This window comes from Protopterus annectens, chromosome 13.part0 (genome assembly GCF_019279795.1).
Source record: "Protopterus annectens isolate FY-2018-M chromosome 13.part0, PAN1.0, whole genome shotgun sequence".
Classification (NCBI taxonomy): Eukaryota; Metazoa; Chordata; order Ceratodontiformes; family Protopteridae; genus Protopterus; species Protopterus annectens.
Window position 1 is genome coordinate 528,242,793 of NC_056747.1, and position 72,089 is coordinate 528,314,881.

Below are 72,089 nucleotides of genomic sequence, written 5' to 3' on the forward strand. Positions count from 1 at the left end.
AAGGTAGCCAGTGCACTTTTTCTTAAAGCTAAAAGTTAATGTTTTCTAAAAGCATATACGCTGTTTTTATATTTGGAAGGTAATAAAGATAAGACAAGAACATATAGCAATTAGTGTAAGTAGGCGCACAGGCTATAGCATGTGCCTTAGCATAGATAAAGTTTATTTTAGGTTAGATAATGCTCGTGGGCGTAGCTATCAGTTTGGGACAATTCTGGAGAGTTAAACTTCATTCATTGATTATTTGATGATGTACATAGTTTTGTGTGTTGTTTAAAGTTAATAAGTTATGGGGTGAGTTTTTGAAGGTTTTCATTAAAACAAAAAATCTTGTAAAATGTGGTATAGGTTTAATTGGAGATGACATGAAAGAACTGTATAAAGAATCAACCTGGCAAATATTAGTGGTAGCATGCATACCTCTCAGCTGTACAGATTTTTGCAGAATGTCCAGATTTTTGCCCATATTTTTGGTCTGTTCCTCACAGAATTTGTGATTTTCTGGATATTTGTGGGAAATCACTGAGGACTGAATTCACTAAATAATAACAGTCGTTTGAGTTTCAGACTTCATATCTTTTCAGAAAATGCAGGGCAACACAAAACCTTTATTCTAGCAACTTTCTAAGTTTATAAGAGCAACATTCAAAATGTGTCCCTATTTTTGGGGGCTTTGTCCCCCCATTATTTTTGGCTTTGTCCAGATATTTTGTGCTAAGATGTTGAAAGCTTTGGTTGCATGTAACAAAAAAGAAAAAGAAAAAGACATGTAAAAAATCTAGCTGTCATATAAAATAGGTGAGGAATAATAACGTCTTATCATAATAGCTACACTACCCAAATTATTTCAGAAAGTGAATGGCCGCGGAGTTATTGACAAAAAGCTAAGAGTAATGAATTATATTAAGAAATGCAGAGTGCAAATAGCAATGCTATAGGAGATGCATTTGGAAAGAAGTGAGCATGTGAATTTGATAAAGAAAAAAATCCAGGATGGATATTCAGCAGAAACAATGGCAAAGGAAAAGGGGAGTGCTTATAATTGCTCCAATAGAAAAAAGATAATGGTACATTGCTTGCTTTCTTTTATTTTGTGACATTAAACCTTGGAGGAATTTGTGACCTAGTGTGCTTCCTTCCAGCCTTTTTAGTTCTGTTTTTGATGTATAAAGTTTGCAACTTGGAACATGTTAATATGGTTTGTTTTCTTTTACATAAATATATATTTGTCTATGTCTTGAATTATAAGTCAATAACGAATAGAAAATGAAAATGAAACATTTGAAAAAAGAACTGGAGGTAAGATCTTTAGAAAAGGAAGGAGTAGATTACATGAAAAATAAATGTAATTTGCGGGAGCAATACATGTTCAGCAAGAGGAGTGAGGTTTAAGGGAAGCATGATATGAGCAATCTGTGTAATGTTGGAGTGAATAATTGTTAGAAATTAAGCATATGTATATTGCATGAAAATAGCAAAAATGTTACAGTGGTTTGTTTTCCTATTAATGTATGCTACCTGTATCACATTTTAAATTGTGATTTAATACATTTTTTAACGAGAACTGTTTTGTTAAGTGACTTACTTAGAGTTACATAGTAAGCAATAGGAAACTAAGGGAATCAAGCCCTAAGAAGCAGCTCTTTAACAGGTTGGAGACTTAACTCTCTGCACTAACTGCCAAAATTCCAGGCAACAATTATTAACTATAAACAGCATCACCACGAGTGCAGCATCTGGTCATGCAGTGGTAATGCAAAGGAGCAGAACTTTGTAAATGATTAAACAAGCAGAATCTAAAACCATTCAAATGATAATGCCATAGTGCTTCAAGAGAAAAGCATCAATCATAAGGTGAATTCCTTAATTTGTTTAGGAGGAAACAGCTGTGTTAAATATAATGCATACCCCTCAGTTTGTGGTTCCACAAATTCAATTAAGATTGAGCCAGGAGAGTAGATATAGATCTTATCATGTTTGTACTAAATGGACAACTAAGGAAACATAAAGCTACTAGTATTATTTATACGTGTCTTTGTTTGTTATTTTATAAACAGTACAGTGAACTGATTTAAACTGGAGCCATTCAGCCACTGGCTTGGTTGAAGACAAAATACGTAATTTGAAGAGGTACTTATTAGATCAATTGACTTTCAGTGAATCACTGTCCTACAAGCTTGTTCCAGCAAATGGTCTTAAAACTGCTAAGTTTATAACTTTCCCCAAGTCTGTACAGCATCAAAGTTGGTTATATTAAGCAAGGTGGTCCAGAAGGTAAAGTCATCTGTATGGCAGGTGTGGAGACTTACCCCACATTAATTGCAATTTGAAGCCCATTCACTGCAATGGACTTGGAAAATCATCATTTGCTGAAAACAAACTGACTAAATGTAACATCTTCCTTTTAATGTCCCAAACAATATGTAAAAAATGCAGCATTTAAGACCATTTACATCAGTGCCAAAACAGCTTCACTGCTAGCTTTAATTTAAAGCACAATTTACATCACAAATTTACCATGCTGTATAATACAGTGTCCCCCCGGTAACCCAGGTAAGTAAAATGTAAATCAAAATTTACAGAAAACAAAATCACCACTGTAAATGATTATATAAATATACTCCCAGTAGCCCAGATAAGTAAGATGTAAACAATATTTGTGCACTAAGAGGTGAACAATGCACAGAAAATGAACTGGGGATTCACAAACATTGTACTCTGCGTCATATGTGAGGTTTTTTTTTGTACAGTAACCATTTGAAATACTGGAACCTGCCCTGCTAGAGTGAGTCCTGAAACAGGGAGACTTAATTGCAGAAAAAACAGACATATATACTAAGTCTGAGATGGCCATTTCCCAGAATATTCCCTTTTGTCTGCGGTATGGTGATCTTAAGGTTAGTATACATATATATGTATATATATATATATATATATATATATATATATATATATATATATATATATATATATATATATATATATATATATATATAAGATTAGAGTGTGGTGGTACAGGGGGGCTTCCCCCCTGCAAAAAAGAAGTTTTCAGGAAAAGAGCAATATTCAAGATTCGCTCTTCCTCAGTAGTTTCATTTTTTTTTTGGAGTGTTGACACTCGGTATTTAGAGAGCTGACATTTCAATAGGGAGCCAAGTTGTGCACACTGACTTTGTTTCCCATTTTTGGGACAGAGCATGATTCCAATGCAAAGCCTCCATACGGCTGTATCTGATGAAGAGGCTGACCAGACCACACAGTGAGACAACATGCACCAAGCACTATACACTACTGTGTTATGGCTGGCAGTCAGGTGGAACAAAACTGCTGAGAGACTTCAGAGAAACACTCTTCAGGTACCTTCTGCCATCCACTTATACTGACTTGTGAACAAAATTGCATGTCATTCTAAACTCAAACTTCACATCATAAACTAATGTTACTGGGACTGACTGACATACAGTTAAGCAAGTGTGGTGATATTCATTCTTTTGGATATGCATGGAAAAATAAATTGAATTCTAATTTTATATACCCTCATGTTTACCTGCTTAAGTATTTGAATGCTGCCAAAGATGTACTGAATACTGCAGGTTGACAGCAGATGGTCCTGCATATCTTTTTCTGTGCGCCATTCATACACAAAGAAAATAAATCTCTTTTATACTGTAGAGCACAGGTTGGTGGCAGCACTATGCCTTGCCACATCTGCTGCTGCTCCACAGCCGTGGTCAGGGGGACTCATGAACCTTTAAGCCTCCCCAGCCATGCCTGCGAGAGTAAAGGTATTTTGCATGATACAATAATGAACAATATAATGATCTTGTGCTAAGTGTACTCCCCTTCCTGTCAGAATGGTAATGCTGCTGTGTTGGGGCATGACTGGGATTTGGTCGCATTATAGTGTTTCTGCACACTGTATGTGACTATGGACTGTGGCTTGCACTTTGTTACTACAACCATAGTTTTTTTTTTTTTTTGGTTATTTATTTAGTATTTATTTATTTATTGTCATTTGTTAACCAGGTTGGTCTAAATGGGCCAGTAGCCCATTTTCAGTGGAGACCCGAGTAGAAAAGCTCCAGTTACAGACAATTTACAGTATGTTTTAGAGTAACATTCAGAGATACTAAACAATTAGTAATAGAAGCAAGTTAATCAAAAGTAAAAAGAATGAATCAAACACATAACAATATACAAGTGATATACAAGTAGCAAAACTGAACAGAGATTTATAACAATTGACATATAAATTTAAAACCTACATAGGAATTTAGAGGGTTCCCCTTTGGACATCATTTTGACTGGCCCAGCCCTCAGTGTCTCATATCCAAGGCAGATCTATCAGCTTATCTCCTACTCCCTGGACTTACATCAATATTGCTGGGGTTGGTCGTGGAACCTAAGGACATCCTGGGGGCTCATCTGTCTCTGCTTCTGGCCTGGGCAGGGTTCTATTATATGCCCTACCCACTCCCTGCCCCTTTTCCCATGCTCACTGATTACATTCAAGGGCAACTTCCCTCTTTGAACTACTACTCCCCTAATGCAGCGTCATCGACGGATGTCCTTCCACCCTGAATGGGCATGCACATCCCTGACACTTCGTCAGTCACCTGAGCCACTAATTGAACCCGGGTTGACTGGGCCATAGTCAAGAATTTATCCCTCTACATCACCAGAGCAGATTTATTACAACCATAGTTTTGAGCAAGTTCCTACTTGGCTATGTTATTATCTTTACCAGGCCACTGGGGACATATCTTTCTTTTTTTTTAACGCTATTGCTGTATGATTATGTTACCATAAATGTTGGACACACCTATTCACAGTACTCCATGGCACCATGGTACACATATCTGTGATCACAGAATTTGCTGTGGGGTTTAATTTGCATACATCCTGTGTACCTGCACTCTTACAGGTATGCAGGACAGTATGAAGCTCTTTCAGTGGTATATTAATGCTTTATGTATTGCATAGGGCTCTGGAATGTTGTTTTACTGCATACCCATCCTATGCAGTTAAGCAATAAATCAATGAAGTCCATTCTTAGTCTGCAGCAGATGTATTGTTAGAAAAAGAAGAGATTGTTAGTACACATGGCTTATGCAAATATTTAGAATAAGAACTTTATTTATGCTAATATTCCATTTAGTTTAAAACTCATTTATCCAGTAACAATAAATCAGAACATTCTGGTAAGAGGCAAAGCTATATAGAGTGTGTCTCTGAAATATATATATATCTGCTGCTTATATTTTGAAACAAAACATGCATTATGGTTAGTATGAAAGACTGTGGCAAGGTGACAGTTGATCTTTACTTGTATTAGTCTTACATCTCTGTTGAAGAAGCCAAGCTGTCAGACCTGTGATGTTCTAAGAGAGATGGTGGGGGTGGGGGTGGGGACTCTGTGATTATAGACACAGGGGGATATTCTTAAGTTCTAGAAATAAGTCATATGAAATTAGCAATAGATGTAACCTCTTGTAGTTTTTACAAAATGACAAGAAAACAATTAAGACACAAGAAACCACAATAACTGAGATGGAGTAAGGATCATTACATATTCTCAGTTGTGATTTGATAAGTTCCTCTTGTAGGATTTTCCATATATGAATGAACAGTAGCTGTTCTCCTTTGGCATTCTTTTCATGTTTTGAAGGCATGGCACACTGCCACAGCCAATAACATGCATCTGTGAGCCGTAACATATTGTACAAGTACCGCATTTGGTCATGCTGTTTTTCCCCTTTGTTTATAAGTATGTTAACGTATTAGATCTGCATTAAATATGTCATAAAGTATGGATCAAGAGATGTCAATAAAGCCATGGACTCTTTTGCAGTTACTAATGCAAATAAGGCAAGAGCCCATAAGGAAACCTGTGATGTCATCTTCCTTACTTATTAAGACTTAACTTCTTTGGAATCTATTCCGGCTGAGGCAACAACTTTTTAGTGGTGCAAATCATGAATATATTGAACAAATTTCATCAGATCTTTCAATAAATGTGACAGTTTCTCTAGATCCAGTTAAACCTCAAGGAACATTACAGTACAAACTGCACAGTTTATTATTTTACTGGCTAAATAAAAAGCTTTGAAGAATATTATGTAATAAAACCTGAAAATTTAAGAATAAAATCTGGCAATTCTGGATTTTATCCAGTATGAAGTCAATGAGCTTTTAAACAATCTAACTTGAGACATTAAATTCAAGATCACCAAGTTAGAAACAGAAACACAACAGCATGCTAAAAAGTGAAGTTTTTTAATTTGAGTAAAATGGTTAAAGGATGGCATAACAGATGAAAAAACAAAACAAAACAAAATTAACTATTTCTAAATAAATTGCTGGACTCTGAGTTGAGGGCTAGACTGAAGAGTATTGTGATAGTAAATGTTCCAGAAGAATGAGGCAGTGAATGGAAATACTGTACAACAAATTCTGGTTCACGTAAGGGAGACCATTTTATAACAAGAATATGTTATATGTTGATTAACAAATGAGTCAATAACTGTGTTATGTTAACGTGACCAGTTTACTATCTTCAATAGGACTTAATCCAGTTATTTATTATATAAATACAGGTACAACTGCTGCCATAACTCAGAATAAAAACTTAAATTCTATGAGAGCAAGTAACATACTTGGTGTTTTTCTATAAACTCAATCAAGGAACATACAAGTAAACCCCTTTCAGTCATGTTAAACAAAATATTTGCACATGCCCATATCTGTGGCATAGAGGGATAAACCCTGATGATCTGAGTTCAACTACAGCCCAGGTTCTGTGACAGCTGGTCAGGGGAATGTGGATGGAAACTTTCTTTGTCAGTTTGCCCATCTGGAGTGTTTGTGTGTATGTTTGTGTTGGTAGTTAAACTCAGCCAACCTGCTCCTGTGGAAGAGGAGACTTGCATACAACCAATGGTCGTAGGACCAGAGGATGTGGTCTTGGCAATTCCAAACCAAGGATGTTAGTTGTCATGGAGATTGTTAATAGGTATAAGCACATGATAAGAGAGCATAGAATGCATTCTTGTTGACAAGGCTGAACTTGTTAGCCACCAGGGGATGGAGTTAGGGTCAAACGGAAACACCTCTCATAGATACCATACTACAAACTGCTTTCATGGCTACTGACAGGCATGAGGGTCAGAAAAAGCACATAGAAAATCTAAGTAAATTATGTTAGGATTCATAATGCAGCATATCCAATTGATACAAGGGACCTAAGTCTGAGAAATATAGAAAAAATTGGGTTGTTATAGGGAAAACTTGTCTTCTGAATCTTCTGGCATTCCTTGAAATGGGAATAGCAGCACTTGATGAAAGGCTGATACTGCATAATGGTTATCTTGAACTTGGTAAAACATTTGACATTATTCATGTAAGGGGATAACTGACAAATTGAGAATACTTAATGTCAATCCATACACAATTCAATGGAAAAAACACAACTTAAACATCAAGTGACAATATATTGTGTTGGGGAGGTGTTACATATCTATCTCAAATTGGTTTACTATTGATGCATCACAGCTCTGCACTGAGATAGACTGTTCTTCTCAGGCACAAAAGTCGGAAAATGACTATAGATAACCAATACATGTTGATGACTGCAAACTGGGTAACAACATTACTTCAATAAAAGATGCCAAAGTTCTCTAACTTGGTCTACAAAAATACATAACTGGTGCAATACCTTTGACTCCAATAACTATAGCATCATAAAACTTAAATTATGTCTGTAAAATAAATAGTCAAATAATAAAAAACTCACCATTAAATATGTAAGAACAATGGCAGACATAATTTAAACTGTGACCAGCCCCTCTAATTTTAAAGGACATGTCTAACCACTCCAGGGAGATCATCGTACCACTTTATACCTCATTGATCTAACCCATTATTGAATAAAATGCTACATTTTACAGTCTTTAAGCAAGCCACCTGAAGCAAATTAAAAAGGTGCAACAGTTCCTTACTTGAAAAATCAGAGGGATGAAAAACTTGGACTATTCAGAAAGGCTTCAGGAATTATTATTATTATGTTATTTTTCTTAAGTGCTACTTAGATGTGACATCTGCCTACTCTGTAAGTTATTGTGTGAAATGCACTGCTGATAGTGCTAAAGTTAGATAAAGAACCTGCTACTAAATCCCTGGTATTTAAAAACATAGACGTGTATGTGCATCATGTTTATAATGGTTAATGCACTGCTGTGGACAATAGTGATTTGCAGACATAACTCACTCTAGAGTCTAGGGATACACACTCAGACTGCCATTTTCTTGAGTGGCATGCATCAGCTAATTGTACACATTAGCTTACCAGGCTCCTATGTGTTGTGGAATGAGAGGCAATGCCTGTGTAGCCTGACAGTTCTACAGAGTTTACCGAAGTTAGGCACTTTAGCTTTTTACAGTATGTTGTATCAAGCAACTTTTTGTAGTGACTTGGTAAGGGTTATTGTACATAGGTAGGTAGTTTTACTTTGTTCTTTCATGGCTGTCTATCATGTCAGACTATTAGTCATAATGAATTCAGTCAATTATCATGACAGAGGCCTACTGTTCATTGTCATATTGTGGTATAAGGAGATCTGGTGTCATGTGAGCTCCCAGTGGCAGAAGCTTGTTAGCATAACATTGTGGGGTCAGGACAAAGTACTGTTTAATAGCAGATTTGTCTGAACTGTAGATAACTTGCTGGTAGGGGGTTTTCTGCCTTGCAACAGTGTTTATTTCTTACAGTGTTATGTTCCTCAGGGGTCTATATTAAATAAACAAAATTACGAAAGAGCGAACATTCTTTCATCAACATGTAAAACCCGAAACCACAAAACAGTGAAGTTAAGGAACAGTGATTTTTTTCCCCAGGGAAAAAATCGCTATTGCAAAAAAAATAAATAAATAAAAAAAAAAAAATAATTATACAGACAAAATAAAGTGGGGGGCTTCACCCCACACACCCCCTACTACTCAAATATACCAACTCCAAGATCGCACCACAGTGGAGGAAACAGCAAAGTCCCGAGAACGGTCCAGAGATTTTTTTTCCTTGGGGAAAAAAATAGCTGTTCCGTAACTTCGCTGTTTTGTGATTTCATGTTTTACATGTCGATGAAATAGCACTCTTTCGTCGTTTCATTTATTTAATATAGACCCATTCCTCAGAGCTGAACAAAACACTGGCAGGGGTGACGCAATCACTGTTCTTAGAAGTATAGCACCATTGTATAGTCCTCTGTTGCTGTCCTGTTGGTTATGCCATTGAGAAAAACAGTATTGCAGTGATGCTGGCTTCTTGAATGGCATACATTTTGGGGTAGTGGATTAATTTTCATAGAGGATTGGTGGTCAAGGCACTTGCATTATGTAACGGAGCACGTTCATACGAGTCTTGCACAATCTTGTTTCAATGTGTAACTTCTTTTACTGTCATAAAGGGCTCCATATGCCATTTTATGATTCACAGTGTTGGTGAATAGTGCCCAAAATGACTATCAAAGTTAGAAAAATATGACATATACATTATGCAGTGTTTTCCAAGACTGTGGATAAGCTTACCCTTACAATAAAAATCAGTTCATTAACTTCTTTCAAAATAATGTTGATGTGCATATATGGGGAAGTGACAATACCAACATAGGTTACATCAATTAACTTTGTCCAACCTATAAACTTCTGAAGGGGTTGCAATGATGGAAGAGAATAACCAGCTTGATTTCAGGATTCTTACTTCTTTAAGTAAATAAATTAGCAAAACTAGGAATTTTAAAAACTGAGTCACCATCAGACTGTTACAAAGTTTATGAAATATATTTGTTTAATGTTTATTTATTGTCAAATGATAAACTTAGCCAATATACATGAAAAACACAGGTTTAAAGAGCAAACCTTAAGGAAAGAATTAGTGTTTCTGAAGGCATTTCTTAAATAAGGAATTGAATACAATATATATCTCAAAATATATGTACAAGTTAAAGAAACAAAATCTTATTTTAATGCAGATATAAATGTATCCTGCTTAATTCATGAGTTAAATAATAAATATATGAATAAGACCATTACATTAGAAAGCCAGGACGATCCAGTAATTATTAATGTGTATCAATGATAATACATATGAATGTTTAGATCTTTAAAAATAAATTCCATGTAATATACATAGTAGTTTCTTAACTACTTCCTCTTTGTTAAACTAGTATGTCTGGTTGCTTGCTATGTTTTTAACACAGACTGAGCCTGAAAAAGGTCCATAAACTTCAGTGTTCTACCTCATGATTAACAAAATAAAATAAAATAATTGTAAGGTTTTGTATAGGAATAGTGATTCCTATACAACAGAATCATGGAATTTGCAACAGGCTTATCATACTACAAACACCACTGCTCTGCTCTCACCCCCCCCTTAATTGGCTAGAATGTCTACAACACCTAAACTGCCTCCAACTAACTTTGGCCCGTAACATTATCTATAGTCCTGATGTCTGTCCTGCCTTAAATTCAATACTTAAAATCTACACTCCTAAGTGTGCTCTTCATTCTGAAGACAAATGGCTTCTAACACTAATTAGACCAAATAAAACTGCTGGACAATGTCTTTACTCCTACTCAGTGGCAAAACTATGGAACACACTTCCCTTAGATATCAGATCCACCTCAAACCTCAAGACATTCAACTTTAACCTAAAAGACTTCTTACTCAGGTCACATACCCATCCATATTTAAATCGAGGCTGACTCCCACCCCTTTACTTGTCCCTAGATCTAGACCTTTTTTCCTATCCTGCTTCCTGTACTTCCTGTCATCCACCTGTATCTGTACTGCAGCTCTCATTACTAGTAATTCTCTCCATAATTCTCCCAGCATTGATCTTCTTACTCTACTCCCTGTGCTGATGCAGCAACTTACCAACTTCCTACTGAATCCTTATCTTAATCTCTTATTTCCCTCAAGTACATCCTTTGATACCCTTCCATTTCACCCATTACTCCTCATCTTCTTCACCACCCTTCAGTTCCAGTTACATTTCTCTTCCACTTCTACCAATAACTGAAGATCTCTCCACTAACTCAAATAACCTGACCACTTATATAATTCTTTTCCATTGCTAACTTATCTATGTAGGCAATTATTTCCTGATGCAACCATGACCCATTTAAAAATAACCTATCTGCCATGTAGTTCTAAACTTCCTATGTAAAATATATGTCTGCTTTTATGAATATTGGTCTTCTTTGTAAAATTCAAATTTGTTACATAGGTTCAGAAATGCTTGTTTACCGTTATATGTAAAAATGTATGTATATGACTTTTTGACTTCATTTGTTAATTTGGCTTTTCTTCTTTGTTTTGCGTTTGTTTTCAATTTTGTAAATTCTATATTTCATTCCTTTTTCTGCTTAAAATGGCTTTCTTACCGAGTTGGACTTTCCCGGTAATGAAATGTTAAATAAATAAATAAAATAAATAAAATTTAGCTGGAGGACAAAATAACCAATTTGACTGATATATGATAGTTAAGCTGGAATAGTCTTGATTAGTCTGGCAGTAAAGGATAGTGGGATATTGTCAAAGAACTTTAAGGAAAACAAGTGACATAAATTAAAAGTCAGCCTAAATGAAACAAAAAAAAAAATTCTGAAAACTCCAATGATTTTCCCCCAAGGTCAGCAAACACTCAATTAAAAAAGACCTTCCTAAAAAGAGAACAGCCAAACCTCAGTATGTATAAAAATATTTGTATATTATTAGTTTGTTAACTAGGTAAAGTAATGTTGCTTAGGTTATATGATATATAGCAATATATGTGAAGTATAAAAAAAAAAAAACTTGACTGGAAACAACTGTCCTTTTTCTTGGGCAACCCAGATATATTAGTTTAGTGATTTACAGTCACACAACAGACAAATAGAGGTGGAAGAAATCAACCTCTTTATCCTGAACTACAGGAGGCACTTCAAAGCCTCAGTCCTCTATGCTAAGTACCAGACAAGTAAAATGTATGTTGAAAGACTTGAAAAAGTAACTAGAGTGAGTACCTACATCACGGCTAAAAACACTGACAGAAACACAAAGTACACATAAAAAAGAAAAAAAGAGCAGGAAAACTGGTGAAAAGATAGAAGAAGACTAAAAAATGGGAAAATCATATGTTATATATATAAAAAGTTAAAACACAATAGGACAATAACTGTCATTAGTAACTAAAGGGATGCCTAAAATCAAAAGAAAAATTGGATAAAGGAAATAGTACGAACGGAAAGGATGGAACGTAACAGCTGAATAACACACACACACACACACACACACACACACACACACACACACACACACACACACACACACACACAGACACACACCATTCTGACCTGGAAAGTAAATGGCTGAAACCAAGATCTAGTATCCAACAATAAAATGTCCCAGTGTTTTATCAAAGTGTATTTAATTTGACTACTTTCATATAACACAGTTCTATAAATTCAACTGATGAGGAAGCCATTTATTTTCTTATGAGTTATTTCATAGTTCTATTGGCTAATATCTCTCAATGGAGAGAGTAAAATTTATAACACATTTATTGTTACTCATGTAATCCACAAATCCTTGCAAACATCCTATATCCCTTTCCCTCAATTTTTTCTTAATCAAGTAGTCCACAAATTCACGTAAACAGCCAAAATCCCCTTTCCATAGAAACCAACAAACATTTAGCTATCTTCTCCATGTCCTGCTATCAAAGAATGTGTTCTTACTAGCATTACTGTTAGTGGGTCAGGAAGTTGCACATTCACCATTAATGACTGGAAGATAAAAAAAGATTGTCAGATCTAGACCCACACCAGCTGCTTGGATTTATATTTCCACCAGCAACGACACCACAATGCATCATCATGGTCATCTGCACTCCTGAGCTGTAGTTCTTCAGATAAAATGTTAAACTGTTCCCCAGTATCCTGGCCAACTTCCCCATGGCTCATGCTATAACTACCACCTTAAGTTTGTTTGTGTCTTTCGGCTTTTCCCGGTTAGGGGTCGCCACAGCGAAACTCCGGTCCGCTAATGATTGGCAGTAGAGTTTTATGTGCTGGCTTGCCAGGCCTAACGCACAACCTTCAACGAAGGAACGCCTGTTCACGCATGTCGCCACACAGAAGACGCTCTAACTGAAAATCTAACGGGCAACGTCTAACTGTGAGGCGACAACGCTACCGCAGCACCACCACCGCAGTGTCAACTACCACCTTAAGTATAACCCAAAAATAAGTCACAAGCCTTGATGGACTAATCCAGTCACCAAAAGGAAGTAAGTAGTTAAGAAAAAAAAACAGCAGATTAATTCAGAAAATATGAAACAAAACAAGCCTAAAAATCAGAATGAATGTTGCTTATCAGTAAAAGTTAGCATACACTATATCAGTGGTTTTGTCTTCAAAAAGAAGTTTAAGCTACTGAATCAGTCCATTTCCTTAAGTTTGAAAGCAAACATCACAAATATATATATATATTTTTAGGAATCAGGTAGGCAATTTATACCTGAGTTACAGTGAAAGATAAAACACACACACAAATTGCCATAATCTGTTACTTCAGAAGTTAGATATGGCAGCTAACAAAATGGACTAGGGGAAAGTGAGAGAAAGCCAGTATAAAATCAGAATGAGTTCTCCAATTATAGTCTAGGGCAACATAACAGAAGGTCTGATTTCAGAATGAAAGTTAAGCTACTGGGTTTGAGGATTACTTAATTTTAGAAAGAAGCCATGCTATTTACAGGTAATTAAGCATCATGTAAGCAATTTACATCTGACCTACTATAAAAATAATACAAAATGTAACTTGTTTATTCTACTTTAACCAGTAACCTCAAAACTTACATAAAAAAGTAAACTGAGAAAATGAACCTTGCACATCTGCAGTGAAGGCAATATAAAAAAGGAACAGATACAGTGTCTGTATTCATCAGTTATAGGATGGGAGAAAAGTACACCAACAAATCTTTCTTTAGAGTTTTCATCTTCCACAGCCGCTGTTGTATCAGTGGGGTCACCTGGGACAACAGCTATAACTCTAGACCTACATATTCAACTGACAGGTGTAATGAACTTAGTCAGAGCTTTTGGGGGCTAAGATGCTGGTCTTTAATAAACATATATGCTCTTGACTGCATTAGTCTATATATTATGTACACTACTGACCTGTTTGTATGTTTTGTTGGAACTTATGTGACTGGACAGCCCACTCCAGAACATGCACACCATTCCCATATTAGCAGCAGTGCCACATCAAGGGGTATGTAACTGATAAATGCATGTAGGTGTACTATTATGTTCTATCACATCTTCACATACATGCTCAGATGGTTCACTAACATTTTTAGATCACTCACTTTTTTCCCTGTGCATAGGAAGCAGACAGGCATCACTGTACACAAAGAAATGGTTTGTAGACAGAACCTGTAAAAATGCATTGAAGAATTCAGATGTCCATGTTATGTAGTATGCCCTCAAATGCGTGATTGTAGGTGCATACACACATAAGACAGAGCACGTTGCACGAGCACACCTGTGTGTGTATGCATGCAAGCTGTATGCTGTTCATCAGTAAATAATTACATAGCCTCTCCCTGGTAATTGATGCCAAATGGCATATATACCTATACCTAATGCATTAACAGAGTGATTTCACTGCAGTTAAGAATACCAATTATTCTTAATACTATTATGGCCATGGTCAAGAAATATCATGTGCAGTGAAACAATTGTTGCTGATTTTAATCAGGAGTCCTGAGTAAGTACTCACAATGAAATACAGAAGAAGGAAATATCAGCAATGCCTGTATGTGTGCAGCACACACATATCCTAGTGCAATGTCAGGTGGCACTGATAACAGGAAACAGCTGCCTGCACAGCGCTGCTTGTTCTAGGACAGGCATAATTCCATTAAGAAGCAGAACACTCTTTCTGTGCTTCACATGGCCATCCTACCTACAGTGAGAGTGGTGCCAATAAGGATTTCAGTCCCCAGGATATACTTTGCTTCCATTCCCATATTGTGTTAACTAAAAGTACATGTGGAATGTTCCAGGAGTGAGTTATATACATGCCTAAATGTCTGATAGATAGACAGACTTCCAACAGTAAAGGTCTATACAGGGGAACGCAACCACTTATCAGGTCCATATTAGCAGTACTCACTCCTGTGTGCCTCAGATGCATGGCAGGTAGTACAGATGCTATGAGATGAGCATATGCAAGCTAAGTGATACTTGTAAGCCCTCAGTGCTATGACTGGTAGCCTGCTATGTGTATTGGTTGCATTAGATCCCAAGAGAGCATGCTACACAGCTGTATGCAGCACTCTGTGTCAAAACATAAGGACAAAGGAGCGCTGGCCATGTACCTCTGGTAGCACAAGGCCATGCAGTGCATTTGTAACACACTACACCACTATTACCTTAAAGTACTGGTATGTATGTGATACCATCTCTGGTACAATCACCATGATCTCTTGTGTATCAACAGACCTCTTCATTCATTACATCAGGTAGAGAGTCACCTGTTGCCCCACAGCATATCACATCTCATACTGTCACATATTCCTGTCATATTCCTGTGTCCACCTGTGGGATCACTAAACACAACTCCCTCCTTGATTTAGCCAATAAATTAGACAGAACCATATAATGGCTGTTAAAAAAAATCACAATGAATCCAGCAAAATGAGTAACCGCAGTTGACTCTTGCTTGTAGACATAGAGCATGTTGTCGTTCTACATTTTATTAATTAAATTCCACAGTAACAAACAAAAATGCAATCCAGCTATGATTTCAATGGGTCAACACTTTTACAGGTTCCTAGTTTATATTGTATGCCTATTTATATTATTTATCGTATTTATTTTACATTTGTTAACTGGGAAATTCTGACTGCACAAAATGTCCTTTTTCAGTGGAGGCCTGGGGAAAAAAGCTCCATATTTATAAATAACAGTTTGATACATATACAATGTACAAATGCAAATGTTGATTCAATCTCAGATACAAGCACAATATGAAAAATGCATGTTATACATTATACTAATATAATCATATAGTCTAGGTAGGAATACAAACAATAACAGTGCTGTGACTGAAGGTAAAAAAAATACCAGCATGTTAACCATACATATGCTTAGTATGGGGTATACTATTCAGATACAAAAATAACAGGTTGTATTCTTTTAGCTGCCTTTAGACATCTATTTCCTATCCAGGGTTTGTGCAAAAGCAGGTCCAGGATATTAAAGATGTGATTTTTTTATAGTTATGTATTAAATTGTTTTAAAACATATCCTTAGTTGATTGCATTTTTGTTTAACTGTACAATTCCACAACAAAATTAATGGTTGGGCTTATGTATGATTTTAGTTTTGCCCACTAGATGTCAATATTGTGCTTTTTTTTTGCTAACCATTTTTTTCCATTCATAGCAAGAAATCTGGACAAAGCCTACAATAATGGGGGACAAAGGCTCAAAAATAGGACATATTTTAAATATTGGTCTTATAAACTTAGAACGTTGCTAGAATAACAGGTTTTGTGATAGCATGCATTTTCTAAAGATTATTGAAGTAAAAGTACAATGCACTTGTACAAATACAAGTATGTTGTTATTTAGTCACTGCAATCCTCAGTAGTTTGCTAGGAGTTTGCCAGAAAACCAAAAATTTTATGAGGAACAGACCAAAATTTTGAGGCAAAAATATGGACATTCTGTGAAAATCTGGACAGTTGAGAGGTATGCTTCCATACATTGGCTGTGCGACAAACTTAGCACATTATTTTAATGAAGAGCAATAACTTGCTTTCAGAATTTCAGATAACACTGATGAAGGCATGGGGATCACACCAAAACCAGTTTGTTTTATTTTTTGTTTATAGTGGAATGCTTTTGGTCACATTATATCAGTAGCCGGATTTATTCTTTTGTCTGCAAGGAAGAATAAACTACATTCAGTCCTTCTGCTGGATTCACGATGGCGACTTTTTAGTGATCTCTCTGTATTGCTCTGTATTACAGTAAGTGCACACAGAGGATCAGTGCTAGCGTAGGTGTCTTCAGAGTTTGTTCTGCTCCCTTCTAGGTTTCCCACATAAAAACATTGGCTGTGGACCCTTCCCCAGACTCCAGTGCATCTTAGCAGCTGAAGGCATACACATCTGTGAGATATTACTTTGTAGTATGTAACTCCCAGCACACATACGCTTTGCATGAGACCATAGTTAGGAGGGTGGCCTAATGGTTAAGGTGTTTGCCTTACAAACACAAGGTGCAGGGTTTGAGTCTCACAAGGGATAACTGGCTAGGCTTAAAATGTCTCGCAAGGGCAGTTAGCCTAGTACTAATCTATGAACCATCAGCTGGTACACCCATCCTGTATTTCATTTCACTGCCATGCTTCTGACATGACATCATCACTGTGGTATTGACTACCCTACCTCCAAAGAATACATATAGGATCTAATGGCACAGCAGTTAGAACTCTTGCCACACAGTACTTGCTTCCCTGGTTAATTTTCTAACTCAGGTACATTCTCTGTATAGCTTGGGTTTTCATCAGAGTTCATAGTTTCCTCACACATCCCAAAGACATACAGGTAGACGCAATGAGGGTAACCCAAATTGCTCATAGAGGTGTGTCTGTATATGTACATGTGTGTGCATATTTGTGTGTGTGTGTGCATGTACAGTCTGTGAGTGATCGGCATCCTAGCCAGGATTGGTCCATGCCTTAGATTCTTTAATTGCCAAGACAATGTTGTTGTTGTTTGTCTTTCGTCTTTTTCCCGGTAAGGGGTCACCACAGCGGAACTCCGGTCCGCTAATGATTGGCAGTAGATTTTTACGAAACGCCGAGGTGCCAGCTCGACGCTCAACCTTCAACAAAGGCACGTCCATTTATGCACACATGTCTTTCGAACGCTATCCAACCACGGGGAGGACATGCAGACTCCACACAGAAGGCACTTCCAAGCCAAGCCGAGAATTGAACGGGAGAACCTCTTGCTGTGAGGTAACAATGCTACCGCCGTACCACAGTGTGAACAAATTAAATAATTATAAAGGCTCTGCAAGAGAGTACACATTTTTACAGCCTGCAGGACCCCAACTGTGTAATGGCAAAGGCCATGTTGACAGGTTACACTTTAACTAAATTAAATGCTACATCTGTCCAACCCCGACCAAGAAATACTATAACCCTTTATATACAATGTGCCAGGTCAGTTGCAAACATTAGTAAGTAACTTGGATAATGGATGTTATGTATTTTCCAAATTAGTTTTCGGGAGAATATGAATATGTATGTGTATGTATAATTGTGTGTATATGTGTATTTTTGTGTATATATATTTTTATGTATCAGAATAGTGGTAGTGTTTTGGAAGGGTTTTTATAAGGTTAGGTGTTGGGCTTCCACAATGCCTTGCTTACTAATACATGCCAACCCTAACCCTAAAAGTGTCCCTAATCCTATTTCTGCACCTTAACTTAGAAAATTAATTTCCATAACACTTCCACTACACACATCTTGGACATAGAACATATTTAATAACACAGACACACAAACGTTATTTATATATATATATATATATATATATATATATATATATATATATATATATATACCCCATTTACTGAACAAATTACCCTTACCCCACACACAAATTCACTTTATCCACTTTTTCTGCATTCTTCATGTTGCAGCAATGGTTCACATTGACTTTTGGGGGTTAGGAAATAAGTTTCTACAGAATAGTGTTTCTGGTAGTTTGCATGGATTTTTATGAACTAGGTGTCTCATGAGTGGCTTTAAACTCTAGATTATGAGTAGTTTATTTGATGTATTTTAGTAATTTAGTGAGGGCTTCATTAGGATTTGTTAGTTTTATAGTTTAGTTAGGTTTTAGGTTAATTTTTCAGTAAGTGCAGATGGTTAGAAATTGATCTGTGAATACCTTTGCATTGTATTCATTATTTTTTTTCAATATTGGGACAAATTTAATTTCTGGAGGTTTGATTTAGGGAAGTAGCACTGATTTGGGAGAAGGTTGATCTCGTACTTCCAGTGTGTGAATTTACAGTTTCCATTTTAGCAAATGGGAAATGATGTCAGCAGTTTATTTCTTATTATTTTATTCTTATTTTTTGCCATTCTAATAAGGACTGATTTAGTTTCTATGAGTTGAATAAGGCGGGCTGTATTGTTTGGGGGATTTGTGTATGAATTTTCTATGTGCAGTGTACAAAGTTACTTTTTTACATTGTAAAAAATGAGAAGTGAAATCCATATTTCAGTTTGTTTGATTTTATTTTTATGTAAACAGAGTGTAAACTGGCTTGTAAAACCTCCTAAATAAAAAATCTGGACTCTTCACCAGTAGTCTGCAAAATCCGAGAGTGGGTTTGCAGAGATTGGGACTGCCCACCTCCCTCTGACATCAGCAAAAGTTATATATCCCCCCCCAGTTTCCGCCATTTCTCTATAGCTGCTGTGTTCCTGACCCACTTGGCCGTCTAAAAACAGGGTATTGTAAAGCTAACACTTTTATAGCATTTGTTTGTTGATATACTGCACTAGCGACTGTTGTGTTAGACTAGGCTGCTGTAAAGTTACTTTGTATTGCCTGTAAACATTACTAAACCTACCTACAAGCAACGCTACTGCATGTGTTTTTGTGTATGTGCAACGAGGATAGAAATATAAGCGTTTCTCCATTGCTATACTGTTCTAGCGACTGCAATGATAGTCGATGTTGTTTATTGATATATACTGCACTGGCGACTGCAATAATAACCCATAGTGCTGTAAAATTACTTTCCATTGATTGTAAACCTTACCAAACCTACCCACATGCAAAGATACTGCACGTGTTTTTCTCCACTAGCGACTGCAAAATACTTAATGCTTGGTTGGTAATTTTCGCTCTGAACTATAGCGTGTTTCAAATGTGTCAAGAACCTGTTGTAGTGTTGTTAAGATACCAAACCAGTGACTACGAAGAGAGTTTATGTTGAAGCTAGTTATTTTGAAAGTTAGCTCTGAACAGCAATGTGTTTTTCCCTAGGCTAAAACAAACTCATGTTACGTCTCTTTGCAATCTCTGCTAGAGCTGGCGACATTTACTACCTAGTTTTCATTGTTCAGAACGTGCTTATTTTATAGAGTCATTCTCAAATCTAATGTTAAACATAATAGGTATAACTATTCAGGGGCCAACAGAATTCTGGTTTTGTTTGTAATATTACCTGTCTATTACCAATTGAAACGGTACTAATCTAACATATTATATCCCCTATTCAGGTACTGCCCAGTACTCTTCTTGACTGGCAGTAATCTCACTGTCCAAGATAGGACCGCCAGACCAGGTGCGAAAGCACGGACAAAGCCTCAACTAGCGCTACCTCAAATTCAGCCCAAGGTCAATAGACACTGTTAACATATTATTTAACTTGTATTCACTATTTACGGACCAATTAAAGGGTTCAAACACAGCAGCCACCATCCAAAACCATAATTATTCCTTTAACCTGGCTCTAGTTTTGCTCCTAAATTGAAGTCAGCAGTGCCCAAATAGTCCCTGGCTTGTAAAACCTCCTAAATAAAAATCTGGACTCTTCACCAGTAGTCTGCAAAATCCGAGAGTGGGTTTGCGCTCCCCACCCTGCCCCTTATCCCACCGCCCCACTACCTCTAGATCTATAACCACCTGGCCTCGCGCACTTCCTCTCACACCCACTACACTTCCTCCCTACCGCCCCATCACACCATCACCATGCCCAAGCCAATAGGGATAATTATTCTAATTATCCCACCACTCATTATTACCCTATCTCTTAACAAGTTATGAACACCTGTCCCTATCAGGGTTCCACTACCCAAATTATCGCACAAGTTCCCCCTCCCCACCATCTATAGACGAATTCTTCCCCAATAATACAACCCCCAAAACAACTAAACTGAGTGATCTGTACCTAAAAAAGCAACACCATATAACTACCAAAACAAAGCTAGGTCTAAAATTACTATCCAAAGTTCTAAAATTAATAGAATACCTAAGGAAAAACATCACCAAAGATGGAGATATCCATCCCAACCCAGGCCCTACCAGTTCAACAGAGCCCACTCAACATCCAATCTCCCTTAGACCAGCTAACTCTCTACTCATTTGTCACCTAAACATAAGAAGCCTGAACAACAAGGTTCACAACTTACATGCCATGCTTGCAACCTATTTACCTGACATCATGTGTCTAACTGAAACTTGGCTTAAACCATCAACCAAAGACAATCAGATAATGTCACCTGGGTTCAACATACTCAGAGCTGACCGATTAAAGAAAAGAGGAGGTGGGATAGCTGTCCTATATAAAAAACATCCTAACTCACCCCAAACAACCACCACAGGTTGCAAATGCTGAAATTTTAGCTTTAAAAATACAATTAAACAAGCAAAAAAGCATAAACCTAATTGTTACCTATATACCCCAGGAACAATACTGAAACTTTAGAAGCCATCTTAAATTGGATAGATAACAACTACCCACAAGAAACAGTAGTCCTGGGAGATGTTAACATTGATTGGAACAAATGCTCTGCACAGTCCAGTCCTATTTCCTTAAATCTCCATGGTTTCTCTCAGATTATAACCACTACCACCAGACTAGGTAATAATAAACAAAAGGAAAGCATACTTGATTGGGTGCTTATCAAGGAACACCCCAAAAATATACGGGGACTCTCCCCAATGATCTTAGTGATCATTTGCTTACTTACATTAGGAAAGATAACCCAACCAATGCTAGCTTACCAGTCTATAGAACAGTCAGAAACAAAAAAAAATTTGATCCTCTAAAATTTAACATGGCACTCAAACACTGTAACTGGTCAACATTGAAATCCCTTCCCTAGGCGAGGCAGTCTCACATTTTAATCAAACATTCCTTACCCTACTTGACTCTCATGCCCCCAAAGGGTATCCAGAATTAAAACTCACATAGCACCTTGGCTAACCTCAGAATCCAAAACCAAAATAACTAATAGGGACAAAGCGTGGAACAAATGGCGTACTACCAAGTTACCACTAGATAGGATCATCTTCCAGCAAATGAGGAATGAAACCAAAAGGCCACCACCCAAGATAAGAAAAACTACTTTCACCACCTACAAAACAAAACCAAAAGAACCCTCAAAAATTCTGGGCAGGATTGAACAAACTTCTCCAACCAGGAAAACCCACCACTCCTACCCCTGAAACTCTATCTGATAAGAACCAAGAAGAAATAGCTAACAACTTTAATACCTTCTTCACGAAACAATTCAGTCACTAGCTAACCAACTACCTACCCTCTACCACACCTAACAATATGACACCTAACTCTGCACTATCCTTTAACCTCCAACCCATATCCACTGCCTTCATCCGATCCTGTTTGAAAAAACTAAAACCAACTACCCTCTCAGCAGACCTTCTACCTGCAGAATACCTGCAAATTGCTGCAGATGTCTATTTCAATATTAATTAATAGAACCATTACCGAGTCCACTATCCCAGCAATCTGGAAAATATCTTCGTCATTCCTCTTCATAAAGGAGGAACATCCACGAACTCTCTAACTATAGACCAATTGCTATACTATCACCACTTGCCAAAATCATGGAAAAGTGTGTGCATAACCAACTCATGTCCTACCTCACCCAAAACAAGCTACTAACTGATTGTCAGCATGGATTTAGACCCAACCATAGCACGACTACTGCCCTCCTCTCTTTCACAGAGAAAATTAACCATAACCGAAATAACAAAAATATCTCCTCAGCTCTCTTTTTAGATATGTCGAAAGCCGACATGGTAACTACTTCTCAAAACCTTATCAACCTTACATCTAGACACCCAAGTCCTAAACTGGTTTCAGGCCTACCTCGTAGGTAGACAACAGGCAGTTATGTGGCAGAACAAACTCTCCTGCCTATTACCGAATAGTATTCCATCCTAGGTCCTCTCCTGTTCTCAATTTTTATAAATGACCTCCATACAGTTATCCCAAGCCACCTGTATTCAATATGCAGATGACTCAACTATCATCTGTTCTAATCCTATCCTTGACAACCTTCTAATAACCACCCAACACTGCTTTACCAAAGTTGAAAATTGGCTAACTAACCATCAACTCATCTTAAACCCAAAAAACCCAACTTCTCCTTTTCCACCCATCCAACCCTACACCTTTCACACACTTTACCATACAATCTAACAATGGTACCATTATTTCTCCTACTACCAACGCTAAACTATTAGGAGTAATTATCGACAATAAACTACGGTTTGACACCCACATCAACCAAACTATTAAAATGGTTAACAAAAAACTTGGTTCTTTATATAGGTTAAAAACCTTCCTAACTCCAGCCGCTAGGTTAGCTACTGCCCGCTCTCACCTCCTATCCACACTACTATCGCCTCCCCAATCCTTACAAACCTCAACAAGTCTGACCTCAATCGTCTTTCCACCTCTTATAATCACATTGCTAGATTCATCACTGCCCTACCTTACAGAACACATCATTGCATCAGCCTGAAAAAACTTGACTGGCCAGAACTCCCTAATCTATTACTGAAATACCAACTCATTGAAGCCTTTAAAATCCTGAAACATCCAGATAACACCCCTGCAATTAATAACATCCTAATCAACCTAAGCTCTTCATCTAACAAACTCTTAATACAAACTTGCAAGTCCCATAACCTAGGTGGCGATTCACTGTACTCTAATATTATTGGCAAAGTATGGAATTCTCTTGCCCAGAAGCTTACCTCCTTACAATCACTAGCTATTCAAAAAAGAACTAAAAATCCACCTTAAATCACACTGGCTTTGTCCATGTACAAACCCTGACTAACATTCACATGAGTTTTTCCTATAAGTAGGCATTTTCTGTGTTACTCAACTAAGTGTGAATAAACCTGAATGTAATGCAATGTTACCATTTGTACCTAATATTGTTATTACCTGCTCACTTTGAATACAATGTGATATGTCTTTATGTACCTTGATTAACCTTGTTGGAGCTTTTCTCCCCGGGACTCTGCTGAAAATGGACATGTATCCAGTCGGACTATCCCGGTCAACAAATGTAAAATAAAAAAATAAAATAAAAAATAAATATTGTTTTAAGAATTGCTTTATCTAGGTTAAGATGTATCAGAGGGTTTTAATATTTATCCCTGGGAGTCAGAAAGGCTTATAATGATGCAAAAGCCTTAACCATTATAGTTTCTGCATTGTTGTAAGCCATTCTGATTCAGAGACCATCAGAGCTAACAGGCTGTGAACTGACAGCATTTTGAACTTCAGCATTATCACAAACTGGTTTAGGAAAGAAAGATCCAGAACTGGTCTACAGGCATTTCCTTTCTCTGGCACCAAAACAACCCTGAATAAAAACCTTTCCCAAAATGGGGAGGAAAAACTGGCTGTTTTACTCCCTGAGGCAACATATGTTGAAGGATGAGGGAAAAAGAGGAGTCTGGTCTGGTGGAAGAGGAATTACTCATTGAAAAGGAGGGCTTTCCTCCCACTGCCATCTGTAACCTTGAAGAATGATCTTCAGAACTCATTTGTCTGAAACTGTATGTTGCCAAAGACAGAAATGGTGATTCAAACTTTCTTGAGGGGAAAAAGGGCTGCCAGAGTGCGAGTGGGAGATACATGGTGCCTTAAATAGTCATTCTGACTTTTAGACTTTTCTTTGTTTTGGGGGTTCCTGCCTTCTTTTTGAATATCCCTTGCCATTGCTTCTTAAACATCTATTTTAACAGCATTTTGCTAAGACTGTTTATTTTGTTCTTACTAGAACTGGATGATGGGTAGAGACTTGCCTGGAAGTTTTGGAAAAGAAGGGCTGAAAAATCTGAGAGATTCCCTGTTATCACTTTACCTCTCTCATCACATATTTTGATAACCTATGCAGCTGAGAGACCCAAAAACTAAATCTATATCCAAAGGAGAATTTAAAATCTCATTTTTCACATCTTTTGGGAGGTTCTGAGAAAGCAGCGAAGCAAACCACCTCAAAACAGTACCAGGGCCGTAGCCCTGGAAGAAGCATCAACAGAGTCATACACACTCTTTAATCAATGAGTTGTGCCCTAACTAAACCATTTAAAGCAGATTTTCTTCACATGAAGAAACTTCAGACAAATCATTCCTCATACTTTTCACAATTATTCCAACTAGACTTTAACACAAGACTGACAATTCAAAATCTTGAAAAATCAAAGTTGCAGAAGCATACACTTTTTCCCCATACTTATCAATTATACTTATCAATAATTTTACCATCTTTGTCACAAAAGTGTAGGACTGGAATTAACAAAATATTTAGCAGCCGTGGTTTGGGATGAGTATATCAAAACTTGGTGCTGTGGTAGCGTTGTCACCTCACAGTAAGATGCTGTCCAGTTCGATTCTCAGCTAGAGCGTCTTCTGCGTGGAGACATGCGTGAATGGGTGTACCTTCGTTGAAGGTTGTGTGTCAGGGCTGGTAACTCGGCACATAAAAATCAACTACCAATCATTAGAGGACCGGAGTTCCACTGTGGCAACCCCTAACCGGGAAAAGCTGAAAAGACACAACACAACATATCAAAACTTAAAAAAATGAGGAACTTTATACAATTTATTTGTCTTTTTGGGGGCAGTAGGCTGACTATTAGAAAAATTGCAGGCAGTGACACATCCTCCAATGCTGACATTTCAGGAGAGGTAGGAAGGTGTGGTAGGAAGGTTCTGAAAATTCCATTTATAACAACTCATAGTATTTCATGTGGGACTGAGAAACTTCAGTATTCTCCAACTGAACACACTGGCACATCCTGGAAACAGTCTCAGAGAAAGAGAAACCCTCACAGGGAGAATCAGATACCACATTCTCCTCTGAATCTGAATGAGAAATCTGAGTAGAAAATCCTCAGTCTCTCCCTTCATCTTCCTGTCCAGATTCAGAATACTGAATCTCTGCAGAAAACAAAAGCATCCCTTTTATTTTTACCAGAAACCACCTAATAATAAGGATCAACAGCCTAAATTAGACCCTGTGCCTGACCTAATAAGCTACTCCTGTCCTGGTTGTCCAGTGAAATTAGACAGGAACAGATACATGTTTAATTTTCTGTTTCTTTTTGACAGGAAAAGTGGGGCCAACAGGGTTGTCAATGGCAGCAGCTTCCTCAAGGATGGGCACAACATTCTAAATAAATAGGAAAGACTTCCCTCTCCCAGGACCAACAACAGTGGCTCTCCATTGCCCACTGAGGGGACCCCAACAGCCACAGAGGATGTGGCTAACCCCCAGTCCATAGTGGCTGTAGTCAGTACACTGGAGTAAAAGATGAGTGATCTGAAGAAGCAGTTTTGGCCAGAACCGAGTCACCCTCCTGTAACTGAGGCAAACTGCTAGCCTGCTGTGGTAGCAAAAGTTGTTTGCTTAACTTTTTCTTTTTGTGGCTGTTTGTTCCCTGATCAAGCCAAAAATGGTGACTCTTTCCCAGGAAAAAAAAAGCAGCACAAGCTGGTAAAAAGTTAAAGTTGCAAAAAATTGCCTTTTTCCAATAAAAATACAGTAAAAAAAAAACACTTTAATATAATTTGCCATCTCCAAAAAGTTAAATAAACAGATTTTCCAGACAAAAATGGTTTAAAACTGTTTTTAACAACTTTTAAACTGAATGAAAAAAGTGCACTCCCATTTAAAAGTCCAGTTAAGTCTTGATATAATCTGTTAAAACACAAACTCTTAGAAGAACAAAAATAACATTCCTAACCAGGAAAGCATGTTTAGATTATCCATTTCTAAATGTGAAGGTTATTCCCCAAACAGGACTTATCTGCCCAGCAATGGAACAGCACAAGCTGATCACTGATCCTGGAAGGCCAGCCGAGGAGCACTCCTTTGGCAGCATGGACACCTTGAAGGACTTGATGGTTAAACCTGTCTTTTTAGGTAGCTCAGCAAAAGTTGCCAAACAGTTTGAGTGTGTGGAAGATGCACTAAGAGTTAATTTACTTGGTGTAGTTAAATGTTCAGTGCTGGATAAGTTAAGATTTATTAATTGTATACTTTAGTTATAATTTTAGCTGGTTTACTTTAGTCTTCTTCTTTCAGCTTTTTCCTGGTTAGGGGTCACCACAGCGGATCACCTGTCCACTCATGATTGGCAGTGGTGTTTTACAGTGTCGAGTTGCCAGCCCGGCACCCAACCTTTCACAGAAGGCACACACATGCACACACTCACACCTAGGGCCAATTTAGAGTATCCAATCCGTCTTTGGGATGTGGGAGGAAACTGGAGCACCCGGAGGAAACCCATGCGACCACAGGGAGGACATGCAGACTCCGCACATAAGGCACCCCAGCCGAGGATCTAACTGGAGAACCTCTTGCTGTGAGGTGGCAATGCTAACCACTGCACCACCATGGCCGCCCACAGCTGGTTTACTTTAGTAAGATTACAGAATTAGGATCAGGTTCAGTTTGACAGAAATGCTGTTTTCTGATTGGCTTTTTACTCTATTATTTAAACTTTTTTGTTTGTAATAAGAATGAATTTTTAGGGATCAGTTTACGATGGCAGTGTTGTTCTGGTGTGTGTGTTTGCTGTTTGTGCAGTATGTAAAGTTACAGTTTTTATCATGTAGTTTATGGGAAATGTGATCCATATTTCATTTTTATTTCTGTTTTTTTTTTGGTAATGAAGTTGTTTTACATGGAATATGATGCTTTGATGGTTTGAATGTCAATGTTTTGTGTGAACACTGTATAGCCTTTTACACCAGTTTTAAGAAATTACAGTAAATATGGTATGTTTAGGAGAATGTTAATAACTTTGATATCATGTCAAAGGTGGAGGTAAACACCATGATACACCAATTATATTCTGAAAGTGTAAATAACTTTATTATTATCTGCATATGTTTCTATGCCACCATTTCTCTGGGAACTACTGTTAGGGTAAAATACTTGTGTACACATAAATATCTGTGTATATATATAAACTATATATATATATATATATATATATATATATATATATATATTATATATATATATATATACATACATATGAATATATATATATACATATATATATATATATATATATATAAAATATATGTATATCTATACATATATATATATACATATTTACACACACACACACACACACACACATTATATATATATATATATATATATATATATATATATATATATATATATATACATACACACACACACACACACACACACACACACACACATATAGATATGTATATTTGTGTGTGTTTGAGTATGCCTGCATATGTGTGTGTGTGTGTGTGTGTGTGTGTGTATATATAAACACATACACACACACACACACACACACACACACACACACACACACACACACACACACACACAAAGATCACATACATATACACACATGAGTAAGTATATAAGTACATGTATATATATATATATATATATATATATATATATATATATATATATATATATATATATGGGTCTACCTGACAATATTGAAATTCCAGAAGATCAAAGATGACGGTGTCAAGACGAAATCAGTGAAAACTCATTTTAGCGAAGGGCCTGATCAGCGAATGTATTCCCAGGGTAAATAACCTGTTGGCCAGTAAGGTGAACTTTGTCCTTTTCCCAACTGTAGTTTGATCTCAAAGTTGGTATATTTAATTAGGGTGTGTGTGGGGGGCATAGCCACCCACCTGGGTGGGTTGGGGATCGTGTGGTTTCATTTTTATGACATTTGGTGTTAGTGGTTACTTACCCAGGGAAGATACTCATCGATCTGGTATTTTGCTGAAGTGAGTTTTCGCTGATTTCGTCTTGACAATGTCGTCTTCGATCTTCTGGGATTTCAACATTATGAAGTAGATATAGGCTGTGCAATTGTATTTGCTGTACACCTTAATTGCAGATACAGGAATTTCCAGTCCTTTTGATCAATTAATGTTTCACTGATCAGTGAGTGACTGTTTGGTTTATGTTTATGTGCAACAGTTACCCACTGTTGGAATTTTTAAACTAGTTGGGGTATGGAGGAAGCATTTGCTTTCCTACTGACCTTGTATTTTCAGTTATATGAAAGTTTTATAATTGGGGCTTATTAAACATGACTGATGAATGCTACTCTCGATGAAGAGGAATATGTATATAAACACAGTTGCTCTCCCTGTCTGTTTGGGTTTTCAACTATATGAACATTTAATGACTAATGCTGACTAAATGTGGTTTGATAAATGATATTCATGATGTAGGAGAATATATATATATATATATATATATATATATATATATATATATATATGTGTATATATAAGTTTGAAGTCCCACAACCCTGAAACTTAAAACAGTTACAACAGTGAGCTGGGAATAATGAAAACCTGGAAGCTTCACCAATAAACTATAAACAAAACACTTGCTTTTTTGTAGGGGTGCAACACAAATCCCCTGTTAATTTGGTTTACTAGCAAATGTTCGAATGACACAAAAAAAAAAGTTCATACAATTGAATTCGCAAACCCACTTCCTGCATACTAATGAGTTCAGAATGTTGAAGTGCATGCAGTGAAAAGATCACATCTGCACTTTCGACATTCTTTTTGCAGTTCATTACTGCAAATGACAAGACATAACCTTTTTCCAGGGGGGCAAGCCCCTCTGCACTCCCCCACACCCACTGCAAATTATATATTCCAATTCTGAGATCACATTACAGTGGTGAAAGGGCTAATTTCCCAATCCCCACTGTACCGCGATCTCTACTTGAATCATCAACTATATATGTGTGAATGCACAGTGGCATTTGCTGTACTGCACACTTGCAGCAGTGAAGGTCAGCAACACGGGAAGCAACCTAATGACTTTCTACATTCCCGTGTTCGCCAAACCTTCATGCTATGTTTTGATAGTATGCTGTTTGATAGTAAACCATTAATTATATATACCAACTCTGAGAATGCACTACAGTAGGGAAAGTAGCAAAACCCCAATCCCCACTGTACAGCAATTCCGCACAATGACCATTCATGCTGTTTGAGCTTCTGGGTCTTTGATATTCCCAGCTCAGTCTTATTAAGTTTGCACTTGTGGAACTTCAGGTATATAAAAGGTATCTATAGATATATATATATATATATATATATATATATATATATATCTATATATATCTATCTATATATCTATCTATATATATATATATATATATATATATATATATATATATATACACACACACACACACACACACACACACACACACACACACACACACACACACACATATATATTATGGGTCTAAGGCACTGGATCAAACATCCAGTGCCTCGACACATAGTAGGTTGACACCATTTGGTCAACATGGGTAGGGGGTCAATAGGTGTACAAGACTGACAATCCCTGATAGGGCAATATTTCCTTTCCCAGGAAATTGTGCAATCTCGGAGTTAGTATATATAATTAGTAGGGCATGGGGTGGTGCAAAAATCCTTGCTGTTGGTTTAGTCCTCTCAGGTGTAATCCCTTGAGCATGCTCAGAATAAGTAGAGATTGGTGGGTTCAACGTTTGGATGTCGACCTACTGTATGTTGGGGACTGGATGTTTGCTCCAGTGTCCTAGATCGATATATGTATGAGTGCACTGGTTTTGCTTTTGGTTGACTAAGTAGACGTCGCCAGGTGTGTAAGACTAAATTTGTGCAATTTCAAAGTTAGTATATATAATTATTAGGGTTTGTGGGGGGTGTAGAGGTGGGGTTGCATTAAGGTTATTTCTTGGTATATGTGTTGTAGTCTGTTGACGCTGGTATTTTCAATGTATTATGGCTGACATTTGGAACATTGATATTTGTGCTTGTCAACCAAAGTGAAAATAATCATATATATTTATAAATATATACGAGTCTACTTCAGAAAACTGATGCACCAAAAGACTGCATCCCAAAATACTGAAAATTCAAAATACTGAACACATTTTTAATGCAGGGGGCAAGCCCGCCTGCACCCCTCATGTGGGTGTCTGTGCCCCCAACACCCTCTGCTAATTACATGTAGAACTCCAAGATCGCACAACACTGGAGAAGGGGCAAATTCGTTTATTCAGTATTTTAAATTTTCAGTATTTTGGGATTCAGTCATTTGGTTTGTCAGTCTTCTGAAGTAGACCTATATATATATATATATATATATATATATATATATATATATATATATATATATATATATATATATATATATGGGTCTACTTCATTTGCCCGAACTTCCAATTGCCCGACACCCATTTGCCCAAGACCAAATGACCGAAATTTCATTTGACCGACACTTCATTTGAGAGACACTTCATTTGACCGACAAGTATTATTGGCAAGAAAATGGGATATGCCCCCTTCCCCACTGTAGTGCGACCCTGGAGTTAGAATATATAGTTAGGGGTGTGTGGGGGGCACAGCCCCCCACAATGGGGGGTGTGGGGGCAAAGCCCCCCATTTAATTTCATATTATATTGTTTAGTTTTGCTTTAATATTGCTTAGTAAAACAAAAGTAAGTGGGGGGCTTCACCCCCCATACCCTCATTGTGGGGGGCTGTGCCCCCTACACCCCCCCTAACTATATATTTTAACTCCAGGGTCGCACTACAGTGGGGAAGGGGGCATATCCCATTTTCTTGCCAATAATCCTTGTCGGTCAAATGAAGTATTGGTCAAATGAAGTGTCGGTCAAATAAATTTCAGTCAAATGGGGTAGGGCAAATGGGGGTCGAGCAATTGGAAGTTTGGGCAAAAGAAGTAGATCCATATATACATATATATATATATATATATATATATATATATATATATATATACACACACACACACACACACACACACACACACACACACACACACACACACACACACATATACACACATACACACACACACATATACACACACACACACACACACACACACACATGGTTTCACTTCAGAATCCTGAAATATCATAATCCTGAACTTCATAATCCGGACCCAAAATCCTGAAAATTCAAAATCCTGAAAACTCAAAATCCTGAATCAGAAAATACTGAAAATATACAGGACACAAAGAATGACAATATTCCAGTACAAGGACACAGAGAAAAACATACAGGACAAAGGATAGCACTATTCACCAAGTATGGGCAGGGGGGCAAGCCCCCCTGCACCTCCCATATGGGGGGGCTGCGCTCCCACACCCCCTACTAATTAAATATATAAACTCCAAGACTGCACTCCACAGAAAAAAATGGCAAACATACCATCACATGTGTTCTTGACTGCCTGTTGTAACTTTAGTAACATTTCCTTTTAATTTGCTTTACTACAACATAACTCATGATAGTGTAGTGAAGTGCAATCTTGGAGTTGATATATTTAAGTAGCAGGGGGTGTGGGGGGCTTGCCCCCCTGCTTATATTTGGTGGAATGTAATTTGGTTTGTGTTCTCTATAGTCAGTATATGTATCCTGTGTGTTTTCAGTCTTGGGATTCAGGATTTTGAATTTTCAGGATTTTGGGCTTTTAGATTATAAAGTTTTCTGAAATTCAGGATTGTAATATTTCAGGATTCTGAAGTGAAACCATATATGTAGATATATATATAGATATATAGATTATAGATATATAGATAGATATGTATATGTGTGTGTGTGTGTGTGTGTGTGTGTATAAATATATTCAGAAAAAACAAAAATCCACCTAGTCTTGAACAAGCCACCACTCGACAAATGAATGTCCCAAGCTGTTGCAGATAAAATTTGTGTTTAATCCAAAGTGAAACAAGTATGCAAGGCAAAAATCCGGCAAGAGCTTTCGTCTCTGTAAATACATGGACTTTATCAAACCAAAGTGCTTCCCAGCATACTTCTTTATATAATACATACCATCAAATTAAGTAATTAACACTTCATAAAACAATCAAAAACAGTTATTTAAATGAGGCATGTACAAAATATTAAAAATCACATGCATTTTAGACCAATTCAAGATCATTGTCTGTAAAACAAGAGCTCTAGCTTTAAATATTAAAACTGAAGAAAGGTATTAATTCATAACTGAATGTCTATAAAACAAGAGCGCTATCTTTCAATATTGGAATTAAGAAAAGATGTTCACTTATACCTGGAGGGCTGTTGGCACCTAATTTCAATTGCCATCTAAGTTCACTTTTATAAATACTGTTACACCAGTAACCCCCCTAGGATCTTTCCTAATAATCTCTAAAATACTAAACTTAAACATAAATTGTCCAGTACATACCAGCGTATGCTTGTATAAAGCATTGTTCGTGTTTCTATTCTCAGTAGCATAAAGATGTTCATATATATATGCTTACGTAGTGTTCTTTCCATTTTACCAATGTAAAACCCATTACACCCCTGACATACGCTTAAATATACTAGTCCACTGCTGCCACAATTACCATTAACGAAACATACTTTTGAATTCGATTCACCCCCAAAAAATAAATGCCTCCTTCAAAATCTGTGCACAATAATTACATGCACCACATTTCTTGGTTCCTTTGTTGTTCTGCATCAAAACCAGTGGATGTTCAAAGTAGTACTTCATGTTGTATCCTACTTTAAAAACAAATAGTGTTTTACCTAAACTATTGTAAACATCATTATTGCCTTCCAAAATGACCCAATTCTTAGATACTATATTACATACTTTTTGCCCTAAAGAACCAAAATAAATTACCATGGAATGTGTAAAATTACAGTCCTGTTTTTGACCAAAATAATTAGACACAACATCACTGCCTAACAGGAGTATATATTTAACACCCCCATCCTTCCAACACTTCTAAGCCCAAATTTTGAACCCAATCAACCGGGTACCCTCTGTCAATAAACATCTGAATAAGGTTACCAAGTTCGCATTTAAAATCATTTAAAGTCGAATGCATTCCATAAATATATTCATCACAGATACAACTGCATGAAACACAACATATCGTGCCAGTGTAGTAGCAACGTATAACACTGACAACAAAAGCCATCTTAACCTAATGATCAGAAATGTAAAAGTGCATTTACATTTGTAATTGTAATTCTACCTCATGTAAAAACACAGCAATGGTTATAGACAAATAACTACAAATTAAAAAAAAAACTACCTTAACATACGGGGGGGGGGGCCCTCTCACCACTAGATCTTAAATTTGATAAGTCTACAATTGCACAACTGGTAAGAAAGTGAAATCTAGTCATTTACTTTATAGTCTGTTCTTAGTAAATTGACTCTAACATAATTCAACCAACTATGCCACAGACATTTTTTTTCAACAAAAAAGTCAAATATTAAATGAATCATGAATTAAATGTACTGTAGCTATGGGGAGTAGTCTGTTTTGTTGATAGGCACTTAATCAGGTAGTGTTCTGATTCATATTCATTTTTGTCAGAGTACATTAAATCGATGTATATATCACTGGCATGATGTAGGTTTGCTTGGCACAAAGTAGGTGGCACTAGGGACTAGAAGATGTACGCAACCTGTTTTTAGAGACAGAGTGCTTTGAAGTAGTGTTGAACTGAAAGATGACAGAAATGCAATGTATCTCAGTGCATAGTATGTTTGCCAAGCTGGCAAGACAGTGAGATAAGGGAGTTTGTCCTTTTTCCCACTGTTGTGTAATCCTGGAATTAGTATATATAAATGTGGTGTGTAGGGTGGGTACTATAATGATTGCATCCTGCACAAACAATGTTTTAAGGTGTTTTGATAGGTTCAGTGGTTCAATGCAGATCAACAGTTCTATTACCACTATAGCGGACACCAGGGTCTCAATGCAGTGTATATAAATGATTAAAAAGAAAAAAAAAAAAAAAAAAAAAAAAATATATATATATATATATATATATATATATATATGTATAGACATATATGTATTTTACACATATATGTATTTTACACACACACACACACATATATATATATATATATATATATATATATATATATATATATATATATATATGTATATATATGTGTGTGTGTGTGTGTGTGTGTGTGTGTGCATTTATTTTATCTATTGTGGTTGGAGTTCTTGTATTTTGCTTGTCTGCTATTATGCTAGTACTTTTCTTTGTATTAGAGCAACTCTTCCTTTTTCACCTCTAGAAAAAGGACTTGAATTCAGTGAAATTTACCCTGTTATCAAAATATGATAAATAAATACATTTCACAGCACTGTATAGTGAGTCTACATACACCATCGTGTCTATACTGCCATGTACTTAACCTTATGCTCTTTGCATTTTGCATGCCTATAAATATAGACTTGTCGGGTCTATATAACCTTTTAGACAGGTCTGTTCATCGAACGCCCTCTCATTGACACATATCCATCAAAATACCAAAACTCCAAACGGCCACATAAGAGAATTTTTTCCCAGGGGAAAAAATTGCTTGGCCATTGTTGGGAATTTGCTTTTCCCTCCACTGTAGTGCGATCTCGGAGTTGGTATATGTAGGTAGGAGGGTGTGTGTGGGGGGGGTGTCTGATGGTTTGTTTTGTTTATTTTTAGCCCAGTGATTTATTTTTTCCCTGGGAAAAAAATCGTTTATGTGGCCGTTCGAAGTTTTGGTATTTTAGTGGATACGTGTCGATGTAAGGTTGTTCAATTAACAGCCCTGTTGACATCATAATATAGACCCAGTTTGTCATACTTTTATATACACACACTGACACATTGACATGCATATTATGACATAACTTCTTTTGGACAAAGCATCACTATTGTTCCATCAAATGCTCCTTGTAATATATTCACCACTAGCATATTTGGTCTAGTCTGTATATCTGTACCCTCATCTAACACATAGGTTCATAGGTTCATACTAGGCTATCTGCCCTAGGGCATTTATAAGCCTAGCCAGAGTGTGTTTGGCTTTCACCACCCATTTTAAATTAATTTTGCTATGCCCTTTTTCGAGGTTAGTATACTGTGCCTCTGTCTAACAGTGACACAGAAGTGATACCAGGGTAAACCTCGATCCCCATCCACTCATCAAGATTCCTCTTGAAGAGAGTCAATGAGGGACTCTGCCTAACCTGGACTGGGATTTTATTCCAGAGTGAAGGGAGGCTCTGGGTTATGAATCTGTCCCTCCAGCATGTCCTATTTATTTCAGTGCTGAGGTTCAAGTCTCTCGAGCGTAGCTCGATGGGATTTGGATTTTCTGAGGTGCAGCATGTCCATTAATTCCGGGTTGGACATGGCTTTATACGTCAGGCACAGATTGCCTCTGAGCAGGTGGTATGCCACTGAGTAGAGCTGGAGTTTCTTTAACCGGGCAGCATATGGCATCTGTTTGAGCCCTTTGATCCTCTTGGTGAGGTACTTTTGGGGTCTTTCCAGTTGCTGCAGGTGTCTGGTAAGGTACATCCCAAAAGGGGCATTGTACTCGATTATGGGCCTGATGAGGGATGAGCAAAGAGGCATGATGACCTCCCCTGATCTAGATGTGAATCCCTTCATGATTAGGTGGGCTATATAAAATGTTTTTCTAACCACTTTGGCCACGTGGTTGTCAAATGAGAGATTGCTATCAACTTGGGTCCCCAGGTCCCTAATTACTTCTTCCATACTTAATGGATTACCACTTATGTGGTAATTTGTGGGCACTTTGTTTTTGCCAAAGGGGATGACTATACACTTTTTGGCGTTTAGCTTGAGGCCATGGCTCTGGCACCAGTTGTCTGTTTCTATGAGGCCCTTTTGAAGGATGCTTGTGTCAGCTGGAGAGTTAATTATGGCGCCCAGTTTGCAGTCATCTGCGAACTTGGTCAGCCACAGTCCTTCCATGTTGGCCTGTACCTCTGAGAAATATATACCGAACAAGAGAGGTCCCAGGACTGAGCCTTGTGGGATGCCACTTGTAACTGGTTTGGAGTCTGACATGGCTCTAGCAATTCTAACCATGTGGGTTCTGTCCTTGAGCCAGTTTGCAACCCATCTAGTGACATAGGGGTTTATATTTAAGCTGGTGAGCTTATCTATAATGCCCGAGTGGGGTATTGTATCGAAGGCTTTTGTGAGGTCCAGGTAGGCTGTGTGGACCACCTTCCCCTTGTCAATGGCCTTGGTGACTGTTTCAAAGAAATCAACCAGGTTTAAGAGGCAGGATCTGCCCTTAACAAAGCTGAACTGGGTAGGATCCAGTGTCTGTAGGTCCCCAATATCTTTATTTATAAGGTCCATGATGATCCTTTCCATAGCTTTGCAGGCCAAGCTAGTCAGGCTTATGGGGCGATAGTTTCCAGTATCTGTTGAGGCACCACCTTTGTGGAGAGGGACCACCATTGCTGTACGCCACTCTTTGGGTACATATCCTGTAGTAAGGCTGAGATTGAACAGTAGTTTTATGTTTGGGTTTAGCTCTTCTTGGAGTTCATGTAGGATGCAGCCCGGGACACCGTCTGGTCCCATTGATGCTTTGTTTTTTGCTTTGGAGAGGGCAGCTCTTACCTGAGCATCTGAGATGTCAGGGGGGCAGCACTCTGCTGGGATAGATATTTGCCCTTTTGATGGGAGAAGTTTGCGCTGAACCTGTCAGCTAGGATGTTGGCAATGTCTGTGGGTTCAGTGTACTTTTGTCATTTTGGACTAATTCTGAGCATATCTGGGAATTCCCACCCAGGTTCCTAACATAACTAAAGAAAGCCTTGTGATTATCCTTAGTGTCCTGTGCAATTTTTCTCTCAAAGCTGGCCTTAGACGATTTTATGAGTGCCCATAGTTTTTTGCTAATACTGATCAGAGATGCCTTCCCTTTTTGGGATTTTGCTCTATCATGTAGCAGCTTCCTCCTTCTATTGTATAGTTTGTTTATGGCTGGGGTCCACCAGACAGGACGTCTGCCTTTGGAGGATTGGGTCTTGGTTTTATTTGGGATTGCATGATCCATGCATTCCTGAAGGTGTTCATAGAATGCGTTTATAAAGGATTCTGCGGTCTGGGCCATATTTTCCACAGGCCCGGGGGCTTTGAAGGATTCTCCCTCGGTTTTGAGGAGTGTGAAATTTGCTTTAGAGAAGTTTTTCACTGTGGTTTTCTGGGCAGGGGGTGGGGTCAGGATGTGAATATCCAGTGAGATTAGTTTATGGTCTGATCTTACCAGTGAGGGATACACTTCTGGTCTGGAGCATAGAGTACCCATGTTGGTGATGATCAGGTCCAGTATGTTTTCCCCTCTTGTGGGAGTGGTAACAAGTTGTTCCATAGCATTTGAGTTTATAAATTCTAGGAACCTTTGGGCTAGGGTGTTGGAGCTAGAGTAATGCTCCCAGTCTATGTTAGGGTAGTTGAAGTCGCACAATATAATGGTGTTTGGAGAGACCTTCATATTTTCCAGTGTTCTCAGGAAGGCCGAGTGGAGTTCCTGGGTTTGGGAGGGTGGTCTGTAGCAGGCTATAAACTGGAAGGCAGTTTTACCCACTGTTAGTTGCACATGGATAGTCTCTGATGCTTCGTGCTGTGTCACCAACCTGGAGGTGTGGGTATCTTTGACAAATATTGATACTCCCCCTCGTTTTGTGGTTCGGTCCAAGTTTTGGGGCCGAAAAGCATGGTATGAGGTATAACCTCGTAGTGCTGGGGTGCTCTCGGGAGCCTTGAACCAGGTTTCTGTTACTGCACAGATATCGATGTCCTCCATGCTAAGGAGAGTTTCGAGTGCATGCATCTTGAGGTTTAGACTTCTGGCGTTGAGTAGCACTACTCTTAGTTTCTTATTCCTTGTGATACCTATGGAGGTGGGTTTGTCTTTTGAGCCTTGCCTAAAAAAGGCACTATGGGGGTAGCAAGAGCCTTTGCCAATATCCAAAAGCCCAGGGGTGATAGGTGCAAGCCGTCCCTAGCGAAGCATCGTGGCTTGTCGAGCATGTCATCCCAGGCTGACAGGCATTGGATCCCCTTTGAATGACACCAATACTTAAGCCAATTGTTGAAATTGATCATCTTGTCTTCATATTGTGGCATCATTCTTGGTGAGGGTAAGATGCTATTCAAGGTCAGGGTCATACCGGCCTGGGCTACATGCTCAGAGAGCTGCTCTATGTCTCTCTTCATGTAGTCCAGGGAGGTACATCTCAGGTCATTCACACCAGCATGGACAATGACTGAGTCATATTTGTATTTGCCTTGGAGTGACCTGAGTGCTTGTGTTATGTGGTGGATCCTAGCGCCCAACAGGCAGCTCACTGTGACCTTCTCCTTGTTCAGCCTGGTGAGCGGGACGTCAGTGTGCCTGACGATAGAGTCACCTATTACAAGTGTATCAGGTGTGTTGTTTAGCCTTAAGGGCTGTGACTGTTCAGCACACTGGCTTTGTGAGCTATGTGTTGCACGTGTTTTGTTTTAGGGTAGCGGTTGCTTGGGTGTCTGCTTTGGAGGTCTCTGCTGCTTAGGCAGATTTTTATTTAGAGCCTCGAGTATGTTTTTGTGTGTTTATGTGTTTGGTTTGCTGTCGTGGTAGGTCTATGTGAGACTGGAATTGTAGTGAGTGTGGTTTCCTTTTCCTCCTGACTGGTTACGCCAGTACTGAGTTGAGAGAGCTTAGCCTCCAGTTTGGCTATATGGTTGCATCTCTCACATGTGTTGGAATTTGTTGGGAGGAGGAGAGGGTTGTCTGTGTACATGAGGCAGTTGTAACATTGCCTCAAGATTCCCAGATTCACCAGCTGGACTGGAGAGGAGATTGACAACTGACCTTTGGACATGCTAGAATAGTATTGGGAATTCCTTTATAATTGAAAAAAAGGGCCAATGGGGAACAAGGTACTCAAGGGGAGTTTGTGAGGGTGTAGTGCTTTTAATTTTTTAGTGCTGACTTATATAATTGCTTTAGTGAGCAAGTGCCAGGTAACTTAAATGCAATGTGCTACAGGTAACTTAAATTCAAAAATGACAAACAGTAACTTTCATTCAAGTGAAACAAGGAAATAAGTACAGTAAGCAATGCAGATATCACTAGCGATCCACAGAAGCGCTGAAAAGCCGCGTTATAGGTGGAATTAGCGTTTCAGGGAAATAACAAGCAAACAAACAACAAGCATACAAACAAAGCTAGATTCAGCAGGCTTGGATCTAGTCTATGCTACAGCTAACAAGGTGTACCAATTTCAGTAAGAAACGTTCAAATATGCAGGCACTATAAGCCTTTAACCAGAAATTCCCAGCTCAGAAGGGCAGAGTCCAGCCTCTCCTCCCACAAGAGTGCAGACCACGAACCTTCTTAATGTAAAATAACTGGCCTGAAGCCCAAGTGCTTAAACCAGAACTAATACACTTTTAGAATAACAGACACTGAGCCCTCAATCAGCAGTTCCCAACTTAGAAGGATGTAAGCTACCTGTCCTGCCACCACAGTGCAGGCCACAAATCTTCCTAATGTAAAACAACTGGTCTGAAGCCCAAGTGCTTAATCCAAAAGACTTAGAATGATAGCTACACTTTAATCAAGTTACTACCAAGCAGTAATAAATACAATTGAATACTTTAAAGAATGCCTGGATTAGTGCTCAAGTTATACAAACAAAGCTAGATTCAGCAGGCCTGGATCTAGTCTATGCTACAGCAAACAAGGTGTACCAATTTCAGTAAGAAGCAGTTCAAATATGCAGGCACTATAAGCCTTTAACCAGAAATTCCCAGCTCAGAAGGGCAGAGTCCAGCCTCTCCTCCCACAAGAGTGCAGACCACGAACCCTCTTAATGTAAAATAACTGGCCTGAAGCCCAAGTGCTTAAACCAGAATTAATACACTTTTAGAATAACAGACACTGAGCCCTCAATCAGCAGTTCCCAACTTAGAAGGATGTAAGCTACCTGTCCTGCCAGCACAGTGCAGGCCACAAACCTTCCTAATGTAAAACAACTGGTCTGAAGCCCAAGTGCTTAATCCAAAAGACTTAGAATGATAGCTACACTTTAATCAAGTTACTACCAAGCAGTAATAAATACAATTGAATACTTTAAAGAATGCCTGGATTAGTGCTCAAGTTATACAAACAAAGCTAGATTCAGCAGGCCTGGATCTAGTCTATGCTACAGCAAACAAGGTGTACCAGTTTCAGTAAGAAGCAGTTCAAATATGCAGGCACTATAAGCCTTTAACCAGAAATTCCCAGCTCAGAAGGGCAGAGTCCAGCCTCTCCTCCCACAAGAGTGCAGACCACGAACCCTCTTAATGCAAAATAACTGGCCTGAAGCCCAAGTGTTTAAACCAGAATTAATACACTTTTAGAATAACAGACACTGAGCCCTCAATCAGCAGTTCCCAACTTAGAAGGATGTAAGCTACCTGTCCTGCCACTACAGTGCAGACCACAAACCTTCTTAATGTAAAACAACTGGTCTGAAGCCCAAGTGCTTAAACTAAAAGGCTTAGAATGAGTTACACCAAGCAGTAATAAATACAACTGAGTACTTTTAAGATGGCGCAAAAGCAAAATAAAGTAGGAAGTAACACAAATACAGTAAAATCAGATACATTTTTTTTTTTTTTTGAGTGAGCAAATGAGATGGGCCCAGGCAGAGTATCCAAGTGCAAATTTACAAGAGGAGCGGGCAGTTTCAAAGCCACCAAGATTAACACCAAGACAAAAACAGGGAGGGTGGGTGGGCACCTACAGTCACAACTTCCAGCTAGATATTGCTCAATGCAGCACAAACAAATTACTTTAAATCGTGTATTATTTGATAAAAGTGCAGATCAAAATCTACTTAGCTCCACTCATGCAGGTCTCAGTTGGCCAAAGCTCACAGTTTAAACAGAAAGCAATTCACTGTACCACTTGTATAAGACAGAAACCGAATAACAATGAGGTAAACTACCCCACTTATCACTGGCTATGCAGGTTTTTTAACAAGCCTTAACTGAAAATACCACTTGTATAAGACCTACTGAAAAACAGTCACAACTTCCAGCTAGATATTGCTCAATGCAACACAAACAAATTACTTTAAATCGTGTATTATTTGATAAAGGTGCAGATAAAAATCTACTTAGCTCCACTAATGCAGGTCTCAGTTGGCCAAAGCTCACAGTTTAAACAGAAAGCAATTCACTGTACCACTTGTATAAGACAGAAACCGAATAACAATGAGGTAAACTACCCCCACTTATCACTGGCTATGCAGGTTTTTTAACAAGCCTTAACTGAAAATACCACTTGTATAAGACCTACTGAAAAACAGTCACAACTTCCAGCTAGATATTGCTCAATGTAACACAAACAAATGACTTTAAATCGTGTATTATTTGATAAAAGTGCAGATAAAAATCTACTTAGCTCCACTCATGCAGATCTCAGTTGGCCAAAGCTCACAGTTTAAACAGAAAGCAATTCACTGTACCACTTGTATAAGACAGAAACCGAATAACAATGAGGTAAACTACCCCCACTTATCACTGGCTATGCAGGTTTTTTAACAAGCCTTAACTGAAAATACCACTTGTATAAGACCTACTGAAAAACAGTCACAACTTCCAGCTAGATATTGCTCAATGCAACACAAACAAATGACTTTAAATTGTGTATTATTTGATAAAAGTGCAGATAAAAGTCTACTTAGCTCCACTCATGCAGGTCTCAGTTGGCCAAAGCTCACAGTTTAAACAGAAAGCAATTCACTGTACCACTTTTATAAGACAGAAACCGAATAACAATGAGGTAAACTACCCCAGTTATCACTGGCTATCCAGGTTTTTTAACAAGCCTTAACTGAAAATACCACTTGTATAAGACCTACTGAAAAACAGTCACAACTTCCAGCTAGATATTGCTCAATGCAACACAAACAAATTACTTTAAATCGTGTATTATTTGATAAAAGTGCAGATAAAAATCTACTTAGCTCCACTCATGCAGGTCTCAGTTTGCCAAAGCTGTGTGCGCCGTCTTCATACTGTCATTATGCGGCATGGCATGCAATGTGAAGAAGGTGGCTGCTTTTACTGAGGCCATGCTGCAGAATACCCTTGTGTTGTGATATTTAAAGCAGTCCTACACCTGTTAAATGCCACATTGCAGAACAGCATACCTTCATGTGTACGGCTTATTATGTGAATTTCTTCAATGGACTGTAACTGCAGTATTGCATTTAGTGTCCTGCATCTTCTGGATCTCTGCAAACACAAAATTACATTTATTGCCAATGGCAGTTTACAACATGTGTGTAACCACTGTATATCATCTACAGCTACATGGCATTGTATTGTCTTGTGCCAATGAATCCCATATCTGGCTAAAACTCAGAGCAGAGGCCCTCGTGGTGATCACATCCTACTGCTACATATACTGTATTGCTTATAGGCACAGACACTGCCCCACATATACAGACACATCTCTGCTCACCATGCAATTGGAATGCAAGCTATACAGTGCAGCTATATGAAATTCTTATCCATAATAATCTATACTTTGAATGCAGTACACAAACCAAGCATCACATATGCTCTGTATTGCTGCATCACAAGTATATAAACAGGCATTTCTCTGATGCTGTATAACCCACCTTCCATTTTACCTTGTTATAACAGAGGGGTGGCTGCGGTGGTACAATGGTTAGCATTGCCGCCTCACAGCAAGAGGTTCTCTGGTTTGATTCTCGGCTGGGGTGCCTTCTGTGTGGAGTCTGCATGTCCTCCCTGTGGTCGCGTGGGTTTCCTCTGAGTGCTCCAGTTTCCTCCCACATCCCAAAGACATGCTGTAGGTGGATTGGACACTCTAAATTGGCCCTAGGCATGAGTGCGTGCATGTGTGTGCCTTCTGTGGAAGGTTGGGCGCCGGACTGGCAACTCAACACCATAAAACTCCACTGCCAATCATGAGCAGATAGGTGATCCATGGTGGCGACCCCTAACTGGGAAAAGCCGAAAGAAGAAGAATAACAGACTGGCTAGCATACTCAGTATCTGTTCATGAATTTGATAAGTACACTACTTGTGTTCTGTAAATTACCTGTTTATGAGGAATTTTTTTTATAAAGGCTCTGCTGAGAAGAGTCAACTTTCTTATTTCTGGATGCCTTACACATATTGTAATTGGTCACTGCATTTGTAAACTATATGGCAATTTTTGATATAGTAGATCTTTTGAAATATGTAGGTCAGTCTGTGTGGCCTTGCTGAAGACAGTATGATAATGCTTATATATTCAGTAGTACCAAGCACCATAACAGGAGGGAACCTTTACATGGTTTACAGATGTTAGTGAGGTGTGTTGAAAAATGTAATATACGCAGCTACAAATGTTGATATGGTGATGAAGGAATGACCAAATATACATGATATGCAGGTGTCTTCTTTGATGCCTATGGGCTATTGAAATGTGTCTTTGACTAGCATACTGTTGGTATCCCTGCGTTTCAGTTGCACAAGTTACCAAAAATGCAGTTGTGATATAGTGCCAGTAAAAACAAAATCTGTATGATGGGTTATCTTCTCAGTATAATTTCAGCACTTTCTAGTCAGTTAACTTAACATAATTAGACCTTGGTCATTACTACCTAATAGCATGAGATGCTCTGTATTTTCCTACTGGTTTCATATAGCTCCAATACAGCCACCTTTTTTGCAACGACACACAAAATATCCTCACATTACATCTTTTAGTCTCTGGCTTAGTTCTCCAAGTTTTTTTTTTCTACATCCTGTGCATTTTTTATAACTTTTGTTTTAAATAACATACTGCATAATTGCTGTTTCTTTGAATGCCATTATGTTCTCTTTGCATTCACTGGGTGCATTTCCGGGATAACCAGTTATGCTGCCTTTCTTGGTTACTAAACCACTGCTTGCTTTTGCAGTGTGTACACCTGTGAAATGTTTATTTCCGTACAAGAAAAGTATTTATGAATCACAGCCATTGTATTTACCATTTACAATACCTGCATATTGTAATAATTTTTTGTATTGATTTTACAATTAATGAGCAAAATTCATACCATCAATAAACACAATTACACCCAGCAGTGCTAAGTGAACTAACACAACCAAATATAAAACTGTTAAGCAGAGCACTGTCAACCTATGGTGTCCTTGTTATTTATTGTTTGTGTGGATTTCATTAGTGGGTGGCAATGGAGAACACTTGTAGCAATTCACAAGACCTGTTGTAATCTGGTCTCGCAGTGTATACTCTGACAGTCAGAATGCCACTGTTAATCTTTCTGAGAAAAAAATTAAGTTCAAATAAAGAATATTCAGGTGCTTTATTAAGAGTATTTTCACAATCGATCTCATAGGGAAATCAGAGGGATGTCTCAAAGGTGAGAGTTAAAGGTGCTGAAAATATGAAAAATACGGTGATATAGAAAGTCATTTCAGGTTAGTGCAACCCATTGATTGAAGAGGAGACACCATAGACAGAATGGACTTTATGGACATAAGATATTTTGAGAGGAAGGTCATTGAATATAAATCTTTAATGCAGCTTGAAGTCCATCCTCATGATAGGGATTCCACCTTTCAAATTCCCAAAGTGGGACTTTTTTATGGAAACATGATGTTTTACAGGAAAAAACACACCCACAACCAATGCAAAGGACTGTCCTTCACATTTTGGAACATAAATGTTCATTTATCTAGAATCTGAATTGATTAAACCATGCCATGTAATACTTATATATTGCAGATACAAAATAATTGTTTACGCAATTATTAAAAGAAACTTAGGAAATGTTTTTTCCCTAAAAATCTTAGGATATTTGCAATTTTATGTCGCCCCCCACCCAGGACACAACTTCCTAAACAGGGTCTGTCCTACATAAAGAGGGACCGTTTCTAACCCTAATCATTCTACAGCCAAGAAGGAGAGCACAGTGACTGGCCAAAAGGAGAACTCCATCTCTGAATTAGGTCTGAATGTCCAGCTAGACTAATCAAACGCCAATCAGAACATACAAATATAAGAGATGAGCAATACAAAGAGGACAAATTGGAGCTGGCATTATTATAGACTGAGAAGCTGAGGTTGTGGCGGGCACAACAACATTTCAACCACATTTTACTGGAGAAAATTAGAACACATTTCACATTGTCAAATGTACATTAGAATTTATTTACTGTTTTCTTTTGTTGCTGCTAAAAAGACTAATATTGTTGTGACTATTACAGATTTGAAGCTATAAACCAGGACACTGAATTTGAAATATTTGCTAGCTGACAGTATTGTGAAAGAAAAATTTCAAGGACAAATACATTAATTATTTTAACTCCAATATGGCTCATGTACTTGGTGTTTTGAGATAGTTAGTCAAAGAGAAGTTGGGTACTGTTTTCTATACCACTGATATTTAAATAATTTAATCTTACCAAAAATAAATTATGACATTAAAACAAATTATTGTGGAAAGTAGTTTATGTATTATGAATGTAAACAAGGGTGGTGAAACTGTTTTATTGGATACAGATGACATCATGACATTAGTAGAATGGAAGTTATTGCCAACTCCACCAAGTATCAAATAATGACTAAAAGGGAAATTGATGTCACATACCAGGATTGATTCAGTGTTGTTAGAATTATTGTATTTTTTTGTAGAAGTTGCTCACCCAAAGGTTAGGGTGCATGTGGACATCCCAAAAGTACATAATAATTTGAGCTGTCCTCCTTTTAGACCAATAATATCAACAGGTTGCTCCAAAATGGAACCAATTTTTTATGTTTAAATGGCAAACTGAATTCTGTTACTCAGAGTGCTACTTATATCTTGAAGGAACTGTTCTTTTCAAATGTTTTCATGCTTCCGGTTTTAAGCCTGTTTGTTTAGACCTTGTCTGCAATATAATTTACAAATATTAGTCTATACTTACATTTGTATAAAAACAGGGGAAATTATTATATTTTAATACACATATTATATGATCAGTACACTTTTACACCTCCCCCTTAGAAGGCCAGTATCACACAATTATACCGCTCATATCCAACCTTTATCTTGTTACAGTATGTACCCCAGATAAATGACAATCAAGAAAAAGTACTTTCTTACATTATTATCAGTAGCATAAACAGTATTCACTGCTGAGGGTCCTCCTCATCTCACATTTAAAATACCTCTGCATACTATACAGAACTACTTTGCAATATAAAATGCTATTTGCTTCAGTACACTTATACAGATTATACTAAGAACAAAAACTTTTTAAATTACTTAGAGCTAGGCCAATAGTCCCTTCATTGTTATGCTAAACATTAATGACAAAGTGGATATTATGATTTAGAATCCTGTCATAAATTTAACACAAAGAGGCACCCATTTTTGTAGCCATGTCTTGCAGAATCAGTTCTTCTGTTCAAACTGCATCTTATGGAAATGACATTTTATATTTCTTCCAATAATTTCCTACCTTTACATTATTGCTGTTTTCCCTCATCATTTTGACCAACCCAGACAGGTCCCTGGTTTAAGTCCAAAGTATCCCTGATTTTTCTAGTTAACTCCTGTGCTTTTTTCTGTCGCACAAGCATCTTCAGTTGGAACAATGGAAATGTTTTCACTGTCATGTTCTCTGTATGGACTTTACTATTGTCAGACTTAACCTGTTCTGCATCCAAAACTGTCTTTGATCCTCCAGGAAAATATTCTGGATACAGTAACTTGAATCTCAGACCTGGCTCTTAACATCACCAGATTGCAGAGATAAACTTGTTTCTCTTCTACCTGGTGTGCAGAGAATTATTTTCCACAAACCCTCTGGTGTCCTCATTTATAGATATTTTCCTTTCTGCAACAGTTTTGTCATGATCAACTCTTTCTGAAGGTAATACTGCATCTTTACTGCAATAGGTCTTGGCTTCTTTCTCATAGACAAGTTTGGAGCAACCCGCAGTGCCCTTTCAATTGACAAATCCTGCTGTGGAATACCAATCCAATTGCTTATCTGTACTTTCATAAAATTAATGCAGTGTATTCCTTCCAGTTTCTCTGGTATAGCAGCAAATCTCAAGTTTTCTCTCTGTGCTCTGTCTCCTAACACCATTATTTTTTAAAACTGTTGTTTTTGAGAACCCTCATACTCAGCCAGTCTTTTCCTTCGTTTCAACCTCCGACTGCTGAAGTATTATCAGTCATTTAAATAGCTACTTAAAGCTTTTTTCTATTCTTTCCAGCCTTTTGTCATTTAACTTTATATATTCCTCCAGGTTCCCAGTTATCTTAAACATCTCTGAATGCATTTGATTTATTTTTTTCCTCTAAATTACAGGAAGCCATCTCCAATACCTAAGCTCAGAAGCATAGCTAGGGTGAGGTATATGGGGCAGCTTCCCAGGATGCAAGGTGTCAGCAGGCATGATTGGTAGATGCTGATCAGTGGCACTGCAATACTGCATTCAGTTTCTGAATATTGCTGAATAATGGTATTGCATTTGCAGTCAGGGCTGAAGATCTATGGCTTCAGCACTTTTCGTATGATTATTCAGAATGAATACAGCAAGCTGCTTGTTACATTCTTATTCCGAAGGAAGAATTCTTTTTTTTGATCTCCTAGGAGGTCTTTTGTTTTTTTTTTTCCTTGAGTTGAGTAGGGGAGCCAGATTAGGGCACTTCATTGGCCACTACAATAGCTAGCTACAACTCTGCCAAAACAGAAACCTAGACTGCTTTATTATGATTATTATGAACAGCTGCAGCAAGGCTCTCCAAACCAGAGTTTTTTCTCCTTTTTTTGGTACTTTTACGTTATCGGGGCAACAGTTACGCAATGATCACACAGCTGTTAGCCCTGAAGTTCTGAAATAATTTTGAGAAATATGAACATCAGGAGACCCCCATGCATCTATACCATTACAAAATAAACTAAGCCGAACCATTAAACGGTGATCCCCTTTTATACTGTCTGCTTCAAATTAAGCAGGAGCTGTGGAATGGTAAAATGTTTTTCCCCATGTTTTGTATTCCATCTGATTTATTTTGGGTGCATATATATAGCAGCTTGTAGCCTGTAAGAGTGCAGGTACAGATGTATTCTGCTGCCCCGTTAACATCACATTTAAATTGTATCCTTTTGGTTGTCAGTTGTATGAGTGGGTACTGTGCTTTACTTGTTTATCTTCAGTAAGATTTATAACTTTGGTCACATTTCAGTTGTATCCCGAGTTCGCTGACAAATCTGAAGAAATACACTACAGAACTTGAAACTCTTCAGTGTGATTAATCACTTTTGAAGGATACGATTTAAATGTGACCAAACTTTAACATCTTACTAAAGATAAACAGCTAAAGCACAGTACCCACTCAGACAACTGCCAAGCAAACCCATTCTAATACCATTAACCATTTCAAGGGACTCTAACCGCTCATGACATTTGTTGCCCCAATAACGGAAAAGTACACTTTTTCTAATTGATTTTCTTTCTCTTTCTCCAGATTTCTTGTTTACTGGCATCCAGGCAATATGACGACTACCCTGTAACTGAACTTTAACAAATTATTAGCTGTTAATGGCCTTTTTACAGCTTATTACTTTTTCACACCGGAAGAGCTCTGCTTCTGAGTACAGCCATCTTGGAACCCTCTATCTTGGTATTAATCTTGTTCATTTGATAGACGAGCAAGATCAGGGCCAGTTTTTGGAAGTACTCACAGACATGGGTTCCTTCTGCAACTAGATGTACTATCATATGTAGTTGCTTTAAACTTGAGATTCTGCTAAATGCAGTGCAGACTAATTTTTACAACATATATGCAAACAGTCTGTAAATATCACAAGCAATGCACCACACAGATATTAAATATTCCTTCAGGTACACTGTCTTAAATAGATTATAGTGAAAACGTAATCATTATGTCTTCAAAACAAATGTATAATTCAGTTAACTGTAACCACTAGTAGTACATTTAATGGTAAAGTTAATTCCCAAACCCTTTAGCAGCAAATCATATAAATTGCCAAAAAACATGATAAGGGCCTTCATGAAAACGATCACTAATAAAGGTGTTCATGTTGGCTTTTTATGTTCTTCAACATGGTGTTAAACCAAGTTAACATGATATCACTGAATTCTACTCTTTTGAATATATTTTACTTTTAAATACCCAGGTCATCTAACCTTATACATTTAAAATTTAAAATTAGGGTGAATAATTTATAGCAAGAAAAACCCTCTCAGCTACACAGAACAAAACTTTTCGGTCTTTGCCACATTAAGGTGAATAAAGACATTTTCACCTCTTCTCACATCTGTTGTTTAATTATTTTTATCACTGAAAAGTTCTTTGACTCATTTAACTCTTATACATGGTACAGCGGTAGCGTTGTTACCTCACAGCAAGAGGTTCTCCCGTTCGATTCTCTGCTGGGCTTGGGAGTGCCTTCTGTGTGGAGTCTGCATGTCCTCCCCGCGGTTGAGTAGCGTTCGAAAGACATGCATGCATAAATGGGTGTGCCTTCGTTGAAGGTTGAGCGTCGAGCTGGCACCTCAGCGTTTTGTAAAAATCATTAGCAGACCGGAGTTCCGCTGTGGTGACCCCTTACCCCAAAAGACAAACAACAACAACAACATAACTAAAATGATGAGATTTGGCTTGATTAAATCACTTATTATGGCTTTTATAACCATATACTGCAACAATTTGTAAAACTGTTGCCATCTTTCATTACAGTTACTTGAATATATCAACAGTTTACTAAATTGCAGAATCTGTGCAGACAGTAAAACAAAAACTGGAATTTACATTAAGAGTGCAGGTTCAGTTTCCCAGTGACTTTGGTTTTGACTAAATTCAGCCACACCCAAATAAATTTCACAGTGAACAGTTGCAGCACCTGGTTATGAACAATAACATCCCAGGACTTCACCTATCTCACTTTCAGCCCTGTGCTGTTCAGTCTGATCTTAGTACAGTAACTGTATCTTGGCAGAAACTATTTTGCATTTAGACACATAGTAATTTTCAGGATATGTTAAAAATACCCTCTTCAGTGTTACTACTCCGTCCTGCTTCTACAGTAACACACAACCACCAGACACAGAACTCTGGCACACCAATGTCACAATTACTGTACACTCTTAAAATGAGCCAAGTAAACTATTAACTTATGGTAGTTATAATTTTGTAGTCTCTCTCTCTCTCTCTTTTCAAAAGGTAGATACCAACAGTTATATTTCACCAGTATGGTGCAGATACCCTTGTTCATAGGTACTTACTATGCTAATGGAAACAAGGACCCTTTTAGGCCTAGCCATGAATCCCAAATCTCTGACAAGGGCTGACACCCTTAATAAGTGTAAGCAGGGGCTTGGGAGATGAAACATTTACAAGCAGGGGCCTGAGAAATGAAACATTTACAGGTTGCCTGTGTCCATTACAGACACAGGTGTCAAACCAGGAATGAATGTCCTGTTTTCCATCCAATTGTCCAAGTTGCACTTGAACTGGGTTAGGGAGGAGCTCTGCTTCACATGGATGGGGAGCCTGTTCCAGAGATGGGGCAGTCTATGAAATACATATCTATCTCTCCATCAGGTCTTATTTAAATCACAGGCAAAGTTTAAGTCTTTAGAATGGATAATTGTGTGTGTGTGTGTGTGTGTGTGTGTGTGTGTGTGTGTGTGTGTGTGTGTGTGTGTGTGTGTGTGTATATGTATATATATATATATATATATATATATATATATATATATATATATATATATATATATCAATAAGCAGCAAGCAATTATCCAATGCAGTTTGGATATTAAATAAACAGGCAAGTATATTCCCGCTCAAAGGAATGCAAAATCAAATGGTTTGAACAGACAAGGAACATTAAAAAACTCTCTCTACCACTACAACTACCTCTACCACTAACTGAAGGTAATTTTAATGTATCTACTTATCTTTATATCCATTTAGCAGGTACAGAAAAATCACAAACAAAATTTGTATATGTCAGCTCATAGACCCTGGGCAGCAGGTTGTCTTTTTTCTTACTTGCAGTCCACTGAACAATCCAGCTAGAAAGGAAAGACTGGCTCACCTGCTGAGCTGATTTACAAAAAAAAGGAAAAATAAAAGAATCAGTTTACTTGAAGATGCTTCAATGATATGTCCAGGCAAGACTATGAAATATTCAGACAGCACAGTCTTTTATATAAATCCCCTTTTCAGCGTTAGGTAAAGAAGCCCCAATCATTCACTTTCTGATGAGTTACAACTTTAAATATAAACAACCTTCCCCAAGGCAGAGTTGCTTAGATAACTACAATGTTTTAACCCTAATTAAGGTAACATGGCTTTTGGCAAGAAGCAGCAGCCTAAAGAATTCTAACATTCACCAAACTGTGTGTGTCTAAAACAGTTTAATTTTCAAACCTCTTCTGCATTTCTACAGAACAAATACACATTTTGAGCAGTTTTTCGTGGTTTACATCTCTGCTGGATCTTTACTGAAAAATCTGCAGGTTTTATACAGCTGCTCACATTTCACATCTTCACAGCATCTATAATGGAAAACAACTGCAAGTTTTACATAGGTTTTCACAAGGGCATTAGCCAGCTTCACCATAACACTTTCTGTAAAATCCCTAAAGTATTTGCATTTTGTGGCTCTACCACAATATTTTATCAGAAATTCAGTTCAGGTTGATCTCATTTCAGATTGTTGAACCATTGATTGAAAAAGGCCTTGCTACTAATGGAGAACTTATGGTATGGAATGGGGTAAATAATTAAGCCAGGCAGATCTAGAGCTAAGAGATCTAGACTAATGGAGAGCGTATGATATGCAATGGGTAAATAATTAAGGCAGGCAGACCTATCACTAAGAGATCTAGACTAATGGAGAGCGTATGATATGCAATGGGTAAATAATTAAGGCAGGCAGACCTATCACTAAGAGATCTAGACTAATGGAGAGCTTATGATATGGAATGGGTAAATAATTAAGGCAGACAGATCTAGAGCTAAGAGATCTAGACTAATGGAGAGTTTATGATATGTAATGGGTAAATAATTAAGCCAGGCAGATCTAGAGCTAAGAGATCTAGACTAATGGAGAGCTTATGATATGTAATGGGTAAATAATTAAGGCAGGCAGATCTAGAGCTAAGAGATCTAGAACACTGGGATAGGGAGAGACTAAGCTGGAACTATAGATGAGAAGGGGAATATATAAATAAACCAGAAAGTAAAGAGGCTGGAATATTAAGAGATTAGAAACCACTTGATTCTGGTCATGACATTCAGTATGAAGGCACAAAAGAATTAAACAACATTTCTTATTCAAAAGTATCTGAAATTTAAAGGAGCTGGATAATAAGTTATTAGTAAGGATGGATACAGCATAATCAGCTGTGGGAGTGAAGAATATTTCACACAAATCAGCTCTGAGGAGAAGAAGTGGTAAGGTATGTTATGCAGCATGTAACCCTCAGTTACGTGAAGAGTCTGAAGTTACTCAGTGTGAAAGGAGTGAGAGAGACAAGGTCAAGTTCTAGATGAAGATATTTAAATACAGGACTGAATTAATGCCCTCTACATTTTAGGAGGCAAGCACATGCTCAGCTTGGCCTAATCACCAAACAACAGATTGAGGCTTTAGACCTGAAACACTAATTCAAATCAGTCAACTGTTGACTTCATGAAGTCCTAATATTGGCAGGAGATTGGCCAGTCTATGTAGTGCCATATCATAAATATAAAGGATATCAAGTAGTTATGGGTTGTAACGTGTAAGGAGCTCATGGAGATGGGACCTAAGATGAAACGTTATTTTGCTCTAGAACAAAGTAAGATAGACGTGAATAGGGGTGACCTAACCAGAACTCTAAACAAACTCTTCTCAGTGTAATTGGAAAACAAGGCAAGGTTACTTATTTGGAAGCCAAATCTGTGAAGTCCTTTGAGGAGGAGCAGGGAAGGATAAAAGTGAAGGATTTGGCCAAGATAATTAAAAATATGCCATTCATCACTTGTCTATGTTTATAATGTCTGAATCACTAAGTATATGTAGTGCAGCAGTTTGCTTTATCTTAGGTTGGGAATTTGATTCTTCAGTTTTTCTGTAGTGATAAGACTGAGGAACTTGCTTATCACATGGTTGAATTACAGGACACTTGGGGCGGTGAAACACATGGGACTGTATGAGAGATACTGCCAGGAATAAGGGAGCTGAAACACATGGGACTGTATGAGACATACTGTCAGGAATAAGGGAGATGAAACACATAGGTTCATAGGTAGGTACTAGGCTATGGCCTATATAAGCCTAGCCAAACGGTACCCTGGCTTTTGCCACCCAAGAAAATTATTTTCCTGTGCCTCTGTCAAGCAGAGCCACAGAAGTGATCCCCGGGGTGAATTTCTTATCTACCATCCAATCATCAAGAATTTTCTTGAAAAGTGCTAATGAGGAACTTTGTTTGATATAGATAGGTAGTTTGTTCCAGGGTATGGGAAGTCTCTGGGACAGGAATCTATCCCTCCAGCATGTTCTGTTTATTGTGGTGACAAGGCTTAGGTCCCTAGAGCATGTAGCTCGGAGGGATTGGGATTTCTTTAAGTGGAGCATGTCCAACAGCTCTGGGTTTGACATAGCTTTGTATGTTAGGCAGAGATCGCCTCTGAGTAGGTGATATGCGACAGAGTAAAGCTGGAGTTTTTTGAGACTGTATGAGAGATACTGTCAGGAATAAGGGTGGTGAAACACTTGGGACTGTATGAGAGATACTGTCAGGAATAAGGGAGGTGAAACACATGGGACTGTATGAGAGATACTGTCAGGAATAAGGGAGGTGACTTAATGGAGCACCCCAGAGGTCAGAGTTAGCTAGGTATAGAGCTTTTCAGTCTCATTTCAGACATATCAGTGCAAACATGGAACTGGACTGGACTCTTCAAAGATGGCATAAAGGCTTCTGCAATAGTAGAAGATGGGAGTTGTGTCTAAGAAAAGACTTAGAAAGGCAAACCTAGTGAGCAGTAATATGGCAAATGGGGTTCACTGTACACACATGTGAAGAACTGTACTTAAGCCACAATAGCCCTGGTAGGAGGTATCACGGGGTGGGGGTGGGGGGACTCATGGTGTCAGAGCCAGGAAAGGAACAGGTAATATTTATCATATATGAACTGCACCACAATGATTTAGCAAGAAGACTGAGGCAGCAGTAAACAGAATGCTGTGGTATAGCCTTAGGAGACTAGAGTACACAAAGTGGTATTGCTCCTGCTTTACTAGGTCCTGTCCAGGCCAAACCTTCAGTACTGCATACAGTTCTGGAAACTATTGAGATAACTGGACATTAGGCTACTAAATGAGTCACAAGGAAAGTAAGCAGAATGGATTATGGAATGAACAGAGAGGGTGGAATTCTTCTCGGCAGAAACCAGAAGAGACACTGGGAACACAATATAAATGCACAGGGTTATGTTGGGGAGACACAAAGTTTGGCATAATAAACAGAATACTTAGGGAATACTACAGGGAACAGACTGTAGGAATCAACGGGTCTATATTACTGTGTTGAAAGACATTTTTGCCTAACATGTCGTAATCGACACGAAAATATCGACCTGCTAAAATCCCGAACAGCTGAGTCAGCAAATTTTTTCCCAGGGGAAAAAATGTCTCGGCCGTACACAACAAAAGACACACTTTCAAACCCTACAACGTGTGCCCCCCACACACCCCCAGCTAAATATACCAACTCCGAGATCGCACTACTGTGGTGAAAACAGCAAATCCCCAATGATGGTCGAGAGATTTTTTTTTTCTCCTGGGAAACAATTCACTGACTCGGCCATTCGGGATTTTAACAGGTCAATATTTCCATGTAGACTAAGATGTGTTCGGTGAACATGTCTTTCGACATGGTAATATAGACCTGGAATCAACTACACTCTGGATCAGTGAAAGTATTTCTTTAGAGAAAGGGTTGTGGAGATGTGATGAAGGGTTCTGTAGAAATATTCAAGACTGTAAGGTGTAGGTGGAAAAGTAGGAGAATGACAGGAAGGATGTATGTGAAGTAAATGTTAAATAGCCTGAAAAGGCAGACTAGGTAGGTTGTTTCCATTTGCAAAGCAAGGCAAAAATCTGACCAGTCAGACTGGTGATAGCTCACTTACTGTTAGACCAAACAATTGAATAATCACTGAAGGAAACATTTATTTCTGAAAAGCTAGTAAAAGGCAACAAAAATCACCAGCTAAAACCTTAGCTCATTTTTATGATCATCTTATTGTGTTTCCCTCCTAAAGACTGTCAAGTAAGAAAGCTAAAAGATCTACTTGATCAGAATACCCAAGACCTCATAGCCAAAAGTGGCAATAACCTTCATATATTTCAACTGTTCTCTGAAAAATATAGGTTGTCCATAAGGTAACAGCTTAAGTTCCTGCATGTATATTCTGATATAAATTTCAGCTACTGGTGAAGCATTATTAGTAAGCACCTATATTGCTGGTGATCCAGGTATGATTAGCCTCCTAGGACCCAGATGGTAGATTAGGAAAAGGCAGGTTTGAATGGTTCCTGACCTCCTTTCCTTCCTTGTTGCGGTAAGTTGCCATATTCTTGGGCAGGTTCATCCCCTAGCACATGCCAGGGGCTAGTTCTGGATGGATGGCTTGAGGAATAGATGGATTAATCACAGAAAAATGATTGTGTCTTTGCTTTCTCACACTATGCAAGGCTTTGAAACCACTAAATATAAATGCAAACATGTTCCTTTTTCCTAGTCATATGATGCTCAAACCAGTTGTTCTCACTCTAAGACTCTGCCCTCTAAACACTATATGGGTTTGTGCTGTGTTTCCTATCTCTGTAAAAAGAGAGAGCACCCTTACCTTCAATGGATTATGTTTGGGCTATACTATTTATGGATGAGAATGAAAGGGTTAATTCAATTGAGTTGACAGACACTGACCAGGAGGATGAATAGAGAAAATATTACTTAACATAGTGGATTATGATTGGGTCGTTCATCCTAACCTGTTATGTGTTTGAGACGTGGATGCCAAGAAATTCACCTCATGAGCAAAGCCTGACAGGTGAATCTTAGCATCCATGTAAAGAACACATAATTTAAGGCTATGATCGGAGACCCGATCATAATTCTTTGTAGCACATGGAGCTTTATCTGCTCCGTGTATTTCGAGTTACAGAAAAGAAAAAAAAATGGCAAGTGTTTTGCGGGCTTTTAAAGCCATAAAGTACTTAGCGAGCACTGTCAAAAAACAATGTAACTCAGTCCATTATGTTTACACTCCACCTTGCCATTCCTTTCAAATGTCCAGATTTCTGCAGAATGCCCATATCTTTGGTTCATATGTTTCTTATAAAATATTTGGCTTTCAGACAAACTACTGAGTATTGAAGTCACTAAATAATGACAGAATTTGAGTTTTAGAATTTGTATCCTTGGGAAAATGCAGTCAAACACAAATCCTTTTAAACTGGCTACTTTCTAATTTTATAAGAGGAAGGTACACCTTAACGGTTGAGACAGCAGGCAGAAAAAAGTCTAGTTTGTATTCTGCCACTGTCTTTTGCTGGTCAGTACTGGCAGATTTGACTGCTTAGTGTGAGACTTATAGGTTCATAGGTTAGTACAAAGCTAACTGCCCTTGCGAGCCATTTTAAGCCTAGCCAATTATGCCTTGTGAGACTCAAACCATGCACCTTGTGTTTGTAAGGCAAACACCTTAACCATTAAGTCACCCTCCCAACCCCTTGACCTTAACAAGTTAGGCAGGTGGTGAAGATTTGTTAATGTGGGATCTCACACTATAGCAGCACTTAACAGATTTCTGTTATTCTGAATATCAGACCGTAATCACTGCACTCCATGCACAACATATACATTAAAGAAAAATGAAGGAAACTCACAGGTCCCTCAGACTAAATCATTATTTCCTGGATGGACTGTAGATATCAAGGACACGGTGGTACTACATACTACTTTCTAGAACTACAAGCATATCAGTTCAACGTTTACACATCCCTCTATGAATGCAGACATAGTTAAGAGTGTGACACTGTGCAGATACACAGATGCACTCTGCTCCAGAACCCTGATCTGACTGAAATTAGGATGCTAAACTTGTGGTACTGTACACATCAATATTTGTATAAAAATAGGCTGGCATAAGTTTTTATAACATCATAACCTTTACACTGCTCTACGTCATATTGTATAGGACTTCCCATCATTTCTTTAAACTCCCTAGCCCCCACCAGAATAGTCAGGGTCAAATAATCTCACTGTTCACCTTGGCTCACCCAGTCAACCCATTCTATTATCCAAAACAGAGATTCTACATGAAAACTTTGGACAAAAATGAAATCACTCACCCATTTCCAAAAATATAGGGAACTCCGTAACTTGGCCAAAAAATACATAAACATTGACAAGAAAAACTTCTACCACAGCTCCCTATCCACACAGTCTAGAAACCCCCCAAAATTTTGGAATTCTATCAACCAAGTTCTCCACCTCGGTAACCCTTCTACACTTAGTCTCAGCCCCAATAACACTCCCCTAAAATAACACCTTAAATACTTACTTCATTGACACCATTAGCAAACTTATGCCAACTTCCAACCCAACAAATCACTCTCCTCCCACCACCCCCTACCACAACACCTCCCTTTCCTCACTAAACCTCATCCCCACTAGCTATATTCAAAACTTTTTTCTCAAACTTAAAGTATGTTTCCCATCTGCTGACTTTCTTTCTCCCCTCTCCAAAATTCTTGAGCACTGTGTGCATAAACAACTTCTATCTTACCTTACTCAAGAAAATCTCATCATCCCTACCCAGCCTGGTTTCCTCCCCCATCACAGCACCACTACCACTCTCATCTCCTTTACTAACTCCATCTCCCTAGCCAGAGACAATAATAAGCTAGTGTGCAGCCTCTTCTTAGATTTCTCCAAAGCCTTTCACAGTGTCTCCCATGCCATTCTCCTCTCTAAACTGACCCAACTAAATCTCACCCCCACAACTATCTCATAGTTTGCTAGCTACCTCTCTAACAGACTGCAATCCGTCAGATGGTTCACTAGTCAATCACCTTTTCTCCCCATAAAAATGGGAGTCCCACAAGGCTCTATTCTAGGCCCTCTTCTCTGTAACATTTTTACTAACCAGCTTCATACGTCCTGTCCTCAGTCACCCCTCATACAGTATGCTGATGACTCCACTATCATCACCATTGCAGACAATCCTTCAGACCTGCATGCCCTCACTCAAACCTCATTTAACCTTGCTGAATCATGGCTTACTGACAACCAACTGATACTGAACCCTAAAAAGACAAAACTCCTCCAATTCCTACCCAAATCTCTTAACCATCTTAAATCCTCTTTCTCTCTCTTTTCCCTTAATAACACTACTATCTCAACTGAATCCCACACAAAGCTCCTAAGAGTAATCATTGACAACCAACTTAAATTCGACCTCCATGTACACCACTGTATAAATAAAACCCACCAAAAGCTTGGCCTACTCTACAGAAACTAAAGGTTCCTCAAACCCAACTCCAGAATCTCACTTTCCCAGGCTTATCTCCTCCCTAACCTCTTCTACTGCTCTCAAATCCTTACTAACCTACAGCCCTCTCTGATATCTAAACTCAAAACCACATATAATAAAGTTGCTAGATTTGCAGTTAACATGCCACCTAAATCAGACCACTGTCATGCTCTTCAAACACTTAGTTGGTTAGAATTTTCTAACTTACTCTTACTTACTCAACTAATTATCATCCACTCTATCTTAAACAAACCATCCTCCTGCCCCAGCATATGCTCTCTTCTCTCACTCTATAACCCACTTTGCTCCCTTAAGAGCTCAGACCAAGGACAGTTACAGATTCATAAACCCAAAAAGTCACTAGGACAAAGCTTCTATAGCTACCTTCCAGCTCTAGCATGGAATAAACTTCCCATGTCCCTTAGAAATATCACCCATGCACATGTTTTCAAGGCAACCCTCAAAAATCACATATTCAGCACTTGGAAATGTAACTGCAGTCACTCCACTTAATCTTCCTCACCCCCCATTTTCACTTACCACCTCTTCCTCTCCCAATTATTTACTATCTATACTAATTTTCTGCTTATTACAACTATAACTACCAATTGCTCTCCATACCCCTGCAAACTCCTGCCCCTCCATATTATGATACTAGAGATCTCTCTCTCTTATCCCCTTCTCTCTAAATCCTCCCTTGCACTGTTTCTTCTGTTCCTCACATCTATGAATCTAACATTAGACCATCATTAACATTTTTTCTCCCATTTGTCACCTTGTTCTAACTAACCACCTTTATACTCACTTCTAAGTTAGCCTCCCTCGCTTGCAGAGCTCTTTAATATGTTATAAAATTGTTCACCTGTTTAAATGACTGTTTACACTTCTTACCAAACTTATTTTATTTTACAATACTTCACAAAGCTGTACCGTGCATTTATTACTTGTAAAATTTAAAACTGTGAATTTCTATATTACTTGTATAATTTTGTATACCTTGGAGCTTTTCTCCCTGGGCCTCCGCTGAAAAAGGACACAAGCTCAGACATACTAACCCGCTCAACAAATGGCAAATAAATAAATAAATGCTCACTACACCTGCACCGTCTGCTCAGATCTAGTATACATTATTTTTTTCTGTATACAGAAGGAAAATGTTAAGTACAGCTGACCATCTGCCTGTGTTAAATTATAAAAAAGCCAGCATTCATTTTCATAGATTCCAAGATTGTTAATGGGCTAATGACCCGGGGGGGGGGGGGGGGTTCCTAAATTTTCCTGGAAGAATATTGAAGTCCTGTATCCATAAGCTAGCTCTGTCCCTAAGGGGCATGGGTGCCAAGCCCAGTGTAAATTTCCTATTCCCATCCACTGGTTTAGGTTGCACTTAAACTGGGTAATAGACAAACTCAGCTTTACACAGATGGAAAGCCTGTTCCATAGGAGGGGCACTCTCAGACTTAGGGCCTGTAGCTACAAAGATCAGTAGCTGGACCTCCTTTGTGCAGAGTAATGACTGTAGCCATCTACCATTCCTTGGGTACAAACCCTGACTGTAGGGTCCAGATGAAAAGGATTTCACGTGGATCAGAGAGGTCATGTTTCATGCTATTTATTAAGCATCTGGGAATGCTATCGGGGCCCATTGATGCAGTGTTTTTGGCCTTGGAAAGTGCATTGATGACCTTTTCCTTAGTAATGGCTGTGGGGAATGTGGTTTGTGGTATTACCTTTGGACTATCATGGGAGACTGGGGAAGAAATTTGAGATAAACCTGTCAGCCAAAAGGTTGGCAATGGCCTCCCATTCAGTGTGCGTGATGTCATTTACAATAAGTTATGCGCATTGTTGCTTATTTACCCTAGGGTTACAGACAAAGCTGTAAAATGCTTTGTGGTTGTTCTTTGCCTGAGAAGCTATTTTTTCTACAAATTTAGCATTTGAAGTATAAACTGCTGCTACATTTTCCTCTACTAAAACCCTTCCATGCTTACCAACAGACTCTATGCTTAGGTCAGTAACCAGTTACATCAGTTTCTGAAAAATACTGCACCGCCTACCTCATCATATGACCACACTTCATCAGACTAAGTTATCTCCCAGACATTTTCCAAATGTTTATGCCCTTGCTGAAACAGTCAGAAATAATCCGATACTTAATCTAATACACCAGATAGCTTTAATTTAATGGTTCCATTACACCTGCTTGAAACACCCAAACTCTGATCACACAAGCTCGGCATAAATAGCTCATGCTGTGTGAGTTCAAGCACTCATAATATCAGCTCACAGATATTCAAATCATATTCATAAACAGAGCAAGAGAATGTAAAGACTGCATGTAAAACACTGCTTTCAGCAGGAGACAACTCCCCAATCATCCCTTTAATTTATTATTTTCAGTCTGAGGAAGTTTAACTGTGGATAACAAATGATCATAGGCATGCCAAAGACTGGTTTGGGCTTTCTTCATAAGGCTAAGAGACAGGACCATACATTAAACAGATACATGGAGCAGAAATTGCATCTTGCTTGTACATGCCTCAAGCAAAACTGATAAGATCAAGTGATGGCATGAACTCATATGTATGAGTTAGGTGCTTAGAGAAACTGCATAAGTTGATTTTTTGATTTTGAAACACTTTTCCAGACTTATGTCAGTCAGCTGGACTATATATTTTCACTAACTGTGTTCAGAGCTCATAGAAATCAATCCTTGACATCAGACACTACTATACAACTTCCACATATTCATACACTGTCTTACCACCCTCAAATGCAGCAAAGTCTGTGAAGTTTCTGCAGAGCAGGCACCTAATCTATCTCTGCTGTTGCAATATCAGTAACAAAGTGGATCCAAATGGATTCTGGATAATAAAACATAATGCTGATAGTTTTTCATTTCTTGAGAAGTGAAAACCTGACCTTAATTTTTGCCCTTTTGCTGATTCTACCTCTCCTTTATGGAAGAATGCCTAGCATAGGTTTGGGACATTATACTTCTTGTTGAGAAATAAACAGCCACAAATGCTGACAAATCAAATTCCCATGATGACTTTTCTCCTAAATGAGCTTTAGTATGACCCACATTACTGTTTTGCATATACTCCTCTCCATTCCTCTCTGAATATGTTCAACACTCATTTGAATGTCCAGTCATATTACACTTTCAGAACCACCTTAATTTTACTCGTTAACCTTAACCTGAAAGAACTAGGTCCACCACAAAATAAATTCAACCATTTTTCATGTTTGGCCCCATGCAGCTAATTCCAACTCTGACATGTCCAGGCTGCCACACCATTGACGTTATCCTCATTAATGACATGCTTACCACCATCCCAGACAGATGCCCAAGACTCTCCCTTTGACCTTACTCATTAAATGAAAACTGTCCACTGATTTTCATTAAAAAGATATATATATATATATATATATATATATATATATATATATTTGTAGCATGTTACAGGCCACCCTCTCAAACTCAGGAACCTCACATGGCCTTCCTGAAAACATTGGTGGGGATAAATGTATCTCCAAACACCATCATACTAGGTGACTTCAACTACCCTAATATAGACTGGGAACACTACTCAAGCCCAAACACTCTAACCCAAAGATTCCTGGAGTTCATAAACTCAAATGCCATGGAACAACTAGTCACCATCCCCACAAGAGGAGAAAACATACTTGATCTCATCATCACGAACATGGGATCAAAATGTTCAACACCGGAAGTATACCCTCACTGGTGAGATCAGATCATAAACTAATCTCGCTGGAGGTCCTCATCCCGCCCCCATCTGAAACAAAAAAGACCACAGTGAAAAACTTCTCAAAAGCCGATTTCACACTTCTAAAAACTAGTGTGGTCTCCTTTAAGGCCCCTGAGCCAGTGGTAAACATTACTCAAACCGCTGAATCACTTACAAATGCCTTCTACCAGCACCTACAGGACTGCATGGATCAGGCAATCCCAAACAAAACTAAGACTCTCTGTACCAAAGGCAAGCATCCAGTCTGGTGGACCCCAGCCATAAACAAGCTCTACAACAAAAGGAGGAAGCTGCTACAAGATAGAGCAAAATCCTTGAAAGGTAAGACACCTTTGATCATTATAAGTAAAAACTAAGAGCTCTCATAAAATCATCCAAGGCAAATTTTGAGAGAAAAATCGCCAAGGACTCTAAAGACAATCATAAGGCCTTCTTTAGCTATGTTAGAAACCTAGGAGGAAACTCCCAGATATGCTCAGAATTAGTTCAAAATGATGTGAAAATTACTGAACCTACACACATTGCTAACATACTGGCTGACAGGTTCAGTGCAAACTTCTCCCCTCCCCAAAAGGAGATATCTATTCCAGAGGATTGTAGCCCCCAAACATCTCCAATGCCCAGGTGAGAACTGCCCTCACTAAGGCAAAAACACAGCATCCATGGGACCGGATGGTGTCCCGGCTGTGTGCTTCATGAACTCAACGAGGAATTAAACCCACAGTTAGGACAGCTGTTTAATCTTAGCCTCACCTCAGGATCATTCCAAGGAGTGGCACATGGCGACTGTGGTCCCACTTCATAAGGGTGGTGCCTCCACAGACCCTGGAAATTACCGCCCCATTAGCTTGACAAGCCTTATCTGCAAAGCCATGGAGAGGATCATAATGGAACTCATAAATAAAGACATAGGAACTTGCAGACTTTGGATCCAACCCAGTTTGGCTTTGTCAAAGGCAGATCCTGCCTCTTAAACTTGGTTGACTTTTTCGAGACAGTCACCAAGGCCATTGATGAGGGAAAGGCAGTCCATACAGCCAACCTCGACCTGGCAAAGGCCTTCGACACAATACCCCACTCAGGTATCATCGAAAAACTCATCAGCTTGAATGTAAACCCATACATCACAAGATGGGTTGCAAACTGGCTAAGTGACAGAACCCACAGGGTCAGAGTTGCTGGAGCCATGTCAGACTCAAAGCCTGTCACAAGTGGTGTCCCACAGGGCTCAGTCCTGGGTCCACTCTTGTTCCGCCTCTACTTTTCTGAAGTACAAGCAAACACAGGAGGGTTATGGCTGACAAAGTTTGCAGATGACTGCAAACTGGGCGCCATAGTCGAAACACATCTGACACAGATATCCTCCAGAAGGGCCTCACAGAAACGGATAACTGGTGCAGAGCCATGGCCTGAAGTTAAACGCCAAAAAATGCATAGTCATACCCTTTGGGAAAAACAAGGTTACCCCTAGCTACCATATAGGTGGCAATCCACTGAGCACAGAAAAAGTCATCAGGGATCTGGGGACCCAAGTTGACAGTAGCCTTTGTTTGACACTCATGTTGCTAAAGTAGTTAGGAAAACCTTCTATATCGCCCACCTGATCATGAAGGGATTCACATCTAGATCAAGGGAGGTCATCGTCCCCCTGTACTCATCACTCATTAGACCTATGATTGAGTACAATGCCCCATTCGGAATGTATCTGACCAGACACCTGCTGCAGCTTGAAAGGCCCCAAAAGTTCCTCACCAAAAGGATAAAGGGTCTCAAAAATATGTCTTATGCTGCCCGACTGAAAGAACTCCAGCTCTATTCAGTCTCATACCGCTTGCTCAGAGGTGACCTGTGCCTGACATATAAGGCCATGTCAAACCCAGATTTGATGAATATGCTTCACCTCAAAAATCTAGATCCTTCAGAACCACAAGGCGGGAGACTTAAACCTTGACACGGTTATAAATAGAACGTGCTGGAGGGACAGATTCATCACCCAGAGACTCCCTATGCTGTGGAACAAAATCCCGGTACATGTGAGGCAGAGCACCTCGCTGGCCTTGTTCAAGAGGAATCTTGACCAATGGATGGGAGATCGCAGATATACCCCAGGGATTACTTCAGTGTCACTGCTTGACAGAGGCACAGAAAATGATAGGCATAGTTTTATTCAAACTAAAGGGGTGGCGAAAGCCACATAACTATGGGCTAGGCTTATAAATGCCCTTGGGCAGATAGCCTAGTATGAACCTATGAACCTATATATATATATATATATATATATATATATATATATATATATATATATATATAAACTAATTAAAGGCAGCTCTTAATCTCCAGAAAAAGACTACCCTTCTCTGTTCACCTCTCTTTTTGTAATAAAACAGAAAGAATTGCAGAGCATAAAAATAATGACAATGCTCTCACATTTAATAATTATTCTTCCCTGTTGAAAATTTAATTGATCTGCCAATTAAAACAATAATTCATATGAGATAATAAAAGTCACTGATTGCCCCTATATCTCAAATAAATGTTAACATAATTGGGATATAATTTAATATAGCTGGAAAGCCTCATATCTCCCCTATGACTACTTACCATTCATGTCTGAGATGAAGCTAGAATAATGGTAAAGTCTGCAAAATTAACCTACTATAAAAATAGTCAAATGAATTAAAAAAAAACACTAAACTCTGCTGAACAGATATTTAACACTAACAGGCAATGTAAAATTTACTCTAACAGAACCATTAACTAAACCTGAAAATAAAGTTGTTTCTACCGGAGAATATACAAAACATGATAAAAGATTACTTCATAGCCTGTCTTCCTCAACCCCTTCTAATATTTCTCCTTTGCCTCACCTCGTTGACAACCATAAAACTTTTAATCTGACTTAGCTACTACAAGATAGAGCAAAATCCTTGAAAGGTAAGACACCTTTGATCAAAAGTAAACTGCTCTTAAAATCATCAAGAATTGAGAAATGCACTTAAAGACAACAAACCTCTTAGCTTGTAGAAAGAGACTCCCAGATAGCTCAGAATAGTTCAAATGATGGAAAAAGAACTACACAGCCAATTACTCTGACAGGTTCAGTGAAATTCTCCTCCCTATAAGGCATGTCTATTCCAGAGGATTGTAGCCCCCAAACATCTCAACCAGGTGAGAACCCCCAAGGCAATAAACCTACGTAACCATGGCTGGAGGGCCGTTCATGAACTCAAGAGAATTAAACCCACAGTTAGGACAGCGTTTTCTTAGCCTCACCTCAGGATGCTTCCAAAAGGGAAAGTCTTGACCAATGGTGGGCCATCGCATATAGGCCCCGGGGAACTCAGGAAATTACCGCCATTACTGACAAGTAGATCGTAATCCATGGAGAGGAATAATGGAACCAAAAAACTAAAGACTAGGCTTATAAATGCCCTTGGGCCAATAGTTTGGTTTGTACTAGGAACCTGCCTCTTATACTTATTATTTTTATATATACCAAGCATTGATGAGGAAAGGCAGTCCAACAGCTACCTCCCGGAAAGGCCTACCCTTCTTCCACTCGTTCTGAAAAAACTCAAATTGCAGAGCATAAAATAATGACAATGCTCTCACATTTAATAATTATTCTTCCCTGTTGAAAATTTAATTGATCTGCCAATTAAAACAATAATTCATATGAGATAATAAAAGTCACTGATTGCCCCTATATCTCAAATAAATGTTAACATAATTGGGATATAATTTAATATAGCTGGAAAGCCTCATATCTCCCCTATGACTACTTACCATTCATGTCTGAGATGAAGCTAGAATAATGGTAAAGTCTGCAAAATTAACCTACTATAAAAATAGTCAAATGAATTAAAAAAAAACACTAAACTCTGCTGAACAGATATTTAACACTAACAGGCAATGTAAAATTTACTCTAACAGAACCATTAACTAAACCTGAAAATAAAGTTGTTTCTACCGGAGAATATACAAACATAATAAAAGATTACTTCATAGCCTGTCTTCCTCAACCCCTTCTAATATTTCTCCTTTGCCTCACCTCGTTGACAACCATAAAAACTTTTAATCTGACTTAGCTAAATTTCACTTCAGATCTGTCACTTCAAAATCAGTCCATTATCGGTCTATCATACATATATGACCCAAATGAGAAAATGTTCCTGGGATGTTAAGTAAGTTGAGCTGCTTGAGTCTGTATATACCATGAATATGTATTATAGCCATTGTCACTTAAAGACCATCGTATAGTCTTGCTGTTTTAAGGTGCATGCATTCCATTATGCACTATATCTAGCACCTACTGCAAATGTATTTGTGATGACTGAACCATTAGCATCATTTTTATTGACCTGACATTTTTTACACAATAAAAGTTACCTGTCTGATTAAAATGTGAGCATATCCTGATGTTAATAACAATAATAATCATTACTACTGGATAAGCAGAGTTGTGCATCATAAAAGAGTGGGATCTTCTTCATGAATTAAGAAATTAAAATGCCTTTTTTAACAAACAACCAAGTAGTGTCTGTCAAGCTCAGAGGATGCCATTTTACAAAAAAAAATGTAGTTCTACCTCAAAAATGGTAATTTTACCAATTTTTAAGCTATTTATCCCACAATTTTTTTTTTGGTCAAAAATGATAAAGTCTAAACCATAAGAGCTATTTAACTTCTCAAAATCATTTTGCTACCCTGCCTAGAAGCAGAGGTTCACAAGTTTTGGAGTAGTGATTAAGTTAGATAAATAATCAGAAGCTCAACTGTTTTCAAAGAACAAGGAACTGGAGGCAATACACAGTTCCTTTTCATTCTCAGAGGGCCAAACTGTGACATATGCAAGTAATAATGCCCAGCAGGGTGTGTGTTATTGTGGAAATAATCCCTGGCCAGGGGTGTTCTGAAGCCCGATGCTGCAGGCAGAGGGCCTCTACACCCCTGGAAGGGTATTTCCACAATAACACACACACATACACACACACACACACACACACACACACACACACACACACACACACACACACTAGAGGACATTATTGTACTTAGAGAATGGGCTGTCTGTAAAATTGTTGCATTTTACTTATTTTTTTTTATTACTATATTTTTCATATATATATTTGATGTAAAATAGTTCCTTTGCCTAATATTTTAAACGTGCTGTGGTATATGTTAATGGTGCTGGAGAAAGGATTTTACATCCAAAATAAAATATAACACTTGAAAAAATATCCGGGTATTTGCTATATTTTTTGGTCGTTACTCCTAAAATGTTTGGTTTGTTGCCAGTCATTGGAGATTGAAGTTATTAAATATTGACATACATTTCAGTTTCAGACTTTTATTTCCTTCAGAAAATTCATGCTAACACAAATCCTTTTATTTAAGCAAGTCTGTAATCTTATAAGAGCAATAATTAAATTATTTTCCTATTTTTTAGCCTTTGTTCCCCCTTTATTTCAGTCTTTATCCAGATTTCTTCAGCTGAAAGGTCCAGAAGTCTGTAACTTTTTACTACAGCTTCTGCTGCCAGTGGTTGATCTCACTCTCTCTCTCACACACACACACACACACACACACACACACACACACACACACACACACACACACACACACACACACACACACACCTCTGCTTCAGAAAATGCATGCTAGCACAAATCCTAATATTCAAGTAACATTGTGATTTTGTAACAGCAACATTTAAAATATGTTCTTCTTTTGAGCCTTTGTCCCCCATTTATTTTAGGCTTATCCAGATATCTTGAGCTAAGAGGTCAAGAGGTACATAAACCTGTTAACTGCTGCTGCCAGGGATCACTGTATTGCTCTCACTCTTCATTCTCTCTCTCTCTCTCTCTCTCTCACACACACACACACACACACACACACACACACACACACACACACACACACACACACACACTTTTTTCTGTTTTGTTTTGTTTTTTACACTGGCTAAACAGCAAAACCGCTGCTTAGCGAGTGTAAAATAATAGCTTGATTGATCTTTCTGTCACTTTTTATGCTTAGCGAGTATAAAATAATGGCAGCCATTATTTTTTTTTCAGTCTGAGCTCAATGGCAGCTTGATATGCTGTCATGGAGTGGTGGACTTGTTTTTCAGCAGGCATTACCTGTGCTGGAGAATGTTCATTCTCCAATCAGGGTGCGATCTGCAGGTTGCCCATTCTCTAAGAGTCAGTAATTAGTGAGCTCAAGGAATATTTTGTGGCTAAAAGAAATGTCATAATGAACAGGCATGCTTCCATAGATGTACATAAGCAAAAGGTGAGTTTATTAAAGCTTTTGTAAGGCATTTGCATTAACTGGCTGAACACTGTGGGATTAATTAAATGAAAAGATGAACAGACAAATACAAAATTGCTATTGAACTGGCCGATGTGTGTGTCTCAAAGTTATACTTCAAAGTGAAAATTGCCACAGAGACAGGGTTAGTAAGAAAGCTAAATGCTAACTTAAATATAGCAAATGATGTGTGTGAGGTAAAATACAGAGAGAGAGAATGACAGGTTTAATTAAAGAGTCATAATTCTGGTCAAAGCAAGAGAATACATGAGAAGCAAAGTGAGTGTAAACTTGGCAAACGCATGAAGTGCAACCTTTATCCTGCTGAGTCAGAGCACTGTGGATCACAAGGCAGAAAGTGAAGGAAATGCAATAGGATGGGCCATTCTGCTAACGTTTGTAAGACAAAGTTAAAGAGGTAACTTCTGAGAGTAAAACTAAAAATAATGTTCAGAAAGTGTTTTCCCTGGATTCAGCATCTACAATATCTGGTGCTGAAGCAGACTGCCAAGTGAAACTTCCTATTCATGAAACTTAAATGAGTTTTAAGATTGATATGGGGTCGATGTTATTGTGATATCCTGTAGTACCTACAGACGTTTGTGGAAGTATCTGTAGTTGCAAGAGGCAGATAAAGAAATTCATAGCCCTGAAGGCAAATTTAAGTGCACTGGTAGATTTCTAGTAATGTTTGAGTGGAAAGGGCACAAGTCTGAGTTCTGGGTTTATGTCCTGGATGGCCTAATATAAGCTACTCAGCAGAACTGTGGCATACAAAATGGACTTAATTGTTAGAATAAATGAAGTCAGTGTAGCTGTGTTTAGTGAACTCATTCTGCTTAATTGTAAACCAGATTAGATTAAACTGCTCCCTGTAGTTTGACCACACTCAGGAGGATGTGGTTTCCTATGCTGTCTAAAGTAGAGGCAGAACTCAAAAGAATGTAAAGCCTTGGTATAATTGAAAGTGTGACTGAAATGACTGAGTGATATGTACCAATGGTCCTAGTAATAAATAAAATTGGCAGTGTATGAATTTGTGTTAAAGAAGCCTAACAGTGCAGTAGTACAAGAAAGGTTTGTTCTGCCTACCTAAACCAGTTAGTGTTAAGGGAGTCACCATGTTTAATACTTCCAGTGGATTTTGGCAAATATTCCTAGATGAGTATGGGCAAAAGAGTATAAGCTTCATTACTCCAGTGGGCAAGTTCTGTCTCAAGATGCTACCATTTGGTACAATATCAGCACCTGAAACCTTTCAACATAAAATGAATAGTTTACTCAAAGGGCACAAGTGTTTTAATAGCAGATGACATTTCGGCATTTGGCCCAGATAATGAAACATATTTTATTATTTTATTTATTTTATTTTACATTTGTTTACCAGGAAAGTCTGACTGGACACAGGTCCTTTTTCAGCAGAGGCCCAGGGAGAAAAGCTCCAGGAAAAATTTACTAAATTATAAAAGTAAAAGTAACAACTTACAATATTATAAAAATAAAATAAAATGCAAAATACAGAATTAAAAAAACTACAAAAAGTATACAAAGGTAAGACAGAAACAGAAATGATAAAAGTTGAGAAAAGTATAAGAAGAAATTGAAGTTAGTGATTGTTAAGCGACTGACTTGGGTTACTACAGTTAGACATACTGGAAAACGTAAGTTAGACATATTGTTATAATTAGCAATTTTTTTGTGGGTAAGAAGATTACGAACAACATAGTCAGTTGAGTGTACAGGAAGGCCAGAAAGCTATTAATTTGGACATAATATGATTGGAAGTACTTGTCAGGTAAGCTGGTGTTAGTGTTTGCCAGGGCAGGCACAAGAGCAGAGCCAGATGCGAGTTAGGTGAGATTAAAGGAGTTTTTTAACTGACTTATAGAGCAGTTGGAGATTATTGTGGGGGGTAGTTTGTCCCAGGTTTTGGGTATGGTGTTTGAGAAGAGTGAGTCTCCAACTGAGTTATTTGCTTTGGAAGTATGAAGAGGAGGTTTGTTGCTGGAATAGAAGGAATGACTGTTAGTATGCAGTTGTATGAGATTTTGGAGAGCAGGGATTTTCTTCTGGATGATGGACGATTTTGTGGGCAAAGGTTAGTTGGTTAAAGAGAAGTAGTTGGGATAGTTCTAACCATTGTAGTTGCTTAAGGGGTGTACAGTGATATGTTCTATAGGGGGAGTCTGTGGTGAATCTGACAATTTTATTATAGCAGGATTCTAGTTTAGCTAGGTCAGTTTTTTTGAGGTTTGTAAATATTGGAGAGGCATATAGGAATGTTGCTAACAGGTGGGTGCGGGCTATGGTAGCTCTTGTATTTGGGGTTAGAAATTGTTTATTTCTGT